The following is a 68,681-nucleotide window of genomic DNA, read 5'->3' on the forward strand; positions in this document are numbered from 1 at the left end:
CCGCGCCCCCCGCAGGCGCGGCGACCCAGACCCCGGTCCCTGCGCCCTGGGCCCGCGGGGAAACTGAGGCTGGCGGCCAGGCCCTGGGCTCCCACCCCGGACGAGGAAACGACCGACACCCGCCGCCCCCGCCCCGTGGGGAGGGCGCCGGTCTGGGGTCAGCAATGGCTTTCCCCAGGCAGTGACATTGGGCTCAGATGGAAGGGTCAGGAGGAGGGTCTGGCCAAGGGGAGGCAGGAACACCTGCCAGGGAAGGACAGGGCCAGGCTCCACTGCCCAGCAGGTCAGGCCCTGGCCGGTCGGTCTGGGCCTCCCTGCTCCTCTGGAAGGTAGGAGCTCAGACGGGAGTCTGGGGCAGAGACACCCCCTCCTGGGCCATCCAGGGAGCCCTCACTGCCAGTGGGGAGTCCTTGCTCCCATCTTGTCTATGAGACCCTGAGCCCATTAAGTCAGGCAGCAAACACCAGAACCTACTGTGCTGGGCCGTCCTGGTCCACAGCGCCTCCGGGGACAGGGGGCTAGGCACCGGCACTGTGTAGGGGAGCCCCCTGTTGCTGTTGGACCTCTAGGCAGGTAAGCAGCAGCGGAAGGGCACCGGATCCCCTGCCTGAGTCACAGGTGCACTGTCTCTGACGGGTGCCATCCCCCACCTGGAGGGCGCAGGCCAAGCCCCCAGGGCCTGGCACAACACCATTCCTTCTCCCAGTGAGGGGCCTACTGCATGCACCCGTGGATGGCACCAGGCTCCCCCACAACAGAACTGGGGTCCAGACATGCCCGGGAAGGCATGCCAGGGCGGGCACTCCAGCACCCCACACTCCCCACCAGGAAGCCCTGGCACAGCTCTGCCCTAGGCTCTGACATTCTGAGGGACAGAATCTAAGCATCTGTCTGCTCAGAGCCCCAGAACCCCTACCATCCCCCTAGAAGCCACTGGTCAGTCTCAGGATCTCCTGAGTAACCCTGGGCCACTTCAGAACCTTGACACCCCCCTCAGAACCGTGGGTCACATTCAGAAGCTCAGGAAAGATCTCAGAAGCCCACAGAATTGGGGTCAATCTGGGAGCCTTGAGGACAGCCTGGAGAGGTGGGCTCAGTCTAAGTCAGGGCCTGAGAACAATCTCAGAACCTTCTGGCAATACCACTGGGATGGACTCAGGGCTTCCAGAATTCCCAGTGTCTCAGGGTCCAACTCCAAACCTCAGACTTGGGCAGGAAGGGACCTCCAAGTCCATCAGCCAGGGCCTTTCCTGGGACAGAGGCCTCTCCACAGTCTCCTACCCAGAGGGCCACCCTCGGCTCCAGGGGACACCCAGCCCCTGCCCCCTGCCCGCCTCTCTGCTGGCTGGCTCCAGCTGTAGCCCCTGTCCCCAGAAACTGAAAATCACTTTGCTTCCATGAGCCGATCCCCAATCAGCCCTCCGGAGCCTCTGCAGGATTTCATGATGAGCCTCGCTCCCTGGGTCTGCCTTGGCCCAAATTGCACCCTGGGGTCCCGTGGCTTCCCGACCCCACCCTCCCTCCTGAACACCCCAGCCCTGCCGTTACCTGCTTATGCATCTCGATGTTGAGCCCGTAGGACATTTCGTAGTACTGCAAAGGAAAAGCCCACTGGGGACACCTGGGAGCCAGGGGGCACTGGGGTCTCAAGAGCACCCAGGCTAGGGGTCAGTGTGACATGGAGGCCCCAGCCCCATGGGGGCGTCAGAAGGAGAGACCAGGGGGGAATCAGGGGGTCTGCCTGGAGGAGTCCCTCTGCCCTCCTAGGAGAGGAGGGGCAGGTGGGGATACCCAGAGACCCTGGCCCACAGGGCTGCGGAGGGGCAGTCCGGAGGCAGTGGACAGGAAGCCCAGATCTCAGGCGGGTAGGATGGGGCTCAGGGTCAACACCAGCCCCCGGCCCTTCTCCCCCCCCCCCCCGCCGTCCAAGGACCAGCCCCTTACCATAACATAATGCCGCTGCATCTCGGTCTTCTCACTGGCCAGCTTCTCGCATTCCAGCTTGAGGCTGGGGAGGAGAGGACAGGAGGGTCCCCGGGCCCCACAGTGGGCCAGTTTCCAAAGTGAGGAGGTGGGCCCCCCCTCACTTCCCCCCACCCTCCCGCGACCCGGGGGTGCAGGCTGTCGCCCCTCGGCGCCCCCGCGGTGGCAACCCGCAGCCCTGGGCGCCCACCTGCCCGCCCTGGGCGCCACCTGCCCTGGACTGCGGTGCTGGCGCTCACCTGCGGTACTGCGCCTGCAGGAACTGGAACTCCTCCTTGATGCGGTCGCAGATCTCCAGGATGGAGAACTTGAAGGGCTGGCCGGGCTGCAGCGGGGTCTGGGGGGACGTGCGGGGCTGAGTTCCAGGGCCCGGGGCGGCCGGCGACCCCCCGGCGCCCGGCCCCCCCCCTCACCGGGTGCCTCCCCTGGGGGTACATCCTGCCTTCCGAAGGCCAGGCGCCGCCCGAGCCGGACAATGTGGGCCGGGGGCGGGGGCGCGGGGCGCGCCCGGGCGGGCGGGGCGGACGCCCTGCGGGACCCGCGGTCCCTGCCGACCCCGCGCGGGCGGCGGGCGGCGGGAAGGTGGGCGGCCGGCTCGGTGGCGGCGCGGGCGGCGGGCCCCGCGCGGAGCCGCCTCCCTCCGGCGGGGCTCGGCCAGGAGCCGCGGGCAGAGCCGCCTTAAGGTGGCGCCACTGCCCGCTCGCGCCCCGCCCGGCGCCCGCGCCCCCCGCTCACCGGGTGCCTCCCCTGGGGGTACATCCTGCCATCCCGAGCCGGACAATGTGGGCCCGGGGCGGCGGCGCGGGGAGCGCGGCCGGGCGGGCGGGGCGGACGCGCTGCGGACCCGCGGTCCCTGCCGACCCCGCGCGGGCGGCGGGCGGCGGGAAGGTGGGCGGCCGGCTCGGTGGCGGCGCGGGCGGCGGGCCCCGCGCGGAGCCGCCTCCCTCCGGCGGGGCTCGGCCAGGAGCCGCGGGCAGAGCCGCCTTAAGGTGGCGGCGCGGGCGGCCGGCCCCGCGCGGAGCCGCCTCCCTCCGGCGGGGCTCGGCCAGGAGCCGCGGGCAGAGCCGCCTTAAGGTGGCGCCGCTGCCCGCGCGCGCCCCGCCCGGCGCCCGCGCCCCCTGCTCACCGGGTGCCTCCCCTGGGGGTACATCCTGCCGTCCCAAGGCCTGGCGCCGCCCGAGCCGGACAATGTGGGCCGGGGGCGGCGGCGCGGGTCGCGCGGCCGGGCGGGCGGGGCGGACGCGCTGCGGGACCCGCGGTCCCTGCCCACCCCGCGCGGGCGGCGGGCGGCGGGAAGGTGGGCGGCAGGCTTGGTGGCGGTGCGGGCGGCGGGCCCCGCGCGGAGCCGCCTCCCTCTGGCGGGGCTCGGCCAGGAGCCGCGGGCAGAGCCGCCTTAAGGTGGCGCCGCTGCCCCCCCGCGCCCCGCCCGGCGCCCGCGCCCCCCGCAGGCGGGGCGACCCAGACCCCGGTCCCTGCGCCCTGGGCCCGCGGGGAAACTGAGGCTGGCGGCCAGGCCCTGGGCTCCCACCCCGGACGAGGAAACGACCGACACCCGCCGCCCCCGCCCCGTGGGGAGGGCGCCGGTCTGGGGTCAGCAATGGCTTTCCCCAGGCAGTGACATTGGGCTCAGATGGAAGGGTCAGGAGGAGGGTCTGGCCAAGGGGAGGCAGGAACACCTGCCAGGGAAGGACAGGGCCAGGCTCCACTGCCCAGCAGGTCAGGCCCTGGCCGGTCGGTCTGGGCCTCCCTGCTCCTCTGGAAGGTAGGAGCTCAGACGGGAGTCTGGGGCAGAGACACCCCCTCCTGGGCCATCCAGGGAGCCCTCACTGCCAGTGGGGAGTCCTTGCTCCCATCTTGTCTATGAGACCCTGAGCCCATTAAGTCAGGCAGCAAACACCAGAACCTACTGTGCTGGGCCGTCCTGGTCCACAGCGCCTCCGGGGACAGGGGGCTAGGCACCGGCACTGTGTAGGGGAGCCCCCTGTTGCTGTTGGACCTCTAGGCAGGTAAGCAGCAGCGGAAGGGCACCGGATCCCCTGCCTGAGTCACAGGTGCACTGTCTCTGACGGGTGCCATCCCCCACCTGGAGGGCGCAGGCCAAGCCCCCAGGGCCTGGCACAACACCATTCCTTCTCCCAGTGAGGGGCCTACTGCATGCACCCGTGGATGGCACCAGGCTCCCCCACAACAGAACTGGGGTCCAGACATGCCCGGGAAGGCATGCCAGGGCGGGCACTCCAGCACCCCACACTCCCCACCAGGAAGCCCTGGCACAGCTCTGCCCTACGCTCTGACATTCTGAGGGACAGAATCTAAGCATCTGTCTGCTCAGAGCCCCAGAACCCCTACCATCCCCCTAGAAGCCACTGGTCAGTCTCAGGATCTCCTGAGTAACCCTGGGCCACTTCAGAACCTTGACACCCCCCTCAGAACCGTGGGGCACATTCAGAAGCTCAGGAAAGATCTCAGAAGCCCACAGAATTGGGGTCAATCTGGGAGCCTTGAGGACAGCCTGGAGAGGTGGGCTCAGTCTAAGTCAGGGCCTGAGAACAATCTCAGAACCTTCTGGCAATACCACTGGGATGGACTCAGGGCTTCCAGAATTCCCAGTGTCTCAGGGTCCAACGCCAAACCTCAGACTTGGGCAGGAAGGGACCTCCAAGACCATCAGCCAGGGCCTTTCCTGGGACAGAGGCCTCTCCACAGTCTCCTACCCAGAGGGCCACCCTCGGCTCCAGGGGACACCCAGCCCCTGCCCCCTGCCCGCCTCTCTGCTGGCTGGCTCCAGCTGTAGCCCCTGTCCCCAGAAACTGAAAATCACTTTGCTTCCATGAGCCGGTTCCCCAATCAGCCCTCCGGAGCCTCTGCAGGATTTCATGATGAGCCTCGCTCCCTGGGTCTGCCTTGGCCCAAATTGCACCCTGGGGTCCCGTGGCTTCCCGACCCCACCCTCCCTCCTGAACACCCCAGCCCTGCCGTTACCTGCTTATGCATCTCGATGTTGAGCCCGTAGGACATTTCGTAGTACTGCAAAGGAAAAGCCCACTGGGGACACCTGGGAGCCAGGGGGCACTGGGGTCTCAAGAGCACCCAGGCTAGGGGTCAGTGTGACATGGAGGCCCCAGCCCCATGGGGGCGTCAGAAGGAGAGACCAGGGGGGAATCAGGGGGTCTGCCTGGAGGAGTCCCTCTGCCCTCCTAGGAGAGGAGGGGCAGGTGGGGATACCCAGAGACCCTGGCCCACAGGGCTGCGGAGGGGCAGTCCGGAGGCAGTGGACAGGAAGCCCAGATCTCAGGCGGGTAGGATGGGGCTCAGGGTCAACACCAGCCCCCGGCCCTTCTCCCCCCCCCCCCCGCCGTCCAAGGACCAGCCCCTTACCATAACATAATGCCGCTGCATCTCGGTCTTCTCACTGGCCAGCTTCTCGCATTCCAGCTTGAGGCTGGGGAGGAGAGGACAGGAGGGTCCCCGGGCCCCACAGTGGGCCAGTTTCCAAAGTGAGGAGGTGGGCCCCCCCTCACTTCCCCCCACCCTCCCGCGACCCGGGGGTGCAGGCTGTCGCCCCTCGGCGCCCCCGCGGTGGCAACCCGCAGCCCTGGGCGCCCACCTGCCCGCCCTGGGCGCCACCTGCCCTGGACTGCGGTGCTGGCGCTCACCTGCGGTACTGCGCCTGCAGGAACTGGAACTCCTCCTTGATGCGGTCGCAGATCTCCAGGATGGAGAACTTGAAGGGCTGGCCGGGCTGCAGCGGGGTCTGGGGGGACGTGCCGGGCTGAGTTCCAGGGCCCGGGGCGGCCGGCGACCCCCCTGCGCCCGGCCCCCCCCCCTCACCGGGTGCCTCCCCTGGGGGTACATCCTGCCTTCCGAAGGCCAGGCGCCGCCCGAGCCGGACAATGTGGGCCGGGGGCGGCGGCGCGGGGCGCGCGGCCGGGCGGGCGGGGCGGACGCGCTGCGGGACCCGCGGTCCCTGCCGACCCCGCGCGGGCGGCGGGCGGCGGGAAGGTGGGCGGCCGGCTCGGTGGCGGCGCGGGCGGCGGGCCCCGCGCGGAGCCGCCTCCCTCCGGCGGGGCTCGGCCAGGAGCCGCGGGCAGAGCCGCCTTAAGGTGGCGCCGCTGCCCGCGCGCGCCCCGCCCGGCGCCCGCGCCCCCCGCTCACCGGGTGCCTCCCCTCGGGGTACATCCTGCCGTCCCAAGGCCCGGCGCCGCCCGAGCCGGACAATGTGGGCCGGGGGCGGCGGCGCGGGGCGCGCGGCCGGGCGGGCGGGGCGGACGCGCTGCGGGACCCTCGGTCCCTGCCCACCCCGCGCGGGCGGCGGGCGGCGGGAAGGTGGACGGCCGGCTGGGTGGCGGTGCGGGCAGCGGGCCCCGCGCGGAGCCGCCTCCCTCCGGCGGGGCTCGGCCAGGAGCCGCGGGCAGAGCCGCCTTAAGGTGGCGCCGCTGCCCCCGCGCGCCCCGCCTGGCGCCCGCGCCCCCCGCGCGCGCGGCGACCCAGACCCCCGTCCCTGCGCCCTGGGCCCGCGGGGAAACTGAGGCTGGCGGCCAGGCCCTGGGCTCCCACCCCGGACGAGGAAACGACCGACACCCGCCGCCCCCGCCCCGTGGGGAGGGCGCCGGTCTGGGGTCAGCAATGGCTTTCCCCAGGCAGTGACATTGGGCTCAGATGGAAGGGTCAGGAGGAGGGTCTGGCCAAGGGGAGGCAGGAACACCTGCCAGGGAAGGACAGGGCCAGGCTCCACTGCCCAGCAGGTCAGGCCCTGGCCGGTCGGTCTGGGCCTCCCTGCTCCTCTGGAAGGTAGGAGCTCAGACGGGAGTCTGGGGCAGAGACACCCCCTCCTGGGCCATCCAGGGAGCCCTCACTGCCAGTGGGGAGTCCTTGCTCCCATCTTGTCTATGAGACCCTGAGCCCATTAAGTCAGGCAGCAAACACCAGAACCTACTGTGCTGGGCCGTCCTGGTCCACAGCGCCTCCGGGGACAGGGGGCTAGGCACCGGCACTGTGTAGGGGAGCCCCCTGTTGCTGTTGGACCTCTAGGCAGGTAAGCAGCAGCGGAAGGGCACCGGATCCCCTGCCTGAGTCACAGGTGCACTGTCTCTGACGGGTGCCATCCCCCACCTGGAGGGCGCAGGCCAAGCCCCCAGGGCCTGGCACAACACCATTCCTTCTCCCAGTGAGGGGCCTACTGCATGCACCCGTGGATGGCACCAGGCTCCCCCACAACAGAACTGGGGTCCAGACATGCCCGGGAAGGCATGCCAGGGCGGGCACTCCAGCACCCCACACTCCCCACCAGGAAGCCCTGGCACAGCTCTGCCCTACGCTCTGACATTCTGAGGGACAGAATCTAAGCATCTGTCTGCTCAGAGCCCCAGAACCCCTACCATCCCCCTAGAAGCCACTGGTCAGTCTCAGGATCTCCTGAGTAACCCTGGGCCACTTCAGAACCTTGACACCCCCCTCAGAACCGTGGGTCACATTCAGAAGCTCAGGAAAGATCTCAGAAGCCCACAGAATTGGGGTCAATCTGGGAGCCTTGAGGACAGCCTGGAGAGGTGGGCTCAGTCTAAGTCAGGGCCTGAGAACAATCTCAGAACCTTCTGGCAATACCACTGGGATGGACTCAGGGCTTCCAGAATTCCCAGTGTCTCAGGGTCCAACTCCAAACCTCAGACTTGGGCAGGAAGGGACCTCCAAGACCATCAGCCAGGGCCTTTCCTGGGACAGAGGCCTCTCCACAGTCTCCTACCCAGAGGGCCACCCTCGGCTCCAGGGGACACCCAGCCCCTGCCCCCTGCCCGCCTCTCTGCTGGCTGGCTCCAGCTGTAGCCCCTGTCCCCAGAAACTGAAAATCACTTTGCTTCCATGAGCCGATCCCCAATCAGCCCTCCGGAGCCTCTGCAGGATTTCATGATGAGCCTCGCTCCCTGGGTCTGCCTTGGCCCAAATTGCACCCTGGGGTCCCGTGGCTTCCCGACCCCACCCTCCCTCCTGAACACCCCAGCCCTGCCGTTACCTGCTTATGCATCTCGATGTTGAGCCCGTAGGACATTTCGTAGTACTGCAAAGGAAAAGCCCACTGGGGACACCTGGGAGCCAGGGGGCACTGGGGTCTCAAGAGCACCCAGGCTAGGGGTCAGTGTGACATGGAGGCCCCAGCCCCATGGGGGCGTCAGAAGGAGAGACCAGGGGGGAATCAGGGGGTCTGCCTGGAGGAGTCCCTCTGCCCTCCTAGGAGAGGAGGGGCAGGTGGGGATACCCAGAGACCCTGGCCCACAGGGCTGCGGAGGGGCAGTCCGGAGGCAGTGGACAGGAAGCCCAGATCTCAGGCGGGTAGGATGGGGCTCAGGGTCAACACCAGCCCCCGGCCCTTCTCCCCCCCCCCCCCCGCCGTCCAAGGACCAGCCCCTTACCATAACATAATGCCGCTGCATCTCGGTCTTCTCACTGGCCAGCTTCTCGCATTCCAGCTTGAGGCTGGGGAGGAGAGGACAGGAGGGTCCCCGGGCCCCACAGTGGGCCAGTTTCCAAAGTGAGGAGGTGGGCCCCCCCTCACTTCCCCCCACCCTCCCGCGACCCGGGGGTGCAGGCTGTCGCCCCTCGGCGCCCCCGCGGTGGCAACCCGCAGCCCTGGGCGCCCACCTGCCCGCCCTGGGCGCCACCTGCCCTGGACTGCGGTGCTGGCGCTCACCTGCGGTACTGCGCCTGCAGGAACTGGAACTCCTCCTTGATGCGGTCGCAGATCTCCAGGATGGAGAACTTGAAGGGCTGGCCGGGCTGCAGCGGGGTCTGGGGGGACGTGCCGGGCTGAGTTCCAGGGCCCGGGGCGGCCGGCGACCCCCCTGCGCCCGGCCCCCCCCCCTCACCGGGTGCCTCCCCTGGGGGTACATCCTGCCTTCCGAAGGCCAGGCGCCGCCCGAGCCGGACAATGTGGGCCGGGGGCGGCGGCGCGGGGCGCGCGGCCGGGCGGGCGGGGCGGACGCGCTGCGGGACCCGCGGTCCCTGCCGACCCCGCGCGGGCGGCGGGCGGCGGGAAGGTGGGCGGCCGGCTCGGTGGCGGCGCGGGCGGCGGGCCCCGCGCGGAGCCGCCTCCCTCCGGCGGGGCTCGGCCAGGAGCCGCGGGCAGAGCCGCCTTAAGGTGGCGCCGCTGCCCGCGCGCGCCCCGCCCGGCGCCCGCGCCCCCCGCTCACCGGGTGCCTCCCCTCGGGGTACATCCTGCCGTCCCAAGGCCCGGCGCCGCCCGAGCCGGACAATGTGGGCCGGGGGCGGCGGCGCGGGGCGCGCGGCCGGGCGGGCGGGGCGGACGCGCTGCGGGACCCGCGGTCCCTGCCGACCCCGCGCGGGCGGCGGGCGGCGGGAAGGTGGGCGGCCGGCTCGGTGGCGGCGCGGGCGGCCGGCCCCGCGCGGAGCCGCCTCCCTCCGGCGGGGCTCGGCCAGGAGCCCCTGGCAGAGCCGCCTTAAGGTGGCGCCGCTGCCCGCGCGCGCCCCGCCCGGCGCCCGCGCCCCCCGCTCACCGGGTGCCTCCCCTGGGGGTACATCCTGCCGTCCCAAGGCCCGGCGCCGCCCGAGCCGGACAATGTGGGCCGGGGGCGGCGGCGCGGGGCGCGCGGCCGGGCGGGCGGGGCGGACGCGCTGCGGGACCCTCGGTCCCTGCCCACCCCGCGCGGGCGGCGGGCGGCGGGAAGGTGGACGGCCGGCTGGGTGGCGGTGCGGGCAGCGGGCCCCGCGCGGAGCCGCCTCCCTCCGGCGGGGCTCGGCCAGGAGCCGCGGGCAGAGCCGCCTTAAGGTGGCGCCGCTGCCCCCGCGCGCCCCGCCTGGCGCCCGCGCCCCCCGCGCGCGCGGCGACCCAGACCCCCGTCCCTGCGCCCTGGGCCCGCGGGGAAACTGAGGCTGGCGGCCAGGCCCTGGGCTCCCACCCCGGACGAGGAAACGACTGACACCCGCCGCCCCCGCCCCGTGGGGAGGGCGCCGGTCTGGGGTCAGCAATGGCTTTCCCCAGGCAGTGACATTGGGCTCAGATGGAAGGGTCAGGAGGAGGGTCTGGCCAAGGGGAGGCAGGAACACCTGCCAGGGAAGGACAGGGCCAGGCTCCACTGCCCAGCAGGTCAGGCCCTGGCCGGTCGGTCTGGGCCTCCCTGCTCCTCTGGAAGGTAGGAGCTCAGACGGGAGTCTGGGGCAGAGACACCCCCTCCTGGGCCATCCAGGGAGCCCTCACTGCCAGTGGGGAGTCCTTGCTCCCATCTTGTCTATGAGACCCTGAGCCCATTAAGTCAGGCAGCAAACACCAGAACCTACTGTGCTGGGCCGTCCTGGTCCACAGCGCCTCCGGGGACAGGGGGCTAGGCACCGGCACTGTGTAGGGGAGCCCCCTGTTGCTGTTGGACCTCTAGGCAGGTAAGCAGCAGCGGAAGGGCACCGGATCCCCTGCCTGAGTCACAGGTGCACTGTCTCTGACGGGTGCCATCCCCCACCTGGAGGGCGCAGGCCAAGCCCCCAGGGCCTGGCACAACACCATTCCTTCTCCCAGTGAGGGGCCTACTGCATGCACCCGTGGATGGCACCAGGCTCCCCCACAACAGAACTGGGGTCCAGACATGCCCGGGAAGGCATGCCAGGGCGGGCACTCCAGCACCCCACACTCCCCACCAGGAAGCCCTGGCACAGCTCTGCCCTACGCTCTGACATTCTGAGGGACAGAATCTAAGCATCTGTCTGCTCAGAGCCCCAGAACCCCTACCATCCCCCTAGAAGCCACTGGTCAGTCTCAGGATCTCCTGAGTAACCCTGGGCCACTTCAGAACCTTGACACCCCCCTCAGAACCGTGGGTCACATTCAGAAGCTCAGGAAAGATCTCAGAAGCCCACAGAATTGGGGTCAATCTGGGAGCCTTGAGGACAGCCTGGAGAGGTGGGCTCAGTCTAAGTCAGGGCCTGAGAACAATCTCAGAACCTTCTGGCAATACCACTGGGATGGACTCAGGGCTTCCAGAATTCCCAGTGTCTCAGGGTCCAACTCCAAACCTCAGACTTGGGCAGGAAGGGACCTCCAAGACCATCAGCCAGGGCCTTTCCTGGGACAGAGGCCTCTCCACAGTCTCCTACCCAGAGGGCCACCCTCGGCTCCAGGGGACACCCAGCCCCTGCCCCCTGCCCGCCTCTCTGCTGGCTGGCTCCAGCTGTAGCCCCTGTCCCCAGAAACTGAAAATCACTTTGCTTCCATGAGCCGATCCCCAATCAGCCCTCCGGAGCCTCTGCAGGATTTCATGATGAGCCTCGCTCCCTGGGTCTGCCTTGGCCCAAATTGCACCCTGGGGTCCCGTGGCTTCCCGACCCCACCCTCCCTCCTGAACACCCCAGCCCTGCCGTTACCTGCTTATGCATCTCGATGTTGAGCCCGTAGGACATTTCGTAGTACTGCAAAGGAAAAGCCCACTGGGGACACCTGGGAGCCAGGGGGCACTGGGGTCTCAAGAGCACCCAGGCTAGGGGTCAGTGTGACATGGAGGCCCCAGCCCCATGGGGGCGTCAGAAGGAGAGACCAGGGGGGAATCAGGGGGTCTGCCTGGAGGAGTCCCTCTGCCCTCCTAGGAGAGGAGGGGCAGGTGGGGATACCCAGAGACCCTGGCCCACAGGGCTGCGGAGGGGCAGTCAGGAGGCAGTGGACAGGAAGCCCAGATCTCAGGCGGGTAGGATGGGGCTCAGGGTCAACACCAGCCCCCGGCCCTTCTCCCCCCCCCCCCCGCCGTCCAAGGACCAGCCCCTTACCATAACATAATGCCGCTGCATCTCGGTCTTCTCACTGGCCAGCTTCTCGCATTCCAGCTTGAGGCTGGGGAGGAGAGGACAGGAGGGTCCCCGGGCCCCACAGTGGGCCAGTTTCCAAAGTGAGGAGGTGGGCCCCCCCTCACTTCCCCCCACCCTCCCGCGACCCGGGGGTGCAGGCTGTCGCCCCTCGGCGCCCCCGCGGTGGCAACCCGCAGCCCTGGGCGCCCACCTGCCCGCCCTGGGCGCCACCTGCCCTGGACTGCGGTGCTGGCGCTCACCTGCGGTACTGCGCCTGCAGGAACTGGAACTCCTCCTTGATGCGGTCGCAGATCTCCAGGATGGAGAACTTGAAGGGCTGGCCGGGCTGCAGCGGGGTCTGGGGGGACGTGCGGGGCTGAGTTCCAGGGCCCGGGGCGGCCGGCGACCCCCCGGCGCCCGGCCCCCCCCCTCACCGGGTGCCTCCCCTGGGGGTACATCCTGCCTTCCGAAGGCCAGGCGCCGCCCGAGCCGGACAATGTGGGCCGGGGGCGGCGGCGCGGGGCGCGCGGCCGGGCGGGCGGGGCGGACGCGCTTTGGGACCCGCGGTCCCTGCCGACCCCGCGCGGGCGGCGGGCGGCGGGAAGGTGGGCGGCCGGCTCCGTGGCGGCGCGGGCGGCGGGCCCCGCGCGGAGCCGCCTCCCTCCGGCGGGGCTCGGCCAGGAGCCGCGGGCAGAGCCGCCTTAAGGTGGCGCCGCTGCCCGCGCGCGCCCCGCCCGGCGCCCGCGCCCCCCGCTCACCGGGTGCCTCCCCTCGGGGTACATCCTGCCGTCCCAAGGCCCGGCGCCGCCCGAGCCGGACAATGTGGGCCGGGGGCGGCGGCGCGGGGCGCGCGGCCGGGCGGGCGGGGCGGACGCGCTGCGGGACCCGCGGTCCCTGCCGACCCCGCGCGGGCGGCGGGCGGCGGGAAGGTGGGCGGCCGGCTCGGTGGCGGCGCGGGCGGCCGGCCCCGCGCGGAGCCGCCTCCCTCCGGCGGGGCTCGGCCAGGAGCCCCTGGCAGAGCCGCCTTAAGGTGGCGCCGCTGCCCGCGCGCGCCCCGCCCGGCGCCCGCGCCCCCCGCTCACCGGGTGCCTCCCCTGGGGGTACATCCTGCCGTCCCAAGGCCCGGCGCCGCCCGAGCCGGACAATGTGGGCCGGGGGCGGCGGCGCGGGGCGCGCGGCCGGGCGGGCGGGGCGGACGCGCTGCGGGACCCTCGGTCCCTGCCCACCCCGCGCGGGCGGCGGGCGGCGGGAAGGTGGACGGCCGGCTGGGTGGCGGTGCGGGCAGCGGGCCCCGCGCGGAGCCGCCTCCCTCCGGCGGGGCTCGGCCAGGAGCCGCGGGCAGAGCCGCCTTAAGGTGGCGCCGCTGCCCCCGCGCGCCCCGCCTGGCGCCCGCGCCCCCCGCGCGCGCGGCGACCCAGACCCCCGTCCCTGCGCCCTGGGCCCGCGGGGAAACTGAGGCTGGCGGCCAGGCCCTGGGCTCCCACCCCGGACGAGGAAACGACTGACACCCGCCGCCCCCGCCCCGTGGGGAGGGCGCCGGTCTGGGGTCAGCAATGGCTTTCCCCAGGCAGTGACATTGGGCTCAGATGGAAGGGTCAGGAGGAGGGTCTGGCCAAGGGGAGGCAGGAACACCTGCCAGGGAAGGACAGGGCCAGGCTCCACTGCCCAGCAGGTCAGGCCCTGGCCGGTCGGTCTGGGCCTCCCTGCTCCTCTGGAAGGTAGGAGCTCAGACGGGAGTCTGGGGCAGAGACACCCCCTCCTGGGCCATCCAGGGAGCCCTCACTGCCAGTGGGGAGTCCTTGCTCCCATCTTGTCTATGAGACCCTGAGCCCATTAAGTCAGGCAGCAAACACCAGAACCTACTGTGCTGGGCCGTCCTGGTCCACAGCGCCTCCGGGGACAGGGGGCTAGGCACCGGCACTGTGTAGGGGAGCCCCCTGTTGCTGTTGGACCTCTAGGCAGGTAAGCAGCAGCGGAAGGGCACCGGATCCCCTGCCTGAGTCACAGGTGCACTGTCTCTGACGGGTGCCATCCCCCACCTGGAGGGCGCAGGCCAAGCCCCCAGGGCCTGGCACAACACCATTCCTTCTCCCAGTGAGGGGCCTACTGCATGCACCCGTGGATGGCACCAGGCTCCCCCACAACAGAACTGGGGTCCAGACATGCCCGGGAAGGCATGCCAGGGCGGGCACTCCAGCACCCCACACTCCCCACCAGGAAGCCCTGGCACAGCTCTGCCCTAGGCTCTGACATTCTGAGGGACAGAATCTAAGCATCTGTCTGCTCAGAGCCCCAGAACCCCTACCATCCCCCTAGAAGCCACTGGTCAGTCTCAGGATCTCCTGAGTAACCCTGGGCCACTTCAGAACCTTGACACCCCCCTCAGAACCGTGGGTCACATTCAGAAGCTCAGGAAAGATCTCAGAAGCCCACAGAATTGGGGTCAATCTGGGAGCCTTGAGGACAGCCTGGAGAGGTGGGCTCAGTCTAAGTCAGGGCCTGAGAACAATCTCAGAACCTTCTGGCAATACCACTGGGATGGACTCAGGGCTTCCAGAATTCCCAGTGTCTCAGGGTCCAACTCCAAACCTCAGACTTGGGCAGGAAGGGACCTCCAAGACCATCAGCCAGGGCCTTTCCTGGGACAGAGGCCTCTCCACAGTCTCCTACCCAGAGGGCCACCCTCGGCTCCAGGGGACACCCAGCCCCTGCCCCCTGCCCGCCTCTCTGCTGGCTGGCTCCAGCTGTAGCCCCTGTCCCCAGAAACTGAAAATCACTTTGCTTCCATGAGCCGATCCCCAATCAGCCCTCCGGAGCCTCTGCAGGATTTCATGATGAGCCTCGCTCCCTGGGTCTGCCTTGGCCCAAATTGCACCCTGGGGTCCCGTGGCTTCCCGACCCCACCCTCCCTCCTGAACACCCCAGCCCTGCCGTTACCTGCTTATGCATCTCGATGTTGAGCCCGTAGGACATTTCGTAGTACTGCAAAGGAAAAGCCCACTGGGGACACCTGGGAGCCAGGGGGCACTGGGGTCTCAAGAGCACCCAGGCTAGGGGTCAGTGTGACATGGAGGCCCCAGCCCCATGGGGGCGTCAGAAGGAGAGACCAGGGGGGAATCAGGGGGTCTGCCTGGAGGAGTCCCTCTGCCCTCCTAGGAGAGGAGGGGCAGGTGGGGATACCCAGAGACCCTGGCCCACAGGGCTGCGGAGGGGCAGTCCGGAGGCAGTGGACAGGAAGCCCAGATCTCAGGCGGGTAGGATGGGGCTCAGGGTCAACACCAGCCCCCGGCCCTTCTCCCCCCCCCCCCCGCCGTCCAAGGACCAGCCCCTTACCATAACATAATGCCGCTGCATCTCGGTCTTCTCACTGGCCAGCTTGAGGCTGGGGAGGAGAGGACAGGAGGGTCCCCGGGCCCCACAGTGGGCCAGTTTCCAAAGTGAGGAGGTGGGCCCCCCCTCACTTCCCCCCACCCTCCCGCGACCCGGGGGTGCAGGCTGTCGCCCCTCGGCGCCCCCGCGGTGGCAACCCGCAGCCCTGGGCGCCCACCTGCCCGCCCTGGGCGCCACCTGCCCTGGACTGCGGTGCTGGCGCTCACCTGCGGTACTGCGCCTGCAGGAACTGGAACTCCTCCTTGATGCGGTCGCAGATCTCCAGGATGGAGAACTTGAAGGGCTGGCCGGGCTGCAGCGGGGTCTGGGGGGACGTGCCGGGCTGAGTTCCAGGGCCCGGGGCGGCCGGCGACCCCCCTGCGCCCGGCCCCCCCCCCTCACCGGGTGCCTCCCCTGGGGGTACATCCTGCCTTCCGAAGGCCAGGCGCCGCCCGAGCCGGACAATGTGGGCCGGGGGCGGCGGCGCGGGGCGCGCGGCCGGGCGGGCGGGGCGGACGCGCTGCGGGACCCGCGGTCCCTGCCGACCCCGCGCGGGCGGCGGGCGGCGGGAAGGTGGGCGGCCGGCTCGGTGGCGGCGCGGGCGGCGGGCCCCGCGCGGAGCCGCCTCCCTCCGGCGGGGCTCGGCCAGGAGCCGCGGGCAGAGCCGCCTTAAGGTGGCGCCGCTGCCCGCGCGCGCCCCGCCCGGCGCCCGCGCCCCCCGCTCACCGGGTGCCTCCCCTCGGGGTACATCCTGCCGTCCCAAGGCCCGGCGCCGCCCGAGCAGGACAATGTGGGCCGGGGGCGGCGGCGCGGGGCGCGCGGCCGGGCGGGCGGGGCGGACGCGCTGCGGGACCCGCGGTCCCTGCCGACCCCGCGCGGGCGGCGGGCGGCGGGAAGGTGGGCGGCCGGCTCGGTGGCGGCGCGGGCGGCCGGCCCCGCGCGGAGCCGCCTCCCTCCGGCGGGGCTCGGCCAGGAGCCGCGGGCAGAGCCGCCTTAAGGTGGCGCCGCTACCCCAGCGCGCCCCGCCCGGCGCCCGCGCCCCCCGCGCGCGCGGCGACCCAGACCCCCGTCCCTGCGCCCTGGGCCCGCGGGGAAACTGAGCCTGGCGGCCAGGCCCTGGGCTCCCACCCCGGACGAGGAAACGACCGACACCCGCCGCCCCCGCCCCGTGGGGAGGGCGCCGGTCTGGGGTCAGCAATGGCTTTCCCCAGGCAGTGACATTGGGCTCAGATGGAAGGGTCAGGAGGAGGGTCTGGCCAAGGGGAGGCAGGAACACCTGCCAGGGAAGGACAGGGCCAGGCTCCACTGCCCAGCAGGTCAGGCCCTGGCCGGTCGGTCTGGGCCTCCCTGCTCCTCTGGAAGGTAGGAGCTCAGACGGGAGTCTGGGGCAGAGACACCCCCTCCTGGGCCATCCAGGGAGCCCTCACTGCCAGTGGGGAGTCCTTGCTCCCATCTTGTCTATGAGACCCTGAGCCCATTAAGTCAGGCAGCAAACACCAGAACCTACTGTGCTGGGCCGTCCTGGTCCACAGCGCCTCCGGGGACAGGGGGCTAGGCACCGGCACTGTGTAGGGGAGCCCCCTGTTGCTGTTGGACCTCTAGGCAGGTAAGCAGCAGCGGAAGGGCACCGGATCCCCTGCCTGAGTCACAGGTGCACTGTCTCTGACGGGTGCCATCCCCCACCTGGAGGGCGCAGGCCAAGCCCCCAGGGCCTGGCACAACACCATTCCTTCTCCCAGTGAGGGGCCTACTGCATGCACCCGTGGATGGCACCAGGCTCCCCCACAACAGAACTGGGGTCCAGACATGCCCGGGAAGGCATGCCAGGGCGGGCACTCCAGCACCCCACACTCCCCACCAGGAAGCCCTGGCACAGCTCTGCCCTACGCTCTGACATTCTGAGGGACAGAATCTAAGCATCTGTCTGCTCAGAGCCCCAGAACCCCTACCATCCCCCTAGAAGCCACTGGTCAGTCTCAGGATCTCCTGAGTAACCCTGGGCCACTTCAGAACCTTGACACCCCCCTCAGAACCGTGGGGCACATTCAGAAGCTCAGGAAAGATCTCAGAAGCCCACAGAATTGGGGTCAATCTGGGAGCCTTGAGGACAGCCTGGAGAGGTGGGCTCAGTCTAAGTCAGGGCCTGAGAACAATCTCAGAACCTTCTGGCAATACCACTGGGATGGACTCAGGGCTTCCAGAATTCCCAGTGTCTCAGGGTCCAACGCCAAACCTCAGACTTGGGCAGGAAGGGACCTCCAAGACCATCAGCCAGGGCCTTTCCTGGGACAGAGGCCTCTCCACAGTCTCCTACCCAGAGGGCCACCCTCGGCTCCAGGGGACACCCAGCCCCTGCCCCCTGCCCGCCTCTCTGCTGGCTGGCTCCAGCTGTAGCCCCTGTCCCCAGAAACTGAAAATCACTTTGCTTCCATGAGCCGGTTCCCCAATCAGCCCTCCGGAGCCTCTGCAGGATTTCATGATGAGCCTCGCTCCCTGGGTCTGCCTTGGCCCAAATTGCACCCTGGGGTCCCGTGGCTTCCCGACCCCACCCTCCCTCCTGAACACCCCAGCCCTGCCGTTACCTGCTTATGCATCTCGATGTTGAGCCCGTAGGACATTTCGTAGTACTGCAAAGGAAAAGCCCACTGGGGACACCTGGGAGCCAGGGGGCACTGGGGTCTCAAGAGCACCCAGGCTAGGGGTCAGTGTGACATGGAGGCCCCAGCCCCATGGGGGCGTCAGAAGGAGAGACCAGGGGGGAATCAGGGGGTCTGCCTGGAGGAGTCCCTCTGCCCTCCTAGGAGAGGAGGGGCAGGTGGGGATACCCAGAGACCCTGGCCCACAGGGCTGCGGAGGGGCAGTCCGGAGGCAGTGGACAGGAAGCCCAGATCTCAGGCGGGTAGGATGGGGCTCAGGGTCAACACCAGCCCCCGGCCCTTCTCCCCCCCCCCCCGCCGTCCAAGGACCAGCCCCTTACCATAACATAATGCCGCTGCATCTCGGTCTTCTCACTGGCCAGCTTCTCGCATTCCAGCTTGAGGCTGGGGAGGAGAGGACAGGAGGGTCCCCGGGCCCCACAGTGGGCCAGTTTCCAAAGTGAGGAGGTGGGCCCCCCCTCACTTCCCCCCACCCTCCCGCGACCCGGGGGTGCAGGCTGTCGCCCCTCGGCGCCCCCGCGGTGGCAACCCGCAGCCCTGGGCGCCCACCTGCCCGCCCTGGGCGCCACCTGCCCTGGACTGCGGTGCTGGCGCTCACCTGCGGTACTGCGCCTGCAGGAACTGGAACTCCTCCTTGATGCGGTCGCAGATCTCCAGGATGGAGAACTTGAAGGGCTGGCCGGGCTGCAGCGGGGTCTGGGGGGACGTGCCGGGCTGAGTTCCAGGGCCCGGGGCGGCCGGCGACCCCCCTGCGCCCGGCCCCCCCCCCTCACCGGGTGCCTCCCCTGGGGGTACATCCTGCCTTCCGAAGGCCAGGCGCCGCCGGAGCCGGACAATGTGGGCCGGGGGCGGCGGCGCGGGGCGCGCGGCCGGGCGGGCGGGGCGGACGCGCTGCGGGACCCGCGGTCCCTGCCGACCCCGCGCGGGCGGCGGGCGGCGGGAAGGTGGGCGGCCGGCTCGGTGGCGGCGCGGGCGGCGGGCCCCGCGCGGAGCCGCCTCCCTCCGGCGGGGCTCGGCCAGGAGCCGCGGGCAGAGCCGCCTTAAGGTGGCGCCGCTGCCCGCGCGCGCCCCGCCCGGCGCCCGCGCCCCCCGCTCACCGGGTGCCTCCCCTCGGGGTACATCCTGCCGTCCCAAGGCCCGGCGCCGCCCGAGCCGGACAATGTGGGCCGGGGGCGGCGGCGCGGGGCGCGCGGCCGGGCGGGCGGGGCGGACGCGCTGCGGGACCCGCGGTCCCTGCCGACCCCGCGCGGGCGGCGGGCGGCGGGAAGGTGGGCGGCCGGCTCGGTGGCGGCGCGGGCGGCCGGCCCCGCGCGGAGCCGCCTCCCTCCGGCGGGGCTCGGCCAGGAGCCCCTGGCAGAGCCGCCTTAAGGTGGCGCCGCTGCCCGCGCGCGCCCCGCCCGGCGCCCGCGCCCCCCGCTCACCGGGTGCCTCCCCTGGGGGTACATCCTGCCGTCCCAAGGCCCGGCGCCGCCCGAGCCGGACAATGTGGGCCGGGGGCGGCGGCGCGGGGCGCGCGGCCGGGCGGGCGGGGCGGACGCGCTGCGGGACCCTCGGTCCCTGCCCACCCCGCGCGGGCGGCGGGCGGCGGGAAGGTGGACGGCCGGCTGGGTGGCGGTGCGGGCAGCGGGCCCCGCGCGGAGCCGCCTCCCTCCGGCGGGGCTCGGCCAGGAGCCGCGGGCAGAGCCGCCTTAAGGTGGCGCCGCTGCCCCCGCGCGCCCCGCCTGGCGCCCGCGCCCCCCGCGCGCGCGGCGACCCAGACCCCCGTCCCTGCGCCCTGGGCCCGCGGGGAAACTGAGGCTGGCGGCCAGGCCCTGGGCTCCCACCCCGGACGAGGAAACGACCGACACCCGCCGCCCCCGCCCCGTGGGGAGGGCGCCGGTCTGGGGTCAGCAATGGCTTTCCCCAGGCAGTGACATTGGGCTCAGATGGAAGGGTCAGGAGGAGGGTCTGGCCAAGGGGAGGCAGGAACACCTGCCAGGGAAGGACAGGGCCAGGCTCCACTGCCCAGCAGGTCAGGCCCTGGCCGGTCGGTCTGGGCCTCCCTGCTCCTCTGGAAGGTAGGAGCTCAGACGGGAGTCTGGGGCAGAGACACCCCCTCCTGGGCCATCCAGGGAGCCCTCACTGCCAGTGGGGAGTCCTTGCTCCCATCTTGTCTATGAGACCCTGAGCCCATTAAGTCAGGCAGCAAACACCAGAACCTACTGTGCTGGGCCGTCCTGGTCCACAGCGCCTCCGGGGACAGGGGGCTAGGCACCGGCACTGTGTAGGGGAGCCCCCTGTTGCTGTTGGACCTCTAGGCAGGTAAGCAGCAGCGGAAGGGCACCGGATCCCCTGCCTGAGTCACAGGTGCACTGTCTCTGACGGGTGCCATCCCCCACCTGGAGGGCGCAGGCCAAGCCCCCAGGGCCTGGCACAACACCATTCCTTCTCCCAGTGAGGGGCCTACTGCATGCACCCGTGGATGGCACCAGGCTCCCCCACAACAGAACTGGGGTCCAGACATGCCCGGGAAGGCATGCCAGGGCGGGCACTCCAGCACCCCACACTCCCCACCAGGAAGCCCTGGCACAGCTCTGCCCTACGCTCTGACATTCTGAGGGACAGAATCTAAGCATCTGTCTGCTCAGAGCCCCAGAACCCCTACCATCCCCCTAGAAGCCACTGGTCAGTCTCAGGATCTCCTGAGTAACCCTGGGCCACTTCAGAACCTTGACACCCCCCTCAGAACCGTGGGTCACATTCAGAAGCTCAGGAAAGATCTCAGAAGCCCACAGAATTGGGGTCAATCTGGGAGCCTTGAGGACAGCCTGGAGAGGTGGGCTCAGTCTAAGTCAGGGCCTGAGAACAATCTCAGAACCTTCTGGCAATACCACTGGGATGGACTCAGGGCTTCCAGAATTCCCAGTGTCTCAGGGTCCAACTCCAAACCTCAGACTTGGGCAGGAAGGGACCTCCAAGACCATCAGCCAGGGCCTTTCCTGGGACAGAGGCCTCTCCACAGTCTCCTACCCAGAGGGCCACCCTCGGCTCCAGGGGACACCCAGCCCCTGCCCCCTGCCCGCCTCTCTGCTGGCTGGCTCCAGCTGTAGCCCCTGTCCCCAGAAACTGAAAATCACTTTGCTTCCATGAGCCGATCCCCAATCAGCCCTCCGGAGCCTCTGCAGGATTTCATGATGAGCCTCGCTCCCTGGGTCTGCCTTGGCCCAAATTGCACCCTGGGGTCCCGTGGCTTCCCGACCCCACCCTCCCTCCTGAACACCCCAGCCCTGCCGTTACCTGCTTATGCATCTCGATGTTGAGCCCGTAGGACATTTCGTAGTACTGCAAAGGAAAAGCCCACTGGGGACACCTGGGAGCCAGGGGGCACTGGGGTCTCAAGAGCACCCAGGCTAGGGGTCAGTGTGACATGGAGGCCCCAGCCCCATGGGGGCGTCAGAAGGAGAGACCAGGGGGGAATCAGGGGGTCTGCCTGGAGGAGTCCCTCTGCCCTCCTAGGAGAGGAGGGGCAGGTGGGGATACCCAGAGACCCTGGCCCACAGGGCTGCGGAGGGGCAGTCCGGAGGCAGTGGACAGGAAGCCCAGATCTCAGGCGGGTAGGATGGGGCTCAGGGTCAACACCAGCCCCCGGCCCTTCTCCCCCCCCCCCCCGCCGTCCAAGGACCAGCCCCTTACCATAACATAATGCCGCTGCATCTCGGTCTTCTCACTGGCCAGCTTCTCGCATTCCAGCTTGAGGCTGGGGAGGAGAGGACAGGAGGGTCCCCGGGCCCCACAGTGGGCCAGTTTCCAAAGTGAGGAGGTGGGCCCCCCCTCACTTCCCCCCACCCTCCCGCGACCCGGGGGTGCAGGCTGTCGCCCCTCGGCGCCCCCGCGGTGGCAACCCGCAGCCCTGGGCGCCCACCTGCCCGCCCTGGGCGCCACCTGCCCTGGACTGCGGTGCTGGCGCTCACCTGCGGTACTGCGCCTGCAGGAACTGGAACTCCTCCTTGATGCGGTCGCAGATCTCCAGGATGGAGAACTTGAAGGGCTGGCCGGGCTGCAGCGGGGTCTGGGGGGACGTGCCGGGCTGAGTTCCAGGGCCCGGGGCGGCCGGCGACCCCCCTGCGCCCGCCCCCCCCCCTCACCGGGTGCCTCCCCTGGGGGTACATCCTGCCTTCCGAAGGCCAGGCGCCGCCCGAGCCGGACAATGTGGGCCGGGGGCGGCGGCGCGGGGCGCGCGGCCGGGCGGGCGGGGCGGACGCGCTGCGGGACCCGCGGTCCCTGCCGACCCCGCGCGGGCGGCGGGCGGCGGGAAGGTGGGCGGCCGGCTCGGTGGCGGCGCGGGCGGCGGGCCCCGCGCGGAGCCGCCTCCCTCCGGCGGGGCTCGGCCAGGAGCCGCGGGCAGAGCCGCCTTAAGGTGGCGCCGCTGCCCGCGCGCGCCCCGCCCGGCGCCCGCGCCCCCCGCTCACCGGGTGCCTCCCCTCGGGGTACATCCTGCCGTCCCAAGGCCCGGCGCCGCCCGAGCCGGACAATGTGGGCCGGGGGCGGCGGCGCGGGGCGCGCGGCCGGGCGGGCGGGGCGGACGCGCTGCGGGACCCGCGGTCCCTGCCGACCCCGCGCGGGCGGCGGGCGGCGGGAAGGTGGGCGGCCGGCTCGGTGGCGGCGCGGGCGGCCGGCCCCGCGCGGAGCCGCCTCCCTCCGGCGGGGCTCGGCCAGGAGCCGCGGGCAGAGCCGCCTTAAGGTGGCGCCGCTACCCCAGCGCGCCCCGCCCGGCGCCCGCGCCCCCCGCGCGCGCGGCGACCCAGACCCCCGTCCCTGCGCCCTGGGCCCGCGGGGAAACTGAGCCTGGCGGCCAGGCCCTGGGCTCCCACCCCGGACGAGGAAACGACCGACACCCGCCGCCCCCGCCCCGTGGGGAGGGCGCCGGTCTGGGGTCAGCAATGGCTTTCCCCAGGCAGTGACATTGGGCTCAGATGGAAGGGTCAGGAGGAGGGTCTGGCCAAGGGGAGGCAGGAACACCTGCCAGGGAAGGACAGGGCCAGGCTCCACTGCCCAGCAGGTCAGGCCCTGGCCGGTCGGTCTGGGCCTCCCTGCTCCTCTGGAAGGTAGGAGCTCAGACGGGAGTCTGGGGCAGAGACACCCCCTCCTGGGCCATCCAGGGAGCCCTCACTGCCAGTGGGGAGTCCTTGCTCCCATCTTGTCTATGAGACCCTGAGCCCATTAAGTCAGGCAGCAAACACCAGAACCTACTGTGCTGGGCCGTCCTGGTCCACAGCGCCTCCGGGGACAGGGGGCTAGGCACCGGCACTGTGTAGGGGAGCCCCCTGTTGCTGTTGGACCTCTAGGCAGGTAAGCAGCAGCGGAAGGGCACCGGATCCCCTGCCTGAGTCACAGGTGCACTGTCTCTGACGGGTGCCATCCCCCACCTGGAGGGCGCAGGCCAAGCCCCCAGGGCCTGGCACAACACCATTCCTTCTCCCAGTGAGGGGCCTACTGCATGCACCCGTGGATGGCACCAGGCTCCCCCACAACAGAACTGGGGTCCAGACATGCCCGGGAAGGCATGCCAGGGCGGGCACTCCAGCACCCCACACTCCCCACCAGGAAGCCCTGGCACAGCTCTGCCCTACGCTCTGACATTCTGAGGGACAGAATCTAAGCATCTGTCTGCTCAGAGCCCCAGAACCCCTACCATCCCCCTAGAAGCCACTGGTCAGTCTCAGGATCTCCTGAGTAACCCTGGGCCACTTCAGAACCTTGACACCCCCCTCAGAACCGTGGGGCACATTCAGAAGCTCAGGAAAGATCTCAGAAGCCCACAGAATTGGGGTCAATCTGGGAGCCTTGAGGACAGCCTGGAGAGGTGGGCTCAGTCTAAGTCAGGGCCTGAGAACAATCTCAGAACCTTCTGGCAATACCACTGGGATGGACTCAGGGCTTCCAGAATTCCCAGTGTCTCAGGGTCCAACGCCAAACCTCAGACTTGGGCAGGAAGGGACCTCCAAGACCATCAGCCAGGGCCTTTCCTGGGACAGAGGCCTCTCCACAGTCTCCTACCCAGAGGGCCACCCTCGGCTCCAGGGGACACCCAGCCCCTGCCCCCTGCCCGCCTCTCTGCTGGCTGGCTCCAGCTGTAGCCCCTGTCCCCAGAAACTGAAAATCACTTTGCTTCCATGAGCCGGTTCCCCAATCAGCCCTCCGGAGCCTCTGCAGGATTTCATGATGAGCCTCGCTCCCTGGGTCTGCCTTGGCCCAAATTGCACCCTGGGGTCCCGTGGCTTCCCGACCCCACCCTCCCTCCTGAACACCCCAGCCCTGCCGTTACCTGCTTATGCATCTCGATGTTGAGCCCGTAGGACATTTCGTAGTACTGCAAAGGAAAAGCCCACTGGGGACACCTGGGAGCCAGGGGGCACTGGGGTCTCAAGAGCACCCAGGCTAGGGGTCAGTGTGACATGGAGGCCCCAGCCCCATGGGGGCGTCAGAAGGAGAGACCAGGGGGGAATCAGGGGGTCTGCCTGGAGGAGTCCCTCTGCCCTCCTAGGAGAGGAGGGGCAGGTGGGGATACCCAGAGACCCTGGCCCACAGGGCTGCGGAGGGGCAGTCCGGAGGCAGTGGACAGGAAGCCCAGATCTCAGGCGGGTAGGATGGGGCTCAGGGTCAACACCAGCCCCCGGCCCTTCTCCCCCCCCCCCCCCCCCCGCCGTCCAAGGACCAGCCCCTTACCATAACATAATGCCGCTGCATCTCGGTCTTCTCACTGGCCAGCTTCTCGCATTCCAGCTTGAGGCTGGGGAGGAGAGGACAGGAGGGTCCCCGGGCCCCACAGTGGGCCAGTTTCCAAAGTGAGGAGGTGGGCCCCCCCTCACTTCCCCCCACCCTCCCGCGACCCGGGGGTGCAGGCTGTCGCCCCTCGGCGCCCCCGCGGTGGCAACCCGCAGCCCTGGGCGCCCACCTGCCCGCCCTGGGCGCCACCTGCCCTGGACTGCGGTGCTGGCGCTCACCTGCGGTACTGCGCCTGCAGGAACTGGAACTCCTCCTTGATGCGGTCGCAGATCTCCAGGATGGAGAACTTGAAGGGCTGGCCGGGCTGCAGCGGGGTCTGGGGGGACGTGCGGGGCTGAGTTCCAGGGCCCGGGGCGGCCGGCGACCCCCCGGCGCCCGGCCCCCCCCCTCACCGGGTGCCTCCCCTGGGGGTACATCCTGCCTTCCGAAGGCCAGGCGCCGCCCGAGCCGGACAATGTGGGCCGGGGGCGGCGGCGCGGGGCGCGCGGCCGGGCGGGCGGGGCGGACGCGCTGCGGGACCCGCGGTCCCTGCCGACCCCGCGCGGGCGGCGGGCGGCGGGAAGGTGGGCGGCCGGCTCGGTGGCGGCGCGGGCGGCGGGCCCCGCGCGGAGCCGCCTCCCTCCGGCGGGGCTCGGCCAGGAGCCGCGGGCAGAGCCGCCTTAAGGTGGCGCCGCTGCCCGCGCGCGCCCCGCCCGGCGCCCGCGCCCCCCGCTCACCGGGTGCCTCCCCTCGGGGTACATCCTGCCGTCCCAAGGCCCGGCGCCGCCCGAGCCGGACAATGTGGGCCGGGGGCGGCGGCGCGGGGCGCGCGGCCGGGCGGGCGGGGCGGACGCGCTGCGGGACCCGCGGTCCCTGCCGACCCCGCGCGGGCGGCGGGCGGCGGGAAGGTGGGCGGCCGGCTCGGTGGCGGCGCGGGCGGCCGGCCCCGCGCGGAGCCGCCTCCCTCCGGCGGGGCTCGGCCAGGAGCCGCGGGCAGAGCCGCCTTAAGGTGGCGCCGCTGCCCGCGCGAGCCCCGCCCGGCGCCCGCGCCCCCCGCTCACCGGGTGCCTCCCCTGGGGGTACATCCTGCCGTCCCAAGGCCCGGCGCCGCCCGAGCCGGACAATGTGGGCCGGGGGCGGCGGCGCGGGGCGCGCGGCCGGGCGGGCGGGGCGGACGCGCTGCGGGACCCTCGGTCCCTGCCCACCCCGCGCGGGCGGCGGGCGGCGGGAAGGTGGACGGCCGGCTGGGTGGCGGTGCGGGCAGCGGGCCCCGCGCGGAGCCGCCTCCCTCCGGCGGGGCTCGGCCAGGAGCCGCGGGCAGAGCCGCCTTAAGGTGGCGCCGCTGCCCCCGCGCGCCCCGCCTGGCGCCCGCGCCCCCCGCGCGCGCGGCGACCCAGACCCCCGTCCCTGCGCCCTGGGCCCGCGGGGAAACTGAGGCTGGCGGCCAGGCCCTGGGCTCCCACCCCGGACGAGGAAACGACCGACACCCGCCGCCCCCGCCCCGTGGGGAGGGCGCCGGTCTGGGGTCAGCAATGGCTTTCCCCAGGCAGTGACATTGGGCTCAGATGGAAGGGTCAGGAGGAGGGTCTGGCCAAGGGGAGGCAGGAACACCTGCCAGGGAAGGACAGGGCCAGGCTCCACTGCCCAGCAGGTCAGGCCCTGGCCGGTCGGTCTGGGCCTCCCTGCTCCTCTGGAAGGTAGGAGCTCAGACGGGAGTCTGGGGCAGAGACACCCCCTCCTGGGCCATCCAGGGAGCCCTCACTGCCAGTGGGGAGTCCTTGCTCCCATCTTGTCTATGAGACCCTGAGCCCATTAAGTCAGGCAGCAAACACCAGAACCTACTGTGCTGGGCCGTCCTGGTCCACAGCGCCTCCGGGGACAGGGGGCTAGGCACCGGCACTGTGTAGGGGAGCCCCCTGTTGCTGTTGGACCTCTAGGCAGGTAAGCAGCAGCGGAAGGGCACCGGATCCCCTGCCTGAGTCACAGGTGCACTGTCTCTGACGGGTGCCATCCCCCACCTGGAGGGCGCAGGCCAAGCCCCCAGGGCCTGGCACAACACCATTCCTTCTCCCAGTGAGGGGCCTACTGCATGCACCCGTGGATGGCACCAGGCTCCCCCACAACAGAACTGGGGTCCAGACATGCCCGGGAAGGCATGCCAGGGCGGGCACTCCAGCACCCCACACTCCCCACCAGGAAGCCCTGGCACAGCTCTGCCCTACGCTCTGACATTCTGAGGGACAGAATCTAAGCATCTGTCTGCTCAGAGCCCCAGAACCCCTACCATCCCCCTAGAAGCCACTGGTCAGTCTCAGGATCTCCTGAGTAACCCTGGGCCACTTCAGAACCTTGACACCCCCCTCAGAACCGTGGGTCACATTCAGAAGCTCAGGAAAGATCTCAGAAGCCCACAGAATTGGGGTCAATCTGGGAGCCTTGAGGACAGCCTGGAGAGGTGGGCTCAGTCTAAGTCAGGGCCTGAGAACAATCTCAGAACCTTCTGGCAATACCACTGGGATGGACTCAGGGCTTCCAGAATTCCCAGTGTCTCAGGGTCCAACTCCAAACCTCAGACTTGGGCAGGAAGGGACCTCCAAGACCATCAGCCAGGGCCTTTCCTGGGACAGAGGCCTCTCCACAGTCTCCTACCCAGAGGGCCACCCTCGGCTCCAGGGGACACCCAGCCCCTGCCCCCTGCCCGCCTCTCTGCTGGCTGGCTCCAGCTGTAGCCCCTGTCCCCAGAAACTGAAAATCACTTTGCTTCCATGAGCCGATCCCCAATCAGCCCTCCGGAGCCTCTGCAGGATTTCATGATGAGCCTCGCTCCCTGGGTCTGCCTTGGCCCAAATTGCACCCTGGGGTCCCGTGGCTTCCCGACCCCACCCTCCCTCCTGAACACCCCAGCCCTGCCGTTACCTGCTTATGCATCTCGATGTTGAGCCCGTAGGACATTTCGTAGTACTGCAAAGGAAAAGCCCACTGGGGACACCTGGGAGCCAGGGGGCACTGGGGTCTCAAGAGCACCCAGGCTAGGGGTCAGTGTGACATGGAGGCCCCAGCCCCATGGGGGCGTCAGAAGGAGAGACCAGGGGGGAATCAGGGGGTCTGCCTGGAGGAGTCCCTCTGCCCTCCTAGGAGAGGAGGGGCAGGTGGGGATACCCAGAGACCCTGGCCCACAGGGCTGCGGAGGGGCAGTCCGGAGGCAGTGGACAGGAAGCCCAGATCTCAGGCGGGTAGGATGGGGCTCAGGGTCAACACCAGCCCCCGGCCCTTCTCCCCCCCCCCCCCCGCCGTCCAAGGACCAGCCCCTTACCATAACATAATGCCGCTGCATCTCGGTCTTCTCACTGGCCAGCTTCTCGCATTCCAGCTTGAGGCTGGGGAGGAGAGGACAGGAGGGTCCCCGGGCCCCACAGTGGGCCAGTTTCCAAAGTGAGGAGGTGGGCCCCCCCTCACTTCCCCCCACCCTCCCGCGACCCGGGGGTGCAGGCTGTCGCCCCTCGGCGCCCCCGCGGTGGCAACCCGCAGCCCTGGGCGCCCACCTGCCCGCCCTGGGCGCCACCTGCCCTGGACTGCGGTGCTGGCGCTCACCTGCGGTACTGCGCCTGCAGGAACTGGAACTCCTCCTTGATGCGGTCGCAGATCTCCAGGATGGAGAACTTGAAGGGCTGGCCGGGCTGCAGCGGGGTCTGGGGGGACGTGCGGGGCTGAGTTCCAGGGCCCTGGGCGGCCGGCGACCCCCCGGCGCCCGGCCCCCCCCCTCACCGGGTGCCTCCCCTGGGGGTACATCCTGCCTTCCGAAGGCCAGGCGCCGCCCGAGCCGGACAATGTGGGCCGGGGGCGGGGGCGCGGGGCGCGCCCGGGCGGGCGGGGCGGACGCGCTGCGGGACCCGCGGTCCCTGCCGACCCCGCGCGGGCGGCGGGCGGCGGGAAGGTGGGCGGCCGGCTCGGTGGCGGCGCGGGCGGCGGGCCCCGCGCGGAGCCGCCTCCCTCCGGCGGGGCTCGGCCAGGAGCCGCGGGCAGAGCCGCCTTAAGGTGGTGCCGCTGCCCGCTCGCGCCCCGCCCGGCGCCCGCGCCCCCCGCTCACCGGGTGCCTCCCCTGGGGGTACATCCTGCCATCCTGAGCCGGACAATGTGGGCCCGGGGCGGCGGCGCGGGGAGCGCGGCCGGGCGGGCGGGGCGGACGCGCTGCGGACCCGCGGTCCCTGCCGACCCCGCGCGGGCGGCGGGCGGCGGGAAGGTGGGCGGCCGGCTAGGTGGCGGCGCGGGCGGCGGGCCCCGCGCGGAGCCGCCTCCCTCCGGCGGGGCTCGGCCAGGAGCCGCGGGCAGAGCCGCCTTAAGGTGGAGGCGCGGGCGGCCGGCCCCGCGTGGAGCCGCCTCCCTCCGGCGGGGCTTGGCCAGGAGCCACGGGCAGAGCCGCCTTAAGGTGGCGCCGCTGCCCGCGCGCGCCCCGCCCGGCGCCCGCGCCCCCTGCTCACCGGGTGCCTCCCCTGGGGGTACATCCTGCCGTCCCAAGGCCCGGCGCCGCCCGAGCCGGACAATGTGGGCCGGGGGCGGCGGCGCGGGTCGCGCGGCCGGGCGGGCGGGGCGGACGCGCTGCGGGACCCGCGGTCCCTGCCCACCCCGCGCGGGCGGCGGGCGGCGGGAAGGTGGGCGGCAGGCTTGGTGGCGGTGCGGGCGGCGGGCCCCGCGCGGAGCCGCCTCCCTCTGGCGGGGCTCGGCCAGGAGCCGCGGGCAGAGCCGCCTTAAGGTGGCGCCGCTGCCCCCCCCGCGCCCCGCCCGGCGCCCGCGCCCCCCGCAGGCGCGGCAACCCAGACCCCGGTCCCTGCGCCCTGGGCCCGCGGGGAAACTGAGGCTGGCGGCCAGGCCCTGGGCTCCCACCCCGGACGAGGAAACGACCGACACCCGCCGCCCCCGCCCCGTGGGGACGGCGCCGGTCTGGGGTCAGCAATGGCTTTCCCCAGGCAGTGACATTGGGCTCAGATGGAAGGGTCAGGAGGAGGGTCTGGCCAAGGGGAGGCAGGAACACCTGCCAGGGAAGGACAGGGCCAGGCTCCACTGCCCAGCAGGTCAGGCCCTGGCCGGTCGGTCTGGGCCTCCCTGCTCCTCTGGAAGGTAGGAGCTCAGACGGGAGTCTGGGGCAGAGACACCCCCTCCTGGGCCATCCAGGGAGCCCTCACTGCCAGTGGGGAGTCCTTGCTCCCATCTTGTCTATGAGACCCTGAGCCCATTAAGTCAGGCAGCAAACACCAGAACCTACTGTGCTGGGCCGTCCTGGTCCACAGCGCCTCCGGGGACAGGGGGCTAGGCACCGGCACTGTGTAGGGGAGCCCCCTGTTGCTGTTGGACCTCTAGGCAGGTAAGCAGCAGCGGAAGGGCACCGGATCCCCTGCCTGAGTCACAGGTGCACTGTCTCTGACGGGTGCCATCCCCCACCTGGAGGGCGCAGGCCAAGCCCCCAGGGCCTGGCACAACACCATTCCTTCTCCCAGTGAGGGGCCTACTGCATGCACCCGTGGATGGCACCAGGCTCCCCCACAACAGAACTGGGGTCCAGACATGCCCGGGAAGGCATGCCAGGGCGGGCACTCCAGCACCCCACACTCCCCACCAGGAAGCCCTGGCACAGCTCTGCCCTAGGCTCTGACATTCTGAGGGACAGAATCTAAGCATCTGTCTGCTCAGAGCCCCAGAACCCCTACCATCCCCCTAGAAGCCACTGGTCAGTCTCAGGATCTCCTGAGTAACCCTGGGCCACTTCAGAACCTTGACACCCCCCTCAGAACCGTGGGTCACATTCAGAAGCTCAGGAAAGATCTCAGAAGCCCACAGAATTGGGGTCAATCTGGGAGCCTTGAGGACAGCCTGGAGAGGTGGGCTCAGTCTAAGTCAGGGCCTGAGAACAATCTCAGAACCTTCTGGCAATACCACTGGGATGGACTCAGGGCTTCCAGAATTCCCAGTGTCTCAGGGTCCAACTCCAAACCTCAGACTTGGGCAGGAAGGGACCTCCAAGACCATCAGCCAGGGCCTTTCCTGGGACAGAGGCCTCTCCACAGTCTCCTACCCAGAGGGCCACCCTCGGCTCCAGGGGACACCCAGCCCCTGCCCCCTGCCCGCCTCTCTGCTGGCTGGCTCCAGCTGTAGCCCCTGTCCCCAGAAACTGAAAATCACTTTGCTTCCATGAGCCGATCCCCAATCAGCCCTCCGGAGCCTCTGCAGGATTTCATGATGAGCCTCGCTCCCTGGGTCTGCCTTGGCCCAAATTGCACCCTGGGGTCCCGTGGCTTCCCGACCCCACCCTCCCTCCTGAACACCCCAGCCCTGCCGTTACCTGCTTATGCATCTCGATGTTGAGCCCGTAGGACATTTCGTAGTACTGCAAAGGAAAAGCCCACTGGGGACACCTGGGAGCCAGGGGGCACTGGGGTCTCAAGAGCACCCAGGCTAGGGGTCAGTGTGACATGGAGGCCCCAGCCCCATGGGGGCGTCAGAAGGAGAGACCAGGGGGGAATCAGGGGGTCTGCCTGGAGGAGTCCCTCTGCCCTCCTAGGAGAGGAGGGGCAGGTGGGGATACCCAGAGACCCTGGCCCACAGGGCTGCGGAGGGGCAGTCCGGAGGCAGTGGACAGGAAGCCCAGATCTCAGGCGGGTAGGATGGGGCTCAGGGTCAACACCAGCCCCCGGCCCTTCTCCCCCCCCCCCCCCCGCCGTCCAAGGACCAGCCCCTTACCATAACATAATGCCGCTGCATCTCGGTCTTCTCACTGGCCAGCTTCTCGCATTCCAGCTTGAGGCTGGGGAGGAGAGGACAGGAGGGTCCCCGGGCCCCACAGTGGGCCAGTTTCCAAAGTGAGGAGGTGGGCCCCCCCTCACTTCCCCCCACCCTCCCGCGACCCGGGGGTGCAGGCTGTCGCCCCTCGGCGCCCCCGCGGTGGCAACCCGCAGCCCTGGGCGCCCACCTGCCCGCCCTGGGCGCCACCTGCCCTGGACTGCGGTGCTGGCGCTCACCTGCGGTACTGCGCCTGCAGGAACTGGAACTCCTCCTTGATGCGGTCGCAGATCTCCAGGATGGAGAACTTGAAGGGCTGACCGGGCTGCAGCGGGGTCTGGGGGGACGTGCGGGGCTGAGTTCCAGGGCCCGGGGCGGCCGGCGACCCCCCGGCGCCCGGCCCCCCCCCTCACCGGGTGCCTCCCCTGGGGGTACATCCTGCCTTCCGAAGGCCAGGCGCCGCCCGAGCCGGACAATGTGGGCCGGGGGCGGCGGCGCGGGGCGCGCGGCCGGGCGGGCGGGGCGGACGCGCTGCGGGACCCGCGGTCCCTGCCGACCCCGCGCGGGCGGCGGGCGGCGGGAAGGTGGGCGGCCGGCTCGGTGGCGGCGCGGGCGGCGGGCCCCGCGCGGAGCCGCCTCCCTCCGGCGGGGCTCGGCCAGGAGCCGCGGGCAGAGCCGCCTTAAGGTGGCGCCGCTGCCCGCGCGCGCCCCGCCCGGCGCCCGCGCCCCCCGCTCACCGGGTGCCTCCCCTGGGGGTACATCCTGCCGTCCCAAGGCCCGGCGCGGCCCGAGCCGGACAATGTGGGCCGGGGGCGGCGGCGCGGGGCGCGCGGCCGGGCGGGCGGGGCGGACGCGCTGCGGGACCCGCGGTCCCTGCCGACCCCGCGCGGGCGGCGGGCGGCGGGAAGGTGGGCGGCCGGCTCGGTGGCGGCGCGGGCGGCCGGCCCCGCGCGGAGCCGCCTCCCTCCGGCGGGGCTCGGCCAGGAGCCGCGGGCAGAGCCGCCTTAAGGTGGCGCCGCTGCCCGCGCGCGCCCCGCCCGGCGCCCGCGCCCCCCGCTCACCGGGTGCCTCCCCTGGGGGTACATCCTGCCGTCCCAAGGCCCGGCGCCGCCCGAGCCGGACAATGTGGGCCGGGGGCGGCGGCGCGGGGCGCGCGGCCGGGCGGGCGGGGCGGACGCGCTGCGGGACCCTCGGTCCCTGCCCACCCCGCGCGGGCGGCGGGCGGCGGGAAGGTGGACGGCCGGCTGGGTGGCGGTGCGGGCAGCGGGCCCCGCGCGGAGCCGCCTCCCTCCGGCGGGGCTCGGCCAGGAGCCGCGGGCAGAGCCGCCTTAAGGTGGCGCCGCTGCCCCCGCGCGCCCCGCCCGGCGCCCGCGCCCCCCGCGCTCGCGGCGACCCAGACCCCCGTCCCTGCGCCCTGGGCCCGCGGGGAAACTGAGGCTGGCGGCCAGGCCCTGGGCTCCCACCCCGGACGAGGAAACGACCGACACCCGCCGCCCCCGCCCCGTGGGGAGGGCGCCGGTCTGGGGTCAGCAATGGCTTTCCCCAGGCAGTGACATTGGGCTCAGATGGAAGGGTCAGGAGGAGGGTCTGGCCAAGGGGAGGCAGGAACACCTGCCAGGGAAGGACAGGGCCAGGCTCCACTGCCCAGCAGGTCAGGCCCTGGCCGGTCGGTCTGGGCCTCCCTGCTCCTCTGGAAGGTAGGAGCTCAGACGGGAGTCTGGGGCAGAGACACCCCCTCCTGGGCCATCCAGGGAGCCCTCACTGCCAGTGGGGAGTCCTTGCTCCCATCTTGTCTATGAGACCCTGAGCCCATTAAGTCAGGCAGCAAACACCAGAACCTACTGTGCTGGGCCGTCCTGGTCCACAGCGCCTCCGGGGACAGGGGGCTAGGCACCGGCACTGTGTAGGGGAGCCCCCTGTTGCTGTTGGACCTCTAGGCAGGTAAGCAGCAGCGGAAGGGCACCGGATCCCCTGCCTGAGTCACAGGTGCACTGTCTCTGACGGGTGCCATCCCCCACCTGGAGGGCGCAGGCCAAGCCCCCAGGGCCTGGCACAACACCATTCCTTCTCCCAGTGAGGGGCCTACTGCATGCACCCGTGGATGGCACCAGGCTCCCCCACAACAGAACTGGGGTCCAGACATGCCCGGGAAGGCATGCCAGGGCGGGCACTCCAGCACCCCACACTCCCCACCAGGAAGCCCTGGCACAGCTCTGCCCTACGCTCTGACATTCTGAGGGACAGAATCTAAGCATCTGTCTGCTCAGAGCCCCAGAACCCCTACCATCCCCCTAGAAGCCACTGGTCAGTCTCAGGATCTCCTGAGTAACCCTGGGCCACTTCAGAACCTTGACACCCCCCTCAGAACCGTGGGGCACATTCAGAAGCTCAGGAAAGATCTCAGAAGCCCACAGAATTGGGGTCAATCTGGGAGCCTTGAGGACAGCCTGGAGAGGTGGGCTCAGTCTAAGTCAGGGCCTGAGAACAATCTCAGAACCTTCTGGCAATACCACTGGGATGGACTCAGGGCTTCCAGAATTCCCAGTGTCTCAGGGTCCAACTCCAAACCTCAGACTTGGGCAGGAAGGGACCTCCAAGACCATCAGCCAGGGCCTTTCCTGGGACAGAGGCCTCTCCACAGTCTCCTACCCAGAGGGCCACCCTCGGCTCCAGGGGACACCCAGCCCCTGCCCCCTGCCCGCCTCTCTGCTGGCTGGCTCCAGCTGTAGCCCCTGTCCCCAGAAACTGAAAATCACTTTGCTTCCATGAGCCGATCCCCAATCAGCCCTCCGGAGCCTCTGCAGGATTTCATGATGAGCCTCGCTCCCTGGGTCTGCCTTGGCCCAAATTGCACCCTGGGGTCCCGTGGCTTCCCGACCCCACCCTCCCTCCTGAACACCCCAGCCCTGCCGTTACCTGCTTATGCATCTCGATGTTGAGCCCGTAGGACATTTCGTAGTACTGCAAAGGAAAAGCCCACTGGGGACACCTGGGAGCCAGGGGGCACTGGGGTCTCAAGAGCACCCAGGCTAGGGGTCAGTGTGACATGGAGGCCCCAGCCCCATGGGGGCGTCAGAAGGAGAGACCAGGGGGGAATCAGGGGGTCTGCCTGGAGGAGTCCCTCTGCCCTCCTAGGAGAGGAGGGGCAGGTGGGGATACCCAGAGACCCTGGCCCACAGGGCTGCGGAGGGGCAGTCCGGAGGCAGTGGACAGGAAGCCCAGATCTCAGGCGGGTAGGATGGGGCTCAGGGTCAACACCAGCCCCCGGCCCTTCTCCCCCCCCCCCCCCCGCCGTCCAAGGACCAGCCCCTTACCATAACATAATGCCGCTGCATCTCGGTCTTCTCACTGGCCAGCTTCTCGCATTCCAGCTTGAGGCTGGGGAGGAGAGGACAGGAGGGTCCCCGGGCCCCACAGTGGGCCAGTTTCCAAAGTGAGGAGGTGGGCCCCCCCTCACTTCCCCCCACCCTCCCGCGACCCGGGGGTGCAGGCTGTCGCCCCTCGGCGCCCCCGCGGTGGCAACCCGCAGCCCTGGGCGCCCACCTGCCCGCCCTGGGCGCCACCTGCCCTGGACTGCGGTGCTGGCGCTCACCTGCGGTACTGCGCCTGCAGGAACTGGAACTCCTCCTTGATGCGGTCGCAGATCTCCAGGATGGAGAACTTGAAGGGCTGACCGGGCTGCAGCGGGGTCTGGGGGGACGTGCGGGGCTGAGTTCCAGGGCCCGGGGCGGCCGGCGACCCCCCGGCGCCCGGCCCCCCCCCTCACCGGGTGCCTCCCCTGGGGGTACATCCTGCCGTCCCAAGGCCCGGCGCGGCCCGAGCCGGACAATGTGGGCCGGGGGCGGCGGCGCGGGGCGCGCGGCCGGGCGGGCGGGGCGGACGCGCTGCGGGACCCGCGGTCCCTGCCGACCCCGCGCGGGCGGCGGGCGGCGGGAAGGTGGGCGGCCGGCTCGGTGGCGGCGCGGGCGGCCGGCCCCGCGCGGAGCCGCCTCCCTCCGGCGGGGCTCGGCCAGGAGCCGCGGGCAGAGCCGCCTTAAGGTGGCGCCGCTGCCCGCGCGCGCCCCGCCCGGCGCCCGCGCCCCCCGCTCACCGGGTGCCTCCCCTGGGGGTACATCCTGCCGTCCCAAGGCCCGGCGCCGCCCGAGCCGGACAATGTGGGCCGGGGGCGGCGGCGCGGGGCGCGCGGCCGGGCGGGCGGGGCGGACGCGCTGCGGGACCCTCGGTCCCTGCCCACCCCGCGCGGGCGGCGGGCGGCGGGAAGGTGGACGGCCGGCTGGGTGGCGGTGCGGGCAGCGGGCCCCGCGCGGAGCCGCCTCCCTCCGGCGGGGCTCGGCCAGGAGCCGCGGGCAGAGCCGCCTTAAGGTGGCGCCGCTGCCCCCGCGCGCCCCGCCCGGCGCCCGCGCCCCCCGCGCTCGCGGCGACCCAGACCCCCGTCCCTGCGCCCTGGGCCCGCGGGGAAACTGAGGCTGGCGGCCAGGCCCTGGGCTCCCACCCCGGACGAGGAAACGACCGACACCCGCCGCCCCCGCCCCGTGGGGAGGGCGCCGGTCTGGGGTCAGCAATGGCTTTCCCCAGGCAGTGACATTGGGCTCAGATGGAAGGGTCAGGAGGAGGGTCTGGCCAAGGGGAGGCAGGAACACCTGCCAGGGAAGGACAGGGCCAGGCTCCACTGCCCAGCAGGTCAGGCCCTGGCCGGTCGGTCTGGGCCTCCCTGCTCCTCTGGAAGGTAGGAGCTCAGACGGGAGTCTGGGGCAGAGACACCCCCTCCTGGGCCATCCAGGGAGCCCTCACTGCCAGTGGGGAGTCCTTGCTCCCATCTTGTCTATGAGACCCTGAGCCCATTAAGTCAGGCAGCAAACACCAGAACCTACTGTGCTGGGCCGTCCTGGTCCACAGCGCCTCCGGGGACAGGGGGCTAGGCACCGGCACTGTGTAGGGGAGCCCCCTGTTGCTGTTGGACCTCTAGGCAGGTAAGCAGCAGCGGAAGGGCACCGGATCCCCTGCCTGAGTCACAGGTGCACTGTCTCTGACGGGTGCCATCCCCCACCTGGAGGGCGCAGGCCAAGCCCCCAGGGCCTGGCACAACACCATTCCTTCTCCCAGTGAGGGGCCTACTGCATGCACCCGTGGATGGCACCAGGCTCCCCCACAACAGAACTGGGGTCCAGACATGCCCGGGAAGGCATGCCAGGGCGGGCACTCCAGCACCCCACACTCCCCACCAGGAAGCCCTGGCACAGCTCTGCCCTACGCTCTGACATTCTGAGGGACAGAATCTAAGCATCTGTCTGCTCAGAGCCCCAGAACCCCTACCATCCCCCTAGAAGCCACTGGTCAGTCTCAGGATCTCCTGAGTAACCCTGGGCCACTTCAGAACCTTGACACCCCCCTCAGAACCGTGGGGCACATTCAGAAGCTCAGGAAAGATCTCAGAAGCCCACAGAATTGGGGTCAATCTGGGAGCCTTGAGGACAGCCTGGAGAGGTGGGCTCAGTCTAAGTCAGGGCCTGAGAACAATCTCAGAACCTTCTGGCAATACCACTGGGATGGACTCAGGGCTTCCAGAATTCCCAGTGTCTCAGGGTCCAACTCCAAACCTCAGACTTGGGCAGGAAGGGACCTCCAAGACCATCAGCCAGGGCCTTTCCTGGGACAGAGGCCTCTCCACAGTCTCCTACCCAGAGGGCCACCCTCGGCTCCAGGGGACACCCAGCCCCTGCCCCCTGCCCGCCTCTCTGCTGGCTGGCTCCAGCTGTAGCCCCTGTCCCCAGAAACTGAAAATCACTTTGCTTCCATGAGCCGATCCCCAATCAGCCCTCCGGAGCCTCTGCAGGATTTCATGATGAGCCTCGCTCCCTGGGTCTGCCTTGGCCCAAATTGCACCCTGGGGTCCCGTGGCTTCCCGACCCCACCCTCCCTCCTGAACACCCCAGCCCTGCCGTTACCTGCTTATGCATCTCGATGTTGAGCCCGTAGGACATTTCGTAGTACTGCAAAGGAAAAGCCCACTGGGGACACCTGGGAGCCAGGGGGCACTGGGGTCTCAAGAGCACCCAGGCTAGGGGTCAGTGTGACATGGAGGCCCCAGCCCCATGGGGGCGTCAGAAGGAGAGACCAGGGGGGAATCAGGGGGTCTGCCTGGAGGAGTCCCTCTGCCCTCCTAGGAGAGGAGGGGCAGGTGGGGATACCCAGAGACCCTGGCCCACAGGGCTGCGGAGGGGCAGTCCGGAGGCAGTGGACAGGAAGCCCAGATCTCAGGCGGGTAGGATGGGGCTCAGGGTCAACACCAGCCCCCGGCCCTTCTCCCCCCCCCCCCCGCCGTCCAAGGACCAGCCCCTTACCATAACATAATGCCGCTGCATCTCGGTCTTCTCACTGGCCAGCTTCTCGCATTCCAGCTTGAGGCTGGGGAGGAGAGGACAGGAGGGTCCCCGGGCCCCACAGTGGGCCAGTTTCCAAAGTGAGGAGGTGGGCCCCCCCTCACTTCCCCCCACCCTCCCGCGACCCGGGGGTGCAGGCTGTCGCCCCTCGGCGCCCCCGCGGTGGCAACCCGCAGCCCTGGGCGCCCACCTGCCCGCCCTGGGCGCCACCTGCCCTGGACTGCGGTGCTGGCGCTCACCTGCGGTACTGCGCCTGCAGGAACTGGAACTCCTCCTTGATGCGGTCGCAGATCTCCAGGATGGAGAACTTGAAGGGCTGACCGGGCTGCAGCGGGGTCTGGGGGGACGTGCGGGGCTGAGTTCCAGGGCCCGGGGCGGCCGGCGACCCCCCGGCGCCCGGCCCCCCCCCTCACCGGGTGCCTCCCCTGGGGGTACATCCTGCCTTCCGAAGGCCAGGCGCCGCCCGAGCCGGACAATGTGGGCCGGGGGCGGCGGCGCGGGGCGCGCGGCCGGGCGGGCGGGGCGGACGCGCTGCGGGACCCGCGGTCCCTGCCGACCCCGCGCGGGCGGCGGGCGGCGGGAAGGTGGGCGGCCAGCTCGGTGGCGGCGCGGGCGGCGGGCCCCGCGCGGAGCCGCCTCCCTCCGGCGGGGCTCGGCCAGGAGCCGCGGGCAGAGCCGCCTTAAGGTGGCGCCGCTGCCCGCGCGCGCCCCGCCCGGCGCCCGCGCCCCCCGCTCACCGGGTGCCTCCCCTGGGGGTACATCCTGCCGTCCCAAGGCCCGGCGCCGCCCGAGCCGGACAATGTGGGCCGGGGGCGGCGGCGCGGGGCGCGCGGCCGGGCGGGCGGGGCGGACGCGCTGCGGGACCCGCGGTCCCTGCCGACCCCGCGCGGGCGGCGGGCGGCGGGAAGGTGGGCGGCCGGCTCGGTGGCGGCGCGGGCGGCCGGCCCCGCGCGGAGCCGCCTCCCTCCGGCGGGGCTCGGCCAGGAGCCCCTGGCAGAGCCGCCTTAAGGTGGCGCCGCTGCCCGCGCGCGCCCCGCCCGGCGCCCGCGCCCCCCGCTCACCGGGTGCCTCCCCTGGGGGTACATCCTGCCGTCCCAAGGCCCGGCGCCGCCCGAGCCGGACAATGTGGGCCGGGGGCGGCGGCGCGGGGCGCGCGGCCGGGCGGGCGGGGCGGACGCGCTGCGGGACCCTCGGTCCCTGCCCACCCCGCGCGGGCGGCGGGCGGCGGGAAGGTGGACGGCCGGCTGGGTGGCGGTGCGGGCAGCGGGCCCCGCGCGGAGCCGCCTCCCTCCGGCGGGGCTCGGCCAGGAGCCGCGGGCAGAGCCGCCTTAAGGTGGCGCCGCTGCCCCCGCGCGCCCCGCCTGGCGCCCGCGCCCCCCGCGCGCGCGGCGACCCAGACCCCCGTCCCTGCGCCCTGGGCCCGCGGGGAAACTGAGGCTGGCGGCCAGGCCCTGGGCTCCCACCCCGGACGAGGAAACGACCGACACCCGCCGCCCCCGCCCCGTGGGGAGGGCGCCGGTCTGGGGTCAGCAATGGCTTTCCCCAGGCAGTGACATTGGGCTCAGATGGAAGGGTCAGGAGGAGGGTCTGGCCAAGGGGAGGCAGGAACACCTGCCAGGGAAGGACAGGGCCAGGCTCCACTGCCCAGCAGGTCAGGCCCTGGCCGGTCGGTCTGGGCCTCCCTGCTCCTCTGGAAGGTAGGAGCTCAGACGGGAGTCTGGGGCAGAGACACCCCCTCCTGGGCCATCCAGGGAGCCCTCACTGCCAGTGGGGAGTCCTTGCTCCCATCTTGTCTATGAGACCCTGAGCCCATTAAGTCAGGCAGCAAACACCAGAACCTACTGTGCTGGGCCGTCCTGGTCCACAGCGCCTCCGGGGACAGGGGGCTAGGCACCGGCACTGTGTAGGGGAGCCCCCTGTTGCTGTTGGACCTCTAGGCAGGTAAGCAGCAGCGGAAGGGCACCGGATCCCCTGCCTGAGTCACAGGTGCACTGTCTCTGACGGGTGCCATCCCCCACCTGGAGGGCGCAGGCCAAGCCCCCAGGGCCTGGCACAACACCATTCCTTCTCCCAGTGAGGGGCCTACTGCATGCACCCGTGGATGGCACCAGGCTCCCCCACAACAGAACTGGGGTCCAGACATGCCCGGGAAGGCATGCCAGGGCGGGCACTCCAGCACCCCACACTCCCCACCAGGAAGCCCTGGCACAGCTCTGCCCTACGCTCTGACATTCTGAGGGACAGAATCTAAGCATCTGTCTGCTCAGAGCCCCAGAACCCCTACCATCCCCCTAGAAGCCACTGGTCAGTCTCAGGATCTCCTGAGTAACCCTGGGCCACTTCAGAACCTTGACACCCCCCTCAGAACCGTGGGGCACATTCAGAAGCTCAGGAAAGATCTCAGAAGCCCACAGAATTGGGGTCAATCTGGGAGCCTTGAGGACAGCCTGGAGAGGTGGGCTCAGTCTAAGTCAGGGCCTGAGAACAATCTCAGAACCTTCTGGCAATACCACTGGGATGGACTCAGGGCTTCCAGAATTCCCAGTGTCTCAGGGTCCAACTCCAAACCTCAGACTTGGGCAGGAAGGGACCTCCAAGACCATCAGCCAGGGCCTTTCCTGGGACAGAGGCCTCTCCACAGTCTCCTACCCAGAGGGCCACCCTCGGCTCCAGGGGACACCCAGCCCCTGCCCCCTGCCCGCCTCTCTGCTGGCTGGCTCCAGCTGTAGCCCCTGTCCCCAGAAACTGAAAATCACTTTGCTTCCATGAGCCGATCCCCAATCAGCCCTCCGGAGCCTCTGCAGGATTTCATGATGAGCCTCGCTCCCTGGGTCTGCCTTGGCCCAAATTGCACCCTGGGGTCCCGTGGCTTCCCGACCCCACCCTCCCTCCTGAACACCCCAGCCCTGCCGTTACCTGCTTATGCATCTCGATGTTGAGCCCGTAGGACATTTCGTAGTACTGCAAAGGAAAAGCCCACTGGGGACACCTGGGAGCCAGGGGGCACTGGGGTCTCAAGAGCACCCAGGCTAGGGGTCAGTGTGACATGGAGGCCCCAGCCCCATGGGGGCGTCAGAAGGAGAGACCAGGGGGGAATCAGGGGGTCTGCCTGGAGGAGTCCCTCTGCCCTCCTAGGAGAGGAGGGGCAGGTGGGGATACCCAGAGACCCTGGCCCACAGGGCTGCGGAGGGGCAGTCCGGAGGCAGTGGACAGGAAGCCCAGATCTCAGGCGGGTAGGATGGGGCTCAGGGTCAACACCAGCCCCCGGCCCTTCTCCCCCCCCCCCCGCCGTCCAAGGACCAGCCCCTTACCATAACATAATGCCGCTGCATCTCGGTCTTCTCACTGGCCAGCTTCTCGCATTCCAGCTTGAGGCTGGGGAGGAGAGGACAGGAGGGTCCCCGGGCCCCACAGTGGGCCAGTTTCCAAAGTGAGGAGGTGGGCCCCCCCTCACTTCCCCCCACCCTCCCGCGACCCGGGGGTGCAGGCTGTCGCCCCTCGGCGCCCCCGCGGTGGCAACCCGCAGCCCTGGGCGCCCACCTGCCCGCCCTGGGCGCCACCTGCCCTGGACTGCGGTGCTGGCGCTCACCTGCGGTACTGCGCCTGCAGGAACTGGAACTCCTCCTTGATGCGGTCGCAGATCTCCAGGATGGAGAACTTGAAGGGCTGGCCGGGCTGCAGCGGGGTCTGGGGGGACGTGCCGGGCTGAGTTCCAGGGCCCGGGGCGGCCGGCGACCCCCCTGCGCCCGGCCCCCCCCCCTCACCGGGTGCCTCCCCTGGGGGTACATCCTGCCTTCCGAAGGCCAGGCGCCGCCCGAGCCGGACAATGTGGGCCGGGGGCGGCGGCGCGGGGCGCGCGGCCGGGCGGGCGGGGCGGACGCGCTGCGGGACCCGCGGTCCCTGCCGACCCCGCGCGGGCGGCGGGCGGCGGGAAGGTGGGCGGCCGGCTCGGTGGCGGCGCGGGCGGCGGGCCCCGCGCGGAGCCGCCTCCCTCCGGCGGGGCTCGGCCAGGAGCCGCGGGCAGAGCCGCCTTAAGGTGGCGCCGCTGCCCGGGCGCCCCCCGCTCACCGGGTGCCTCCCCTCGGGGTACATCCTGCCGTCCCAAGGCCCGGCGCCGCCCGAGCCGGACAATGTGGGCCGGGGGCGGCGGCGCGGGGCGCGCGGCCGGGCGGGCGGGGCGGACGCGCTGCGGGACCCGCGGTCCCTGCCGACCCCGCGCGGGCGGCGGGCGGCGGGAAGGTGGGCGGCCGGCTCGGTGGCGGCGCGGGCGGCCGGCCCCGCGCGGAGCCGCCTCCCTCCGGCGGGGCTCGGCCAGGAGCCGCGGGCAGAGCCGCCTTAAGGTGGCGCCGCTACCCCAGCGCGCCCCGCCCGGCGCCCGCGCCCCCCGCGCGCGCGGCGACCCAGACCCCCGTCCCTGCGCCCTGGGCCCGCGGGGAAACTGAGCCTGGCGGCCAGGCCCTGGGCTCCCACCCCGGACGAGGAAACGACCGACACCCGCCGCCCCCGCCCCGTGGGGAGGGCGCCGGTCTGGGGTCAGCAATGGCTTTCCCCAGGCAGTGACATTGGGCTCAGATGGAAGGGTCAGGAGGAGGGTCTGGCCAAGGGGAGGCAGGAACACCTGCCAGGGAAGGACAGGGCCAGGCTCCACTGCCCAGCAGGTCAGGCCCTGGCCGGTCGGTCTGGGCCTCCCTGCTCCTCTGGAAGGTAGGAGCTCAGACGGGAGTCTGGGGCAGAGACACCCCCTCCTGGGCCATCCAGGGAGCCCTCACTGCCAGTGGGGAGTCCTTGCTCCCATCTTGTCTATGAGACCCTGAGCCCATTAAGTCAGGCAGCAAACACCAGAACCTACTGTGCTGGGCCGTCCTGGTCCACAGCGCCTCCGGGGACAGGGGGCTAGGCACCGGCACTGTGTAGGGGAGCCCCCTGTTGCTGTTGGACCTCTAGGCAGGTAAGCAGCAGCGGAAGGGCACCGGATCCCCTGCCTGAGTCACAGGTGCACTGTCTCTGACGGGTGCCATCCCCCACCTGGAGGGCGCAGGCCAAGCCCCCAGGGCCTGGCACAACACCATTCCTTCTCCCAGTGAGGGGCCTACTGCATGCACCCGTGGATGGCACCAGGCTCCCCCACAACAGAACTGGGGTCCAGACATGCCCGGGAAGGCATGCCAGGGCGGGCACTCCAGCACCCCACACTCCCCACCAGGAAGCCCTGGCACAGCTCTGCCCTACGCTCTGACATTCTGAGGGACAGAATCTAAGCATCTGTCTGCTCAGAGCCCCAGAACCCCTACCATCCCCCTAGAAGCCACTGGTCAGTCTCAGGATCTCCTGAGTAACCCTGGGCCACTTCAGAACCTTGACACCCCCCTCAGAACCGTGGGGCACATTCAGAAGCTCAGGAAAGATCTCAGAAGCCCACAGAATTGGGGTCAATCTGGGAGCCTTGAGGACAGCCTGGAGAGGTGGGCTCAGTCTAAGTCAGGGCCTGAGAACAATCTCAGAACCTTCTGGCAATACCACTGGGATGGACTCAGGGCTTCCAGAATTCCCAGTGTCTCAGGGTCCAACGCCAAACCTCAGACTTGGGCAGGAAGGGACCTCCAAGACCATCAGCCAGGGCCTTTCCTGGGACAGAGGCCTCTCCACAGTCTCCTACCCAGAGGGCCACCCTCGGCTCCAGGGGACACCCAGCCCCTGCCCCCTGCCCGCCTCTCTGCTGGCTGGCTCCAGCTGTAGCCCCTGTCCCCAGAAACTGAAAATCACTTTGCTTCCATGAGCCGGTTCCCCAATCAGCCCTCCGGAGCCTCTGCAGGATTTCATGATGAGCCTCGCTCCCTGGGTCTGCCTTGGCCCAAATTGCACCCTGGGGTCCCGTGGCTTCCCGACCCCACCCTCCCTCCTGAACACCCCAGCCCTGCCGTTACCTGCTTATGCATCTCGATGTTGAGCCCGTAGGACATTTCGTAGTACTGCAAAGGAAAAGCCCACTGGGGACACCTGGGAGCCAGGGGGCACTGGGGTCTCAAGAGCACCCAGGCTAGGGGTCAGTGTGACATGGAGGCCCCAGCCCCATGGGGGCGTCAGAAGGAGAGACCAGGGGGGAATCAGGGGGTCTGCCTGGAGGAGTCCCTCTGCCCTCCTAGGAGAGGAGGGGCAGGTGGGGATACCCAGAGACCCTGGCCCACAGGGCTGCGGAGGGGCAGTCCGGAGGCAGTGGACAGGAAGCCCAGATCTCAGGCGGGTAGGATGGGGCTCAGGGTCAACACCAGCCCCCGGCCCTTCTCCCCCCCCCCCCCCCCCGCCGTCCAAGGACCAGCCCCTTACCATAACATAATGCCGCTGCATCTCGGTCTTCTCACTGGCCAGCTTCTCGCATTCCAGCTTGAGGCTGGGGAGGAGAGGACAGGAGGGTCCCCGGGCCCCACAGTGGGCCAGTTTCCAAAGTGAGGAGGTGGGCCCCCCCTCACTTCCCCCCACCCTCCCGCGACCCGGGGGTGCAGGCTGTCGCCCCTCGGCGCCCCCGCGGTGGCAACCCGCAGCCCTGGGCGCCCACCTGCCCGCCCTGGGCGCCACCTGCCCTGGACTGCGGTGCTGGCGCTCACCTGCGGTACTGCGCCTGCAGGAACTGGAACTCCTCCTTGATGCGGTCGCAGATCTCCAGGATGGAGAACTTGAAGGGCTGGCCGGGCTGCAGCGGGGTCTGGGGGGACGTGCGGGGCTGAGTTCCAGGGCCCGGGGCGGCCGGCGACCCCCCGGCGCCCGGCCCCCCCCCTCACCGGGTGCCTCCCCTGGGGGTACATCCTGCCTTCCGAAGGCCAGGCGCCGCCCGAGCCGGACAATGTGGGCCGGGGGCGGCGGCGCGGGGCGCGCGGCCGGGCGGGCGGGGCGGACGCGCTTTGGGACCCGCGGTCCCTGCCGACCCCGCGCGGGCGGCGGGCGGCGGGAAGGTGGGCGGCCGGCTCCGTGGCGGCGCGGGCGGCGGGCCCCGCGCGGAGCCGCCTCCCTCCGGCGGGGCTCGGCCAGGAGCCGCGGGCAGAGCCGCCTTAAGGTGGCGCCGCTGCCCGCGCGCGCCCCGCCCGGCGCCCGCGCCCCCCGCTCACCGGGTGCCTCCCCTCGGGGTACATCCTGCCGTCCCAAGGCCCGGCGCCGCCCGAGCCGGACAATGTGGGCCGGGGGCGGCGGCGCGGGGCGCGCGGCCGGGCGGGCGGGGCGGACGCGCTGCGGGACCCGCGGTCCCTGCCGACCCCGCGCGGGCGGCGGGCGGCGGGAAGGTGGGCGGCCGGCTCGGTGGCGGCGCGGGCGGCCGGCCCCGCGCGGAGCCGCCTCCCTCCGGCGGGGCTCGGCCAGGAGCCCCTGGCAGAGCCGCCTTAAGGTGGCGCCGCTGCCCGCGCGCGCCCCGCCCGGCGCCCGCGCCCCCCGCTCACCGGGTGCCTCCCCTGGGGGTACATCCTGCCGTCCCAAGGCCCGGCGCCGCCCGAGCCGGACAATGTGGGCCGGGGGCGGCGGCGCGGGGCGCGCGGCCGGGCGGGCGGGGCGGACGCGCTGCGGGACCCTCGGTCCCTGCCCACCCCGCGCGGGCGGCGGGCGGCGGGAAGGTGGACGGCCGGCTGGGTGGCGGTGCGGGCAGCGGGCCCCGCGCGGAGCCGCCTCCCTCCGGCGGGGCTCGGCCAGGAGCCGCGGGCAGAGCCGCCTTAAGGTGGCGCCGCTGCCCCCGCGCGCCCCGCCTGGCGCCCGCGCCCCCCGCGCGCGCGGCGACCCAGACCCCCGTCCCTGCGCCCTGGGCCCGCGGGGAAACTGAGGCTGGCGGCCAGGCCCTGGGCTCCCACCCCGGACGAGGAAACGACTGACACCCGCCGCCCCCGCCCCGTGGGGAGGGCGCCGGTCTGGGGTCAGCAATGGCTTTCCCCAGGCAGTGACATTGGGCTCAGATGGAAGGGTCAGGAGGAGGGTCTGGCCAAGGGGAGGCAGGAACACCTGCCAGGGAAGGACAGGGCCAGGCTCCACTGCCCAGCAGGTCAGGCCCTGGCCGGTCGGTCTGGGCCTCCCTGCTCCTCTGGAAGGTAGGAGCTCAGACGGGAGTCTGGGGCAGAGACACCCCCTCCTGGGCCATCCAGGGAGCCCTCACTGCCAGTGGGGAGTCCTTGCTCCCATCTTGTCTATGAGACCCTGAGCCCATTAAGTCAGGCAGCAAACACCAGAACCTACTGTGCTGGGCCGTCCTGGTCCACAGCGCCTCCGGGGACAGGGGGCTAGGCACCGGCACTGTGTAGGGGAGCCCCCTGTTGCTGTTGGACCTCTAGGCAGGTAAGCAGCAGCGGAAGGGCACCGGATCCCCTGCCTGAGTCACAGGTGCACTGTCTCTGACGGGTGCCATCCCCCACCTGGAGGGCGCAGGCCAAGCCCCCAGGGCCTGGCACAACACCATTCCTTCTCCCAGTGAGGGGCCTACTGCATGCACCCGTGGATGGCACCAGGCTCCCCCACAACAGAACTGGGGTCCAGACATGCCCGGGAAGGCATGCCAGGGCGGGCACTCCAGCACCCCACACTCCCCACCAGGAAGCCCTGGCACAGCTCTGCCCTAGGCTCTGACATTCTGAGGGACAGAATCTAAGCATCTGTCTGCTCAGAGCCCCAGAACCCCTACCATCCCCCTAGAAGCCACTGGTCAGTCTCAGGATCTCCTGAGTAACCCTGGGCCACTTCAGAACCTTGACACCCCCCTCAGAACCGTGGGTCACATTCAGAAGCTCAGGAAAGATCTCAGAAGCCCACAGAATTGGGGTCAATCTGGGAGCCTTGAGGACAGCCTGGAGAGGTGGGCTCAGTCTAAGTCAGGGCCTGAGAACAATCTCAGAACCTTCTGGCAATACCACTGGGATGGACTCAGGGCTTCCAGAATTCCCAGTGTCTCAGGGTCCAACTCCAAACCTCAGACTTGGGCAGGAAGGGACCTCCAAGACCATCAGCCAGGGCCTTTCCTGGGACAGAGGCCTCTCCACAGTCTCCTACCCAGAGGGCCACCCTCGGCTCCAGGGGACACCCAGCCCCTGCCCCCTGCCCGCCTCTCTGCTGGCTGGCTCCAGCTGTAGCCCCTGTCCCCAGAAACTGAAAATCACTTTGCTTCCATGAGCCGATCCCCAATCAGCCCTCCGGAGCCTCTGCAGGATTTCATGATGAGCCTCGCTCCCTGGGTCTGCCTTGGCCCAAATTGCACCCTGGGGTCCCGTGGCTTCCCGACCCCACCCTCCCTCCTGAACACCCCAGCCCTGCCGTTACCTGCTTATGCATCTCGATGTTGAGCCCGTAGGACATTTCGTAGTACTGCAAAGGAAAAGCCCACTGGGGACACCTGGGAGCCAGGGGGCACTGGGGTCTCAAGAGCACCCAGGCTAGGGGTCAGTGTGACATGGAGGCCCCAGCCCCATGGGGGCGTCAGAAGGAGAGACCAGGGGGGAATCAGGGGGTCTGCCTGGAGGAGTCCCTCTGCCCTCCTAGGAGAGGAGGGGCAGGTGGGGATACCCAGAGACCCTGGCCCACAGGGCTGCGGAGGGGCAGTCCGGAGGCAGTGGACAGGAAGCCCAGATCTCAGGCGGGTAGGATGGGGCTCAGGGTCAACACCAGCCCCCGGCCCTTCTCCCCCCCCCCCCCGCCGTCCAAGGACCAGCCCCTTACCATAACATAATGCCGCTGCATCTCGGTCTTCTCACTGGCCAGCTTGAGGCTGGGGAGGAGAGGACAGGAGGGTCCCCGGGCCCCACAGTGGGCCAGTTTCCAAAGTGAGGAGGTGGGCCCCCCCTCACTTCCCCCCACCCTCCCGCGACCCGGGGGTGCAGGCTGTCGCCCCTCGGCGCCCCCGCGGTGGCAACCCGCAGCCCTGGGCGCCCACCTGCCCGCCCTGGGCGCCACCTGCCCTGGACTGCGGTGCTGGCGCTCACCTGCGGTACTGCGCCTGCAGGAACTGGAACTCCTCCTTGATGCGGTCGCAGATCTCCAGGATGGAGAACTTGAAGGGCTGGCCGGGCTGCAGCGGGGTCTGGGGGGACGTGCCGGGCTGAGTTCCAGGGCCCGGGGCGGCCGGCGACCCCCCTGCGCCCGGCCCCCCCCCCTCACCGGGTGCCTCCCCTGGGGGTACATCCTGCCTTCCGAAGGCCAGGCGCCGCCCGAGCCGGACAATGTGGGCCGGGGGCGGCGGCGCGGGGCGCGCGGCCGGGCGGGCGGGGCGGACGCGCTGCGGGACCCGCGGTCCCTGCCGACCCCGCGCGGGCGGCGGGCGGCGGGAAGGTGGGCGGCCGGCTCGGTGGCGGCGCGGGCGGCGGGCCCCGCGCGGAGCCGCCTCCCTCCGGCGGGGCTCGGCCAGGAGCCGCGGGCAGAGCCGCCTTAAGGTGGCGCCGCTGCCCGCGCGCGCCCCGCCCGGCGCCCGCGCCCCCCGCTCACCGGGTGCCTCCCCTCGGGGTACATCCTGCCGTCCCAAGGCCCGGCGCCGCCCGAGCAGGACAATGTGGGCCGGGGGCGGCGGCGCGGGGCGCGCGGCCGGGCGGGCGGGGCGGACGCGCTGCGGGACCCGCGGTCCCTGCCGACCCCGCGCGGGCGGCGGGCGGCGGGAAGGTGGGCGGCCGGCTCGGTGGCGGCGCGGGCGGCCGGCCCCGCGCGGAGCCGCCTCCCTCCGGCGGGGCTCGGCCAGGAGCCGCGGGCAGAGCCGCCTTAAGGTGGCGCCGCTACCCCAGCGCGCCCCGCCCGGCGCCCGCGCCCCCCGCGCGCGCGGCGACCCAGACCCCCGTCCCTGCGCCCTGGGCCCGCGGGGAAACTGAGCCTGGCGGCCAGGCCCTGGGCTCCCACCCCGGACGAGGAAACGACCGACACCCGCCGCCCCCGCCCCGTGGGGAGGGCGCCGGTCTGGGGTCAGCAATGGCTTTCCCCAGGCAGTGACATTGGGCTCAGATGGAAGGGTCAGGAGGAGGGTCTGGCCAAGGGGAGGCAGGAACACCTGCCAGGGAAGGACAGGGCCAGGCTCCACTGCCCAGCAGGTCAGGCCCTGGCCGGTCGGTCTGGGCCTCCCTGCTCCTCTGGAAGGTAGGAGCTCAGACGGGAGTCTGGGGCAGAGACACCCCCTCCTGGGCCATCCAGGGAGCCCTCACTGCCAGTGGGGAGTCCTTGCTCCCATCTTGTCTATGAGACCCTGAGCCCATTAAGTCAGGCAGCAAACACCAGAACCTACTGTGCTGGGCCGTCCTGGTCCACAGCGCCTCCGGGGACAGGGGGCTAGGCACCGGCACTGTGTAGGGGAGCCCCCTGTTGCTGTTGGACCTCTAGGCAGGTAAGCAGCAGCGGAAGGGCACCGGATCCCCTGCCTGAGTCACAGGTGCACTGTCTCTGACGGGTGCCATCCCCCACCTGGAGGGCGCAGGCCAAGCCCCCAGGGCCTGGCACAACACCATTCCTTCTCCCAGTGAGGGGCCTACTGCATGCACCCGTGGATGGCACCAGGCTCCCCCACAACAGAACTGGGGTCCAGACATGCCCGGGAAGGCATGCCAGGGCGGGCACTCCAGCACCCCACACTCCCCACCAGGAAGCCCTGGCACAGCTCTGCCCTACGCTCTGACATTCTGAGGGACAGAATCTAAGCATCTGTCTGCTCAGAGCCCCAGAACCCCTACCATCCCCCTAGAAGCCACTGGTCAGTCTCAGGATCTCCTGAGTAACCCTGGGCCACTTCAGAACCTTGACACCCCCCTCAGAACCGTGGGGCACATTCAGAAGCTCAGGAAAGATCTCAGAAGCCCACAGAATTGGGGTCAATCTGGGAGCCTTGAGGACAGCCTGGAGAGGTGGGCTCAGTCTAAGTCAGGGCCTGAGAACAATCTCAGAACCTTCTGGCAATACCACTGGGATGGACTCAGGGCTTCCAGAATTCCCAGTGTCTCAGGGTCCAACGCCAAACCTCAGACTTGGGCAGGAAGGGACCTCCAAGACCATCAGCCAGGGCCTTTCCTGGGACAGAGGCCTCTCCACAGTCTCCTACCCAGAGGGCCACCCTCGGCTCCAGGGGACACCCAGCCCCTGCCCCCTGCCCGCCTCTCTGCTGGCTGGCTCCAGCTGTAGCCCCTGTCCCCAGAAACTGAAAATCACTTTGCTTCCATGAGCCGGTTCCCCAATCAGCCCTCCGGAGCCTCTGCAGGATTTCATGATGAGCCTCGCTCCCTGGGTCTGCCTTGGCCCAAATTGCACCCTGGGGTCCCGTGGCTTCCCGACCCCACCCTCCCTCCTGAACACCCCAGCCCTGCCGTTACCTGCTTATGCATCTCGATGTTGAGCCCGTAGGACATTTCGTAGTACTGCAAAGGAAAAGCCCACTGGGGACACCTGGGAGCCAGGGGGCACTGGGGTCTCAAGAGCACCCAGGCTAGGGGTCAGTGTGACATGGAGGCCCCAGCCCCATGGGGGCGTCAGAAGGAGAGACCAGGGGGGAATCAGGGGGTCTGCCTGGAGGAGTCCCTCTGCCCTCCTAGGAGAGGAGGGGCAGGTGGGGATACCCAGAGACCCTGGCCCACAGGGCTGCGGAGGGGCAGTCCGGAGGCAGTGGACAGGAAGCCCAGATCTCAGGCGGGTAGGATGGGGCTCAGGGTCAACACCAGCCCCCGGCCCTTCTCCCCCCCCCCCCGCCGTCCAAGGACCAGCCCCTTACCATAACATAATGCCGCTGCATCTCGGTCTTCTCACTGGCCAGCTTCTCGCATTCCAGCTTGAGGCTGGGGAGGAGAGGACAGGAGGGTCCCCGGGCCCCACAGTGGGCCAGTTTCCAAAGTGAGGAGGTGGGCCCCCCCTCACTTCCCCCCACCCTCCCGCGACCCGGGGGTGCAGGCTGTCGCCCCTCGGCGCCCCCGCGGTGGCAACCCGCAGCCCTGGGCGCCCACCTGCCCGCCCTGGGCGCCACCTGCCCTGGACTGCGGTGCTGGCGCTCACCTGCGGTACTGCGCCTGCAGGAACTGGAACTCCTCCTTGATGCGGTCGCAGATCTCCAGGATGGAGAACTTGAAGGGCTGGCCGGGCTGCAGCGGGGTCTGGGGGGACGTGCCGGGCTGAGTTCCAGGGCCCGGGGCGGCCGGCGACCCCCCTGCGCCCGGCCCCCCCCCCTCACCGGGTGCCTCCCCTGGGGGTACATCCTGCCTTCCGAAGGCCAGGCGCCGCCGGAGCCGGACAATGTGGGCCGGGGGCGGCGGCGCGGGGCGCGCGGCCGGGCGGGCGGGGCGGACGCGCTGCGGGACCCGCGGTCCCTGCCGACCCCGCGCGGGCGGCGGGCGGCGGGAAGGTGGGCGGCCGGCTCGGTGGCGGCGCGGGCGGCGGGCCCCGCGCGGAGCCGCCTCCCTCCGGCGGGGCTCGGCCAGGAGCCGCGGGCAGAGCCGCCTTAAGGTGGCGCCGCTGCCCGCGCGCGCCCCGCCCGGCGCCCGCGCCCCCCGCTCACCGGGTGCCTCCCCTCGGGGTACATCCTGCCGTCCCAAGGCCCGGCGCCGCCCGAGCCGGACAATGTGGGCCGGGGGCGGCGGCGCGGGGCGCGCGGCCGGGCGGGCGGGGCGGACGCGCTGCGGGACCCGCGGTCCCTGCCGACCCCGCGCGGGCGGCGGGCGGCGGGAAGGTGGGCGGCCGGCTCGGTGGCGGCGCGGGCGGCCGGCCCCGCGCGGAGCCGCCTCCCTCCGGCGGGGCTCGGCCAGGAGCCCCTGGCAGAGCCGCCTTAAGGTGGCGCCGCTGCCCGCGCGCGCCCCGCCCGGCGCCCGCGCCCCCCGCTCACCGGGTGCCTCCCCTGGGGGTACATCCTGCCGTCCCAAGGCCCGGCGCCGCCCGAGCCGGACAATGTGGGCCGGGGGCGGCGGCGCGGGGCGCGCGGCCGGGCGGGCGGGGCGGACGCGCTGCGGGACCCTCGGTCCCTGCCCACCCCGCGCGGGCGGCGGGCGGCGGGAAGGTGGACGGCCGGCTGGGTGGCGGTGCGGGCAGCGGGCCCCGCGCGGAGCCGCCTCCCTCCGGCGGGGCTCGGCCAGGAGCCGCGGGCAGAGCCGCCTTAAGGTGGCGCCGCTGCCCCCGCGCGCCCCGCCTGGCGCCCGCGCCCCCCGCGCGCGCGGCGACCCAGACCCCCGTCCCTGCGCCCTGGGCCCGCGGGGAAACTGAGGCTGGCGGCCAGGCCCTGGGCTCCCACCCCGGACGAGGAAACGACCGACACCCGCCGCCCCCGCCCCGTGGGGAGGGCGCCGGTCTGGGGTCAGCAATGGCTTTCCCCAGGCAGTGACATTGGGCTCAGATGGAAGGGTCAGGAGGAGGGTCTGGCCAAGGGGAGGCAGGAACACCTGCCAGGGAAGGACAGGGCCAGGCTCCACTGCCCAGCAGGTCAGGCCCTGGCCGGTCGGTCTGGGCCTCCCTGCTCCTCTGGAAGGTAGGAGCTCAGACGGGAGTCTGGGGCAGAGACACCCCCTCCTGGGCCATCCAGGGAGCCCTCACTGCCAGTGGGGAGTCCTTGCTCCCATCTTGTCTATGAGACCCTGAGCCCATTAAGTCAGGCAGCAAACACCAGAACCTACTGTGCTGGGCCGTCCTGGTCCACAGCGCCTCCGGGGACAGGGGGCTAGGCACCGGCACTGTGTAGGGGAGCCCCCTGTTGCTGTTGGACCTCTAGGCAGGTAAGCAGCAGCGGAAGGGCACCGGATCCCCTGCCTGAGTCACAGGTGCACTGTCTCTGACGGGTGCCATCCCCCACCTGGAGGGCGCAGGCCAAGCCCCCAGGGCCTGGCACAACACCATTCCTTCTCCCAGTGAGGGGCCTACTGCATGCACCCGTGGATGGCACCAGGCTCCCCCACAACAGAACTGGGGTCCAGACATGCCCGGGAAGGCATGCCAGGGCGGGCACTCCAGCACCCCACACTCCCCACCAGGAAGCCCTGGCACAGCTCTGCCCTACGCTCTGACATTCTGAGGGACAGAATCTAAGCATCTGTCTGCTCAGAGCCCCAGAACCCCTACCATCCCCCTAGAAGCCACTGGTCAGTCTCAGGATCTCCTGAGTAACCCTGGGCCACTTCAGAACCTTGACACCCCCCTCAGAACCGTGGGTCACATTCAGAAGCTCAGGAAAGATCTCAGAAGCCCACAGAATTGGGGTCAATCTGGGAGCCTTGAGGACAGCCTGGAGAGGTGGGCTCAGTCTAAGTCAGGGCCTGAGAACAATCTCAGAACCTTCTGGCAATACCACTGGGATGGACTCAGGGCTTCCAGAATTCCCAGTGTCTCAGGGTCCAACTCCAAACCTCAGACTTGGGCAGGAAGGGACCTCCAAGACCATCAGCCAGGGCCTTTCCTGGGACAGAGGCCTCTCCACAGTCTCCTACCCAGAGGGCCACCCTCGGCTCCAGGGGACACCCAGCCCCTGCCCCCTGCCCGCCTCTCTGCTGGCTGGCTCCAGCTGTAGCCCCTGTCCCCAGAAACTGAAAATCACTTTGCTTCCATGAGCCGATCCCCAATCAGCCCTCCGGAGCCTCTGCAGGATTTCATGATGAGCCTCGCTCCCTGGGTCTGCCTTGGCCCAAATTGCACCCTGGGGTCCCGTGGCTTCCCGACCCCACCCTCCCTCCTGAACACCCCAGCCCTGCCGTTACCTGCTTATGCATCTCGATGTTGAGCCCGTAGGACATTTCGTAGTACTGCAAAGGAAAAGCCCACTGGGGACACCTGGGAGCCAGGGGGCACTGGGGTCTCAAGAGCACCCAGGCTAGGGGTCAGTGTGACATGGAGGCCCCAGCCCCATGGGGGCGTCAGAAGGAGAGACCAGGGGGGAATCAGGGGGTCTGCCTGGAGGAGTCCCTCTGCCCTCCTAGGAGAGGAGGGGCAGGTGGGGATACCCAGAGACCCTGGCCCACAGGGCTGCGGAGGGGCAGTCCGGAGGCAGTGGACAGGAAGCCCAGATCTCAGGCGGGTAGGATGGGGCTCAGGGTCAACACCAGCCCCCGGCCCTTCTCCCCCCCCCCCCCGCCGTCCAAGGACCAGCCCCTTACCATAACATAATGCCGCTGCATCTCGGTCTTCTCACTGGCCAGCTTCTCGCATTCCAGCTTGAGGCTGGGGAGGAGAGGACAGGAGGGTCCCCGGGCCCCACAGTGGGCCAGTTTCCAAAGTGAGGAGGTGGGCCCCCCCTCACTTCCCCCCACCCTCCCGCGACCCGGGGGTGCAGGCTGTCGCCCCTCGGCGCCCCCGCGGTGGCAACCCGCAGCCCTGGGCGCCCACCTGCCCGCCCTGGGCGCCACCTGCCCTGGACTGCGGTGCTGGCGCTCACCTGCGGTACTGCGCCTGCAGGAACTGGAACTCCTCCTTGATGCGGTCGCAGATCTCCAGGATGGAGAACTTGAAGGGCTGGCCGGGCTGCAGCGGGGTCTGGGGGGACGTGCCGGGCTGAGTTCCAGGGCCCGGGGCGGCCGGCGACCCCCCTGCGCCCGCCCCCCCCCCTCACCGGGTGCCTCCCCTGGGGGTACATCCTGCCTTCCGAAGGCCAGGCGCCGCCCGAGCCGGACAATGTGGGCCGGGGGCGGCGGCGCGGGGCGCGCGGCCGGGCGGGCGGGGCGGACGCGCTGCGGGACCCGCGGTCCCTGCCGACCCCGCGCGGGCGGCGGGCGGCGGGAAGGTGGGCGGCCGGCTCGGTGGCGGCGCGGGCGGCGGGCCCCGCGCGGAGCCGCCTCCCTCCGGCGGGGCTCGGCCAGGAGCCGCGGGCAGAGCCGCCTTAAGGTGGCGCCGCTGCCCGCGCGCGCCCCGCCCGGCGCCCGCGCCCCCCGCTCACCGGGTGCCTCCCCTCGGGGTACATCCTGCCGTCCCAAGGCCCGGCGCCGCCCGAGCCGGACAATGTGGGCCGGGGGCGGCGGCGCGGGGCGCGCGGCCGGGCGGGCGGGGCGGACGCGCTGCGGGACCCGCGGTCCCTGCCGACCCCGCGCGGGCGGCGGGCGGCGGGAAGGTGGGCGGCCGGCTCGGTGGCGGCGCGGGCGGCCGGCCCCGCGCGGAGCCGCCTCCCTCCGGCGGGGCTCGGCCAGGAGCCGCGGGCAGAGCCGCCTTAAGGTGGCGCCGCTACCCCAGCGCGCCCCGCCCGGCGCCCGCGCCCCCCGCGCGCGCGGCGACCCAGACCCCCGTCCCTGCGCCCTGGGCCCGCGGGGAAACTGAGCCTGGCGGCCAGGCCCTGGGCTCCCACCCCGGACGAGGAAACGACCGACACCCGCCGCCCCCGCCCCGTGGGGAGGGCGCCGGTCTGGGGTCAGCAATGGCTTTCCCCAGGCAGTGACATTGGGCTCAGATGGAAGGGTCAGGAGGAGGGTCTGGCCAAGGGGAGGCAGGAACACCTGCCAGGGAAGGACAGGGCCAGGCTCCACTGCCCAGCAGGTCAGGCCCTGGCCGGTCGGTCTGGGCCTCCCTGCTCCTCTGGAAGGTAGGAGCTCAGACGGGAGTCTGGGGCAGAGACACCCCCTCCTGGGCCATCCAGGGAGCCCTCACTGCCAGTGGGGAGTCCTTGCTCCCATCTTGTCTATGAGACCCTGAGCCCATTAAGTCAGGCAGCAAACACCAGAACCTACTGTGCTGGGCCGTCCTGGTCCACAGCGCCTCCGGGGACAGGGGGCTAGGCACCGGCACTGTGTAGGGGAGCCCCCTGTTGCTGTTGGACCTCTAGGCAGGTAAGCAGCAGCGGAAGGGCACCGGATCCCCTGCCTGAGTCACAGGTGCACTGTCTCTGACGGGTGCCATCCCCCACCTGGAGGGCGCAGGCCAAGCCCCCAGGGCCTGGCACAACACCATTCCTTCTCCCAGTGAGGGGCCTACTGCATGCACCCGTGGATGGCACCAGGCTCCCCCACAACAGAACTGGGGTCCAGACATGCCCGGGAAGGCATGCCAGGGCGGGCACTCCAGCACCCCACACTCCCCACCAGGAAGCCCTGGCACAGCTCTGCCCTACGCTCTGACATTCTGAGGGACAGAATCTAAGCATCTGTCTGCTCAGAGCCCCAGAACCCCTACCATCCCCCTAGAAGCCACTGGTCAGTCTCAGGATCTCCTGAGTAACCCTGGGCCACTTCAGAACCTTGACACCCCCCTCAGAACCGTGGGGCACATTCAGAAGCTCAGGAAAGATCTCAGAAGCCCACAGAATTGGGGTCAATCTGGGAGCCTTGAGGACAGCCTGGAGAGGTGGGCTCAGTCTAAGTCAGGGCCTGAGAACAATCTCAGAACCTTCTGGCAATACCACTGGGATGGACTCAGGGCTTCCAGAATTCCCAGTGTCTCAGGGTCCAACGCCAAACCTCAGACTTGGGCAGGAAGGGACCTCCAAGACCATCAGCCAGGGCCTTTCCTGGGACAGAGGCCTCTCCACAGTCTCCTACCCAGAGGGCCACCCTCGGCTCCAGGGGACACCCAGCCCCTGCCCCCTGCCCGCCTCTCTGCTGGCTGGCTCCAGCTGTAGCCCCTGTCCCCAGAAACTGAAAATCACTTTGCTTCCATGAGCCGGTTCCCCAATCAGCCCTCCGGAGCCTCTGCAGGATTTCATGATGAGCCTCGCTCCCTGGGTCTGCCTTGGCCCAAATTGCACCCTGGGGTCCCGTGGCTTCCCGACCCCACCCTCCCTCCTGAACACCCCAGCCCTGCCGTTACCTGCTTATGCATCTCGATGTTGAGCCCGTAGGACATTTCGTAGTACTGCAAAGGAAAAGCCCACTGGGGACACCTGGGAGCCAGGGGGCACTGGGGTCTCAAGAGCACCCAGGCTAGGGGTCAGTGTGACATGGAGGCCCCAGCCCCATGGGGGCGTCAGAAGGAGAGACCAGGGGGGAATCAGGGGGTCTGCCTGGAGGAGTCCCTCTGCCCTCCTAGGAGAGGAGGGGCAGGTGGGGATACCCAGAGACCCTGGCCCACAGGGCTGCGGAGGGGCAGTCCGGAGGCAGTGGACAGGAAGCCCAGATCTCAGGCGGGTAGGATGGGGCTCAGGGTCAACACCAGCCCCCGGCCCTTCTCCCCCCCCCCCCCCCCGCCGTCCAAGGACCAGCCCCTTACCATAACATAATGCCGCTGCATCTCGGTCTTCTCACTGGCCAGCTTCTCGCATTCCAGCTTGAGGCTGGGGAGGAGAGGACAGGAGGGTCCCCGGGCCCCACAGTGGGCCAGTTTCCAAAGTGAGGAGGTGGGCCCCCCCTCACTTCCCCCCACCCTCCCGCGACCCGGGGGTGCAGGCTGTCGCCCCTCGGCGCCCCCGCGGTGGCAACCCGCAGCCCTGGGCGCCCACCTGCCCGCCCTGGGCGCCACCTGCCCTGGACTGCGGTGCTGGCGCTCACCTGCGGTACTGCGCCTGCAGGAACTGGAACTCCTCCTTGATGCGGTCGCAGATCTCCAGGATGGAGAACTTGAAGGGCTGGCCGGGCTGCAGCGGGGTCTGGGGGGACGTGCGGGGCTGAGTTCCAGGGCCCGGGGCGGCCGGCGACCCCCCGGCGCCCGGCCCCCCCCCTCACCGGGTGCCTCCCCTGGGGGTACATCCTGCCTTCCGAAGGCCAGGCGCCGCCCGAGCCGGACAATGTGGGCCGGGGGCGGCGGCGCGGGGCGCGCGGCCGGGCGGGCGGGGCGGACGCGCTGCGGGACCCGCGGTCCCTGCCGACCCCGCGCGGGCGGCGGGCGGCGGGAAGGTGGGCGGCCGGCTCGGTGGCGGCGCGGGCGGCGGGCCCCGCGCGGAGCCGCCTCCCTCCGGCGGGGCTCCGCCAGGAGCCGCGGGCAGAGCCGCCTTAAGGTGGCGCCGCTGCCCGCGCGCGCCCCGCCCGGCGCCCGCGCCCCCCGCTCACCGGGTGCCTCCCCTCGGGGTACATCCTGCCGTCCCAAGGCCCGGCGCCGCCCGAGCCGGACAATGTGGGCCGGGGGCGGCGGCGCGGGGCGCGCGGCCGGGCGGGCGGGGCGGACGCGCTGCGGGACCCGCGGTCCCTGCCGACCCCGCGCGGGCGGCGGGCGGCGGGAAGGTGGGCGGCCGGCTCGGTGGCGGCGCGGGCGGCCGGCCCCGCGCGGAGCCGCCTCCCTCCGGCGGGGCTCGGCCAGGAGCCGCGGGCAGAGCCGCCTTAAGGTGGCGCCGCTGCCCGCGCGAGCCCCGCCCGGCGCCCGCGCCCCCCGCTCACCGGGTGCCTCCCCTGGGGGTACATCCTGCCGTCCCAAGGCCCGGCGCCGCCCGAGCCGGACAATGTGGGCCGGGGGCGGCGGCGCGGGGCGCGCGGCCGGGCGGGCGGGGCGGACGCGCTGCGGGACCCTCGGTCCCTGCCCACCCCGCGCGGGCGGCGGGCGGCGGGAAGGTGGACGGCCGGCTGGGTGGCGGTGCGGGCAGCGGGCCCCGCGCGGAGCCGCCTCCCTCCGGCGGGGCTCGGCCAGGAGCCGCGGGCAGAGCCGCCTTAAGGTGGCGCCGCTGCCCCCGCGCGCCCCGCCTGGCGCCCGCGCCCCCCGCGCGCGCGGCGACCCAGACCCCCGTCCCTGCGCCCTGGGCCCGCGGGGAAACTGAGGCTGGCGGCCAGGCCCTGGGCTCCCACCCCGGACGAGGAAACGACCGACACCCGCCGCCCCCGCCCCGTGGGGAGGGCGCCGGTCTGGGGTCAGCAATGGCTTTCCCCAGGCAGTGACATTGGGCTCAGATGGAAGGGTCAGGAGGAGGGTCTGGCCAAGGGGAGGCAGGAACACCTGCCAGGGAAGGACAGGGCCAGGCTCCACTGCCCAGCAGGTCAGGCCCTGGCCGGTCGGTCTGGGCCTCCCTGCTCCTCTGGAAGGTAGGAGCTCAGACGGGAGTCTGGGGCAGAGACACCCCCTCCTGGGCCATCCAGGGAGCCCTCACTGCCAGTGGGGAGTCCTTGCTCCCATCTTGTCTATGAGACCCTGAGCCCATTAAGTCAGGCAGCAAACACCAGAACCTACTGTGCTGGGCCGTCCTGGTCCACAGCGCCTCCGGGGACAGGGGGCTAGGCACCGGCACTGTGTAGGGGAGCCCCCTGTTGCTGTTGGACCTCTAGGCAGGTAAGCAGCAGCGGAAGGGCACCGGATCCCCTGCCTGAGTCACAGGTGCACTGTCTCTGACGGGTGCCATCCCCCACCTGGAGGGCGCAGGCCAAGCCCCCAGGGCCTGGCACAACACCATTCCTTCTCCCAGTGAGGGGCCTACTGCATGCACCCGTGGATGGCACCAGGCTCCCCCACAACAGAACTGGGGTCCAGACATGCCCGGGAAGGCATGCCAGGGCGGGCACTCCAGCACCCCACACTCCCCACCAGGAAGCCCTGGCACAGCTCTGCCCTAGGCTCTGACATTCTGAGGGACAGAATCTAAGCATCTGTCTGCTCAGAGCCCCAGAACCCCTACCATCCCCCTAGAAGCCACTGGTCAGTCTCAGGATCTCCTGAGTAACCCTGGGCCACTTCAGAACCTTGACACCCCCCTCAGAACCGTGGGTCACATTCAGAAGCTCAGGAAAGATCTCAGAAGCCCACAGAATTGGGGTCAATCTGGGAGCCTTGAGGACAGCCTGGAGAGGTGGGCTCAGTCTAAGTCAGGGCCTGAGAACAATCTCAGAACCTTCTGGCAATACCACTGGGATGGACTCAGGGCTTCCAGAATTCCCAGTGTCTCAGGGTCCAACTCCAAACCTCAGACTTGGGCAGGAAGGGACCTCCAAGACCATCAGCCAGGGCCTTTCCTGGGACAGAGGCCTCTCCACAGTCTCCTACCCAGAGGGCCACCCTCGGCTCCAGGGGACACCCAGCCCCTGCCCCCTGCCCGCCTCTCTGCTGGCTGGCTCCAGCTGTAGCCCCTGTCCCCAGAAACTGAAAATCACTTTGCTTCCATGAGCCGATCCCCAATCAGCCCTCCGGAGCCTCTGCAGGATTTCATGATGAGCCTCGCTCCCTGGGTCTGCCTTGGCCCAAATTGCACCCTGGGGTCCCGTGGCTTCCCGACCCCACCCTCCCTCCTGAACACCCCAGCCCTGCCGTTACCTGCTTATGCATCTCGATGTTGAGCCCGTAGGACATTTCGTAGTACTGCAAAGGAAAAGCCCACTGGGGACACCTGGGAGCCAGGGGGCACTGGGGTCTCAAGAGCACCCAGGCTAGGGGTCAGTGTGACATGGAGGCCCCAGCCCCATGGGGGCGTCAGAAGGAGAGACCAGGGGGGAATCAGGGGGTCTGCCTGGAGGAGTCCCTCTGCCCTCCTAGGAGAGGAGGGGCAGGTGGGGATACCCAGAGACCCTGGCCCACAGGGCTGCGGAGGGGCAGTCCGGAGGCAGTGGACAGGAAGCCCAGATCTCAGGCGGGTAGGATGGGGCTCAGGGTCAACACCAGCCCCCGGCCCTTCTCCCCCCCCCCCCCCGCCGTCCAAGGACCAGCCCCTTACCATAACATAATGCCGCTGCATCTCGGTCTTCTCACTGGCCAGCTTCTCGCATTCCAGCTTGAGGCTGGGGAGGAGAGGACAGGAGGGTCCCCGGGCCCCACAGTGGGCCAGTTTCCAAAGTGAGGAGGTGGGCCCCCCCTCACTTCCCCCCACCCTCCCGCGACCCGGGGGTGCAGGCTGTCGCCCCTCGGCGCCCCCGCGGTGGCAACCCGCAGCCCTGGGCGCCCACCTGCCCGCCCTGGGCGCCACCTGCCCTGGACTGCGGTGCTGGCGCTCACCTGCGGTACTGCGCCTGCAGGAACTGGAACTCCTCCTTGATGCGGTCGCAGATCTCCAGGATGGAGAACTTGAAGGGCTGGCCGGGCTGCAGCGGGGTCTGGGGGGACGTGCGGGGCTGAGTTCCAGGGCCCTGGGCGGCCGGCGACCCCCCGGCGCCCGGCCCCCCCCCTCACCGGGTGCCTCCCCTGGGGGTACATCCTGCCTTCCGAAGGCCAGGCGCCGCCCGAGCCGGACAATGTGGGCCGGGGGCGGGGGCGCGGGGCGCGCCCGGGCGGGCGGGGCGGACGCGCTGCGGGACCCGCGGTCCCTGCCGACCCCGCGCGGGCGGCGGGCGGCGGGAAGGTGGGCGGCCGGCTCGGTGGCGGCGCGGGCGGCGGGCCCCGCGCGGAGCCGCCTCCCTCCGGCGGGGCTCGGCCAGGAGCCGCGGGCAGAGCCGCCTTAAGGTGGTGCCGCTGCCCGCTCGCGCCCCGCCCGGCGCCCGCGCCCCCCGCTCACCGGGTGCCTCCCCTGGGGGTACATCCTGCCATCCTGAGCCGGACAATGTGGGCCCGGGGCGGCGGCGCGGGGAGCGCGGCCGGGCGGGCGGGGCGGACGCGCTGCGGACCCGCGGTCCCTGCCGACCCCGCGCGGGCGGCGGGCGGCGGGAAGGTGGGCGGCCGGCTAGGTGGCGGCGCGGGCGGCGGGCCCCGCGCGGAGCCGCCTCCCTCCGGCGGGGCTCGGCCAGGAGCCGCGGGCAGAGCCGCCTTAAGGTGGAGGCGCGGGCGGCCGGCCCCGCGTGGAGCCGCCTCCCTCCGGCGGGGCTTGGCCAGGAGCCACGGGCAGAGCCGCCTTAAGGTGGCGCCGCTGCCCGCGCGCGCCCCGCCCGGCGCCCGCGCCCCCTGCTCACCGGGTGCCTCCCCTGGGGGTACATCCTGCCGTCCCAAGGCCCGGCGCCGCCCGAGCCGGACAATGTGGGCCGGGGGCGGCGGCGCGGGTCGCGCGGCCGGGCGGGCGGGGCGGACGCGCTGCGGGACCCGCGGTCCCTGCCCACCCCGCGCGGGCGGCGGGCGGCGGGAAGGTGGGCGGCAGGCTTGGTGGCGGTGCGGGCGGCGGGCCCCGCGCGGAGCCGCCTCCCTCTGGCGGGGCTCGGCCAGGAGCCGCGGGCAGAGCCGCCTTAAGGTGGCGCCGCTGCCCCCCCCGCGCCCCGCCCGGCGCCCGCGCCCCCCGCAGGCGCGGCGACCCAGACCCCGGTCCCTGCGCCCTGGGCCCGCGGGGAAACTGAGGCTGGCGGCCAGGCCCTGGGCTCCCACCCCGGACGAGGAAACGACCGACACCCGCCGCCCCCGCCCCGTGGGGACGGCGCCGGTCTGGGGTCAGCAATGGCTTTCCCCAGGCAGTGACATTGGGCTCAGATGGAAGGGTCAGGAGGAGGGTCTGGCCAAGGGGAGGCAGGAACACCTGCCAGGGAAGGACAGGGCCAGGCTCCACTGCCCAGCAGGTCAGGCCCTGGCCGGTCGGTCTGGGCCTCCCTGCTCCTCTGGAAGGTAGGAGCTCAGACGGGAGTCTGGGGCAGAGACACCCCCTCCTGGGCCATCCAGGGAGCCCTCACTGCCAGTGGGGAGTCCTTGCTCCCATCTTGTCTATGAGACCCTGAGCCCATTAAGTCAGGCAGCAAACACCAGAACCTACTGTGCTGGGCCGTCCTGGTCCACAGCGCCTCCGGGGACAGGGGGCTAGGCACCGGCACTGTGTAGGGGAGCCCCCTGTTGCTGTTGGACCTCTAGGCAGGTAAGCAGCAGCGGAAGGGCACCGGATCCCCTGCCTGAGTCACAGGTGCACTGTCTCTGACGGGTGCCATCCCCCACCTGGAGGGCGCAGGCCAAGCCCCCAGGGCCTGGCACAACACCATTCCTTCTCCCAGTGAGGGGCCTACTGCATGCACCCGTGGATGGCACCAGGCTCCCCCACAACAGAACTGGGGTCCAGACATGCCCGGGAAGGCATGCCAGGGCGGGCACTCCAGCACCCCACACTCCCCACCAGGAAGCCCTGGCACAGCTCTGCCCTAGGCTCTGACATTCTGAGGGACAGAATCTAAGCATCTGTCTGCTCAGAGCCCCAGAACCCCTACCATCCCCCTAGAAGCCACTGGTCAGTCTCAGGATCTCCTGAGTAACCCTGGGCCACTTCAGAACCTTGACACCCCCCTCAGAACCGTGGGTCACATTCAGAAGCTCAGGAAAGATCTCAGAAGCCCACAGAATTGGGGTCAATCTGGGAGCCTTGAGGACAGCCTGGAGAGGTGGGCTCAGTCTAAGTCAGGGCCTGAGAACAATCTCAGAACCTTCTGGCAATACCACTGGGATGGACTCAGGGCTTCCAGAATTCCCAGTGTCTCAGGGTCCAACTCCAAACCTCAGACTTGGGCAGGAAGGGACCTCCAAGACCATCAGCCAGGGCCTTTCCTGGGACAGAGGCCTCTCCACAGTCTCCTACCCAGAGGGCCACCCTCGGCTCCAGGGGACACCCAGCCCCTGCCCCCTGCCCGCCTCTCTGCTGGCTGGCTCCAGCTGTAGCCCCTGTCCCCAGAAACTGAAAATCACTTTGCTTCCATGAGCCGATCCCCAATCAGCCCTCCGGAGCCTCTGCAGGATTTCATGATGAGCCTCGCTCCCTGGGTCTGCCTTGGCCCAAATTGCACCCTGGGGTCCCGTGGCTTCCCGACCCCACCCTCCCTCCTGAACACCCCAGCCCTGCCGTTACCTGCTTATGCATCTCGATGTTGAGCCCGTAGGACATTTCGTAGTACTGCAAAGGAAAAGCCCACTGGGGACACCTGGGAGCCAGGGGGCACTGGGGTCTCAAGAGCACCCAGGCTAGGGGTCAGTGTGACATGGAGGCCCCAGCCCCATGGGGGCGTCAGAAGGAGAGACCAGGGGGGAATCAGGGGGTCTGCCTGGAGGAGTCCCTCTGCCCTCCTAGGAGAGGAGGGGCAGGTGGGGATACCCAGAGACCCTGGCCCACAGGGCTGCGGAGGGGCAGTCCGGAGGCAGTGGACAGGAAGCCCAGATCTCAGGCGGGTAGGATGGGGCTCAGGGTCAACACCAGCCCCCGGCCCTTCTCCCCCCCCCCCCCCCGCCGTCCAAGGACCAGCCCCTTACCATAACATAATGCCGCTGCATCTCGGTCTTCTCACTGGCCAGCTTCTCGCATTCCAGCTTGAGGCTGGGGAGGAGAGGACAGGAGGGTCCCCGGGCCCCACAGTGGGCCAGTTTCCAAAGTGAGGAGGTGGGCCCCCCCTCACTTCCCCCCACCCTCCCGCGACCCGGGGGTGCAGGCTGTCGCCCCTCGGCGCCCCCGCGGTGGCAACCCGCAGCCCTGGGCGCCCACCTGCCCGCCCTGGGCGCCACCTGCCCTGGACTGCGGTGCTGGCGCTCACCTGCGGTACTGCGCCTGCAGGAACTGGAACTCCTCCTTGATGCGGTCGCAGATCTCCAGGATGGAGAACTTGAAGGGCTGACCGGGCTGCAGCGGGGTCTGGGGGGACGTGCGGGGCTGAGTTCCAGGGCCCGGGGCGGCCGGCGACCCCCCGGCGCCCGGCCCCCCCCCTCACCGGGTGCCTCCCCTGGGGGTACATCCTGCCTTCCGAAGGCCAGGCGCCGCCCGAGCCGGACAATGTGGGCCGGGGGCGGCGGCGCGGGGCGCGCGGCCGGGCGGGCGGGGCGGACGCGCTGCGGGACCCGCGGTCCCTGCCGACCCCGCGCGGGCGGCGGGCGGCGGGAAGGTGGGCGGCCGGCTCGGTGGCGGCGCGGGCGGCGGGCCCCGCGCGGAGCCGCCTCCCTCCGGCGGGGCTCGGCCAGGAGCCGCGGGCAGAGCCGCCTTAAGGTGGCGCCGCTGCCCGCGCGCGCCCCGCCCGGCGCCCGCGCCCCCCGCTCACCGGGTGCCTCCCCTGGGGGTACATCCTGCCGTCCCAAGGCCCGGCGCGGCCCGAGCCGGACAATGTGGGCCGGGGGCGGCGGCGCGGGGCGCGCGGCCGGGCGGGCGGGGCGGACGCGCTGCGGGACCCGCGGTCCCTGCCGACCCCGCGCGGGCGGCGGGCGGCGGGAAGGTGGGCGGCCGGCTCGGTGGCGGCGCGGGCGGCCGGCCCCGCGCGGAGCCGCCTCCCTCCGGCGGGGCTCGGCCAGGAGCCGCGGGCAGAGCCGCCTTAAGGTGGCGCCGCTGCCCGCGCGCGCCCCGCCCGGCGCCCGCGCCCCCCGCTCACCGGGTGCCTCCCCTGGGGGTACATCCTGCCGTCCCAAGGCCCGGCGCCGCCCGAGCCGGACAATGTGGGCCGGGGGCGGCGGCGCGGGGCGCGCGGCCGGGCGGGCGGGGCGGACGCGCTGCGGGACCCTCGGTCCCTGCCCACCCCGCGCGGGCGGCGGGCGGCGGGAAGGTGGACGGCCGGCTGGGTGGCGGTGCGGGCAGCGGGCCCCGCGCGGAGCCGCCTCCCTCCGGCGGGGCTCGGCCAGGAGCCGCGGGCAGAGCCGCCTTAAGGTGGCGCCGCTGCCCCCGCGCGCCCCGCCCGGCGCCCGCGCCCCCCGCGCTCGCGGCGACCCAGACCCCCGTCCCTGCGCCCTGGGCCCGCGGGGAAACTGAGGCTGGCGGCCAGGCCCTGGGCTCCCACCCCGGACGAGGAAACGACCGACACCCGCCGCCCCCGCCCCGTGGGGAGGGCGCCGGTCTGGGGTCAGCAATGGCTTTCCCCAGGCAGTGACATTGGGCTCAGATGGAAGGGTCAGGAGGAGGGTCTGGCCAAGGGGAGGCAGGAACACCTGCCAGGGAAGGACAGGGCCAGGCTCCACTGCCCAGCAGGTCAGGCCCTGGCCGGTCGGTCTGGGCCTCCCTGCTCCTCTGGAAGGTAGGAGCTCAGACGGGAGTCTGGGGCAGAGACACCCCCTCCTGGGCCATCCAGGGAGCCCTCACTGCCAGTGGGGAGTCCTTGCTCCCATCTTGTCTATGAGACCCTGAGCCCATTAAGTCAGGCAGCAAACACCAGAACCTACTGTGCTGGGCCGTCCTGGTCCACAGCGCCTCCGGGGACAGGGGGCTAGGCACCGGCACTGTGTAGGGGAGCCCCCTGTTGCTGTTGGACCTCTAGGCAGGTAAGCAGCAGCGGAAGGGCACCGGATCCCCTGCCTGAGTCACAGGTGCACTGTCTCTGACGGGTGCCATCCCCCACCTGGAGGGCGCAGGCCAAGCCCCCAGGGCCTGGCACAACACCATTCCTTCTCCCAGTGAGGGGCCTACTGCATGCACCCGTGGATGGCACCAGGCTCCCCCACAACAGAACTGGGGTCCAGACATGCCCGGGAAGGCATGCCAGGGCGGGCACTCCAGCACCCCACACTCCCCACCAGGAAGCCCTGGCACAGCTCTGCCCTACGCTCTGACATTCTGAGGGACAGAATCTAAGCATCTGTCTGCTCAGAGCCCCAGAACCCCTACCATCCCCCTAGAAGCCACTGGTCAGTCTCAGGATCTCCTGAGTAACCCTGGGCCACTTCAGAACCTTGACACCCCCCTCAGAACCGTGGGGCACATTCAGAAGCTCAGGAAAGATCTCAGAAGCCCACAGAATTGGGGTCAATCTGGGAGCCTTGAGGACAGCCTGGAGAGGTGGGCTCAGTCTAAGTCAGGGCCTGAGAACAATCTCAGAACCTTCTGGCAATACCACTGGGATGGACTCAGGGCTTCCAGAATTCCCAGTGTCTCAGGGTCCAACTCCAAACCTCAGACTTGGGCAGGAAGGGACCTCCAAGACCATCAGCCAGGGCCTTTCCTGGGACAGAGGCCTCTCCACAGTCTCCTACCCAGAGGGCCACCCTCGGCTCCAGGGGACACCCAGCCCCTGCCCCCTGCCCGCCTCTCTGCTGGCTGGCTCCAGCTGTAGCCCCTGTCCCCAGAAACTGAAAATCACTTTGCTTCCATGAGCCGATCCCCAATCAGCCCTCCGGAGCCTCTGCAGGATTTCATGATGAGCCTCGCTCCCTGGGTCTGCCTTGGCCCAAATTGCACCCTGGGGTCCCGTGGCTTCCCGACCCCACCCTCCCTCCTGAACACCCCAGCCCTGCCGTTACCTGCTTATGCATCTCGATGTTGAGCCCGTAGGACATTTCGTAGTACTGCAAAGGAAAAGCCCACTGGGGACACCTGGGAGCCAGGGGGCACTGGGGTCTCAAGAGCACCCAGGCTAGGGGTCAGTGTGACATGGAGGCCCCAGCCCCATGGGGGCGTCAGAAGGAGAGACCAGGGGGGAATCAGGGGGTCTGCCTGGAGGAGTCCCTCTGCCCTCCTAGGAGAGGAGGGGCAGGTGGGGATACCCAGAGACCCTGGCCCACAGGGCTGCGGAGGGGCAGTCCGGAGGCAGTGGACAGGAAGCCCAGATCTCAGGCGGGTAGGATGGGGCTCAGGGTCAACACCAGCCCCCGGCCCTTCTCCCCCCCCCCCCCGCCGTCCAAGGACCAGCCCCTTACCATAACATAATGCCGCTGCATCTCGGTCTTCTCACTGGCCAGCTTCTCGCATTCCAGCTTGAGGCTGGGGAGGAGAGGACAGGAGGGTCCCCGGGCCCCACAGTGGGCCAGTTTCCAAAGTGAGGAGGTGGGCCCCCCCTCACTTCCCCCCACCCTCCCGCGACCCGGGGGTGCAGGCTGTCGCCCCTCGGCGCCCCCGCGGTGGCAACCCGCAGCCCTGGGCGCCCACCTGCCCGCCCTGGGCGCCACCTGCCCTGGACTGCGGTGCTGGCGCTCACCTGCGGTACTGCGCCTGCAGGAACTGGAACTCCTCCTTGATGCGGTCGCAGATCTCCAGGATGGAGAACTTGAAGGGCTGACCGGGCTGCAGCGGGGTCTGGGGGGACGTGCGGGGCTGAGTTCCAGGGCCCGGGGCGGCCGGCGACCCCCCGGCGCCCGGCCCCCCCCCTCACCGGGTGCCTCCCCTGGGGGTACATCCTGCCTTCCGAAGGCCAGGCGCCGCCCGAGCCGGACAATGTGGGCCGGGGGCGGCGGCGCGGGGCGCGCGGCCGGGCGGGCGGGGCGGACGCGCTGCGGGACCCGCGGTCCCTGCCGACCCCGCGCGGGCGGCGGGCGGCGGGAAGGTGGGCGGCCAGCTCGGTGGCGGCGCGGGCGGCGGGCCCCGCGCGGAGCCGCCTCCCTCCGGCGGGGCTCGGCCAGGAGCCGCGGGCAGAGCCGCCTTAAGGTGGCGCCGCTGCCCGCGCGCGCCCCGCCCGGCGCCCGCGCCCCCCGCTCACCGGGTGCCTCCCCTGGGGGTACATCCTGCCGTCCCAAGGCCCGGCGCCGCCCGAGCCGGACAATGTGGGCCGGGGGCGGCGGCGCGGGGCGCGCGGCCGGGCGGGCGGGGCGGACGCGCTGCGGGACCCGCGGTCCCTGCCGACCCCGCGCGGGCGGCGGGCGGCGGGAAGGTGGGCGGCCGGCTCGGTGGCGGCGCGGGCGGCCGGCCCCGCGCGGAGCCGCCTCCCTCCGGCGGGGCTCGGCCAGGAGCCGCGGGCAGAGCCGCCTTAAGGTGGCGCCGCTGCCCGCGCGCGCCCCGCCCGGCGCCCGCGCCCCCCGCTCACCGGGTGCCTCCCCTGGGGGTACATCCTGCCGTCCCAAGGCCCGGCGCCGCCCGAGCCGGACAATGTGGGCCGGGGGCGGCGGCGCGGGGCGCGCGGCCGGGCGGGCGGGGCGGACGCGCTGCGGGACCCTCGGTCCCTGCCCACCCCGCGCGGGCGGCGGGCGGCGGGAAGGTGGACGGCCGGCTGGGTGGCGGTGCGGGCAGCGGGCCCCGCGCGGAGCCGCCTCCCTCCGGCGGGGCTCGGCCAGGAGCCGCGGGCAGAGCCGCCTTAAGGTGGCGCCGCTGCCCCCGCGCGCCCCGCCTGGCGCCCGCGCCCCCCGCGCGCGCGGCGACCCAGACCCCCGTCCCTGCGCCCTGGGCCCGCGGGGAAACTGAGGCTGGCGGCCAGGCCCTGGGCTCCCACCCCGGACGAGGAAACGACCGACACCCGCCGCCCCCGCCCCGTGGGGAGGGCGCCGGTCTGGGGTCAGCAATGGCTTTCCCCAGGCAGTGACATTGGGCTCAGATGGAAGGGTCAGGAGGAGGGTCTGGCCAAGGGGAGGCAGGAACACCTGCCAGGGAAGGACAGGGCCAGGCTCCACTGCCCAGCAGGTCAGGCCCTGGCCGGTCGGTCTGGGCCTCCCTGCTCCTCTGGAAGGTAGGAGCTCAGACGGGAGTCTGGGGCAGAGACACCCCCTCCTGGGCCATCCAGGGAGCCCTCACTGCCAG

The sequence above is a fragment of the Spermophilus citellus genome (genome assembly GCF_964194105.1).
Source record: "Spermophilus citellus genome assembly, chromosome: 12".
Classification (NCBI taxonomy): domain Eukaryota; kingdom Metazoa; phylum Chordata; class Mammalia; order Rodentia; family Sciuridae; genus Spermophilus; species Spermophilus citellus.